The 63,431-nt window shown below is 41.4% G+C and overlaps 2 protein-coding genes across 4 annotated transcripts; both read left to right on the top strand.

Annotated features, from left to right (window-relative positions):
• Window positions 1–3,565: 3,565 nt before the first annotated feature.
• Window positions 3,566–16,517, top strand: cdc42ep1b (CDC42 effector protein (Rho GTPase binding) 1b). Of its 2 annotated transcripts, none has more exons than XM_062479716.1 (3): window positions 3,566–3,748; window positions 8,711–11,497; window positions 14,697–16,517. In XM_062479716.1, the coding sequence occupies exons 2-3, from the start codon at window positions 11,044–11,046 to the stop codon at window positions 15,356–15,358; spliced, it is 1,116 nt and encodes a 371-aa protein (XP_062335700.1). In that variant the 5' UTR covers window positions 3,566–3,748; window positions 8,711–11,043; the 3' UTR covers window positions 15,359–16,517. The 2 variants fall into 2 exon arrangements, with proteins under 2 accessions (XP_062335700.1, XP_062335707.1); XM_062479723.1 differs by lacking the exon at window positions 3,566–3,748 and adding an exon at window positions 4,514–4,887.
• A 1,852-nt stretch (window positions 16,518–18,369) lies between these two features.
• LOC134034402 (interferon-induced very large GTPase 1-like) lies at window positions 18,370–35,045 on the top strand. Of its 2 annotated transcripts, XM_062478962.1 has the most exons (7): window positions 18,370–18,481; window positions 25,541–25,713; window positions 25,835–25,922; window positions 26,025–26,654; window positions 26,771–26,808; window positions 26,938–27,119; window positions 34,743–35,045. In XM_062478962.1, exons 1-7 carry the CDS (start codon window positions 18,448–18,450, stop codon window positions 34,771–34,773), a joined length of 1,176 nt encoding a protein of 391 aa, XP_062334946.1. In that variant the 5' UTR covers window positions 18,370–18,447; the 3' UTR covers window positions 34,774–35,045. The 2 variants fall into 2 exon arrangements, with proteins under 2 accessions (XP_062334946.1, XP_062334936.1); XM_062478952.1 differs by lacking the exon at window positions 34,743–35,045 and having other exon boundaries at window positions 26,938–32,796.
• The last annotated feature ends 28,386 nt before the right edge of the window (window positions 35,046–63,431 follow it).

Raw genomic sequence — 63,431 nt, 5'->3', positions numbered from 1 at the left:
TCAGTGGATTCTTTTAATCGATGTCTCTTCATCGTTCTTGAGACCGTCATCTTTTGCTTTCTTCCATCTCATCTCTCATCTGTGGCTATGTGGTATTTTTTCACGACTGGTACCCCTCTGTGTCCAGGTGGTACCTAGGTGGCATACTTACTGGTTTTCCTTTGATTTGAAATCCCCTTCTTGTCTCTCTGTCCAGTATGGTTCATTGTTTGGCTCCCTCTTTCTGTATCGTCTCCTCCACACACATCAGCATAAACACACAAATACTGACCTGGCCCTGTTTTGTATCCTCCAGGCCCATCTGAGAGAGCCAATCTTCTCAGAAGAACATCCACGTCAGACTGGGGTCATTAAAGCCTCTTTGTGATGGACAGACATACTCAGCCCTGTGTACATTCCCATCTGTGGGTGTGTGGGTGTTTGGGTTTGCAGTAGAATCCTGCAATAATAAGCACTTGTGATTGTTCCCAGGCCAGAGTGTGTGCGAGTGTGTGTGTGTGTGTGTGTGTGTGTTTGTGTGTGAAACAGAGAAAAAAGAGTGACAGCATGCATGCTTTCATTCAGTGTTTGTTACTGTTTGTGTGTCCTGTCAGCCTGTGTGTGTGTGTGTGTGTGTGTGTGAAGAGCTTCCCAGCGTGTGGATGACAGATCCCATTCTGAACCCTGGTGCTTCTGGTGTGAGGAGGGCCTGCAGTTCCCAGGCTGTCTCTGCCGTCTCGGGACCAGGGTGTCAGATGATAGCCCTCTTAGCTCATTTGTCACCCGCCATCTCTTCCCATCCTTCTGGATCCACATTTAAACACGTGAAGGCTCACAGCTGAAATGTGACAGACATTTTTTCATCCGTTGCCAGGTTCTTAGTCCTGTTCGTTACAATGTCTTGTTTCATGCATTCCAAAAACACGTCACCACAGATTGTCCTGTAAGTAACAGACACATGCCCATGTGCACACAGAAACATATACAGACATACAGACACACATTAACAAACTCCCTCTCTCCTTTCCAGGCTCATTCCAAAAGTCGTAAACCAACCCTTAAAAAAGAAGAGTCTAAAAGCATGTGATCTTTTAAGTGCTCCCAAAGCAGCCATCAGTATTCTCCCATTCCCTCTATCACCTCTTCATCTTACACAGGAAACGACACATTGATCCCTATCACTTTATTGAGCATGGCATCCTAGTCCAAACAGCTTTTGTGTGTGGATGTACATGCAAGTGTGCGTGCGTGTGTGCCAACTGAGCATGGAGAACACCCTTCATTAGTACCCAGTCACCACGCTCTGAGGATAAACCAATGGGCCTCAACATCACAAAGTGTCAACATCAGAGCGAACAGAAGGAGCAGACAGATGAGTGGAAAATGACTAAACAAGGAGAGGGAAAGAGAGAGACTCTGAGAGAGACTTTTATTGTTGCTCCGGCTTAGAAATGTAATTTTTCCATCAATGGCACTGAAATCAAAATGGCTACCAGACTATCACACGAAACGAGCAGAGACTCTCGTCCCAATGGCGGTTCGTTAGTTGTTTCGCGTTGTGTGCAGTGACCTGTGGTCGTTGGTGGCGGTCTTTAAGTGGTTGATTGGATTGGTCTGCTGCCTGCTTTATGACTGAAGTGGATCATGGGAGCCCTGAGCCCATTTTGCCTGAGGATCAGGGAGGATCTGCAGACCATGGAGACGATGCACAAGATCTCTCTCACCTCACTCGCAATCCAATCTGCTGCGAGACAGGGCTAGACAGAGCTTACCAGAAGCTCTCGGTTGTGTTTGTTGAGATTGTTTTGAACCTAAGATCGACCTGTTCAACAGGTCTCAGAGAAAAGACCTTCCTTCTCTCTCGCTTCCTCTCTCTCTCTCCCGCTCTTTCACTCTCTCTCACCCCCCTCTCTCTCTTTCTTTTCTCTCTCCCTCGCTCTCTCTCGCCTTCTTTCTCTTGGAGAACTCCAGTCAGCCTGTGTAGGGTCTTCCACAGTCTTCCACTATAATCCTGCACAGAGAAGCCTAGATCATGATGGTCGGTGAAAACAATGTTGGAGTGTAATATCACATTACCATGACAACACATTCATCTGGACTTTGGGAGGGGTTTGAGGTTAGAGGGTGCGCCTGCGGTTTCACTTACCCCCACCCCAGGAAGGCCTGGCAGCTGCAGGGGAGAAGGAGAAATGGAAGGAGCAGGGAGGGGAGGCGAAATGGATGGATGGATGAATGGATATAGGGAGGGTGGAATGGAAAGAACACAGAAATTCAGAAAACCTAATGTTGAAGCTGAGGTGAAGGGGGGAGACTTAAATACAGTTGGCTGGGATGTCAGTGCACAGTGGAACAGTCTCCCGAGGAGGAGAACAGCAGATGTAGGAAGAGAGGTTCGGAGAGTGGAGGAGGAGGAAGAGGTTAGGAGAGGTGGGAAGAGGAGGGAGAGGTTAGGAGAGGTGGACGAGGAAGGAGAGAGGGGGGCAGGGGGTGCAGGGGAGGGATGTGACGGATGGCAGGGCCAGTGAGTCACCCACTATGAGAACTGCCAGCTCCTGTTGTCAGCAGCTGCAGAGCATCAGTCTCTCTGCCTCTGAATAGTAAGAGAGAGAGAGAGAGAGAGAGTGTGTGTGTGTGTGAGAGAGAGAGAGAGAGAGAGAGAGAGAGAGAGAGAGAGAGAGAGAGAGTGAGTCACCTTGATCTTGGTCCCTGTTGCATTCCGTTTTAAAAGTGTTTCCAGTTTAAGACTGTTTCTCTGCACACTTTATCTATTCATTTCAGTGCAGAAGCTTAGTGTATAGTATATATCTGCCTATCTTTAGCTCTTTGGAATGTATTCTAAGTCAGTCTATAGATCTGTAAATGCTTCACAGTGACCCTCTGGCCTTCCCACAGCTGATTGGCTGGTTGTTCTCTGGACTTAAAGACAGGCTGCAGGCAGGGGTCAGCAGGGGTCAAGGAGTTTCACCAGATTAGACCAATCACTAACCACTTTGGAATTTGGAAACTATTTGCTGGCACATCAAGGCTTTGTAGGAAGGACTGTTAGTGTGGAGCATTCCTGCTGGGGTTGTATCCTGTCAGTGTTCAGTCAGTCCACAACACTGCAGCCCTCTCATACCACTGCTTCACCCCCCTCTTACTCTCTAGTCTAGCCAGTATTCTGATGTAAATTAATTTCAATTGGTTGCATATGGGCAAGCAAATATGGGCATATTTTCACATTAGGCCTATTTCACATATTTCAAAAAGATTTCAAGATTTCAAAAATATTAAACAAACTGTAACATCCAAATACATGATTTCTGCACCTGCCACATACAAATTGTCCCAAAACAAAACTTTCCTGCGTGCACGCAGGTTCTTTTACGTCTGTTGTGGCTTAATCAGTGTCTTAAGTAGTTGAGCTGGGTAAATGAGCTGAAGGTAAGCACCGCGAAACGTGTGGAGCATTTGGTTCATAACTCTGCTGACAAATACAATTTTCAGAGTTTTCACATTGCCTCATGCCAAGTCTCTACCCCGCCCCGTCGTTCATATCCTGCAAATTTGTTGAAGGCGTCGTTTCCCTTTGCTGAGTTGTCGCTTAGTTCGTCCTACTGCGGCGCCGTCCCATCAGCACCTCCCTAATCTCCATCTTCCCGCGAAACAATTCGCAGGCGCAGCACAGTACCGCTGCACTTTGGATTTCATGTGAAACTATCTTAACATCTCTCATGAGGTGGAGATGGAAATAGCTTTTTCACATCTTCTTGCAAGTATAACGTCGGAGGTGAGTTTGATCAATTTGAAAATATCCACGTGGATTTACTGATTAGTAGTGTTTAAATACGCATGGAAACGTGTGCCTAACAGTTATTTTCCGTTGGGAATGTTAAATCTAGTTGAATGAAGCCATGTTTGCACAGTATTTGTTCCTTCGGTCTGATGGTTCACTGTGCGTCTATAGCGCATTGGATAGATCTGTGCGTAAAAGGAGAACCTTTCGGGGAGATGACGGCCTCAAATGCAAAGTAAAATGTGTCATTAGTATACATTTATCTAGGATCGTTTAAGAACATGGGTAGTTAATATATTATTGTTAATTAGAAGAGTTTGAAAATAACTGAATTGAGTTATTCGAATATAGAGTGTATGTGTAGTGTGTGCGTTTGTTTGAAAGAGTAAAGTGGGAGACAGACTGTGTTTCTATTCTGTGTCCTAAACATGCACACAGTAATGCCAGAAATATGAAATTCAATCTCCGCGGGAGAATATCTATACTGCAGCTTGGCTTGTGACTTGATGTTTTCTTTCTCTTTACCCCCTATTTTGCTTTCTGCTTTCATAAATTCTCAGCATCCCCTGGTGCATTCTTCAGAGAGCCTAAAACCGCTCCACATACTCTGGCTGCATGTTCATGTTAAATACATTTAAAATCAGTGTTAAATTACACAATAAGACGAAAATATTCAACCCTGATAAGAGTCCTTTGGGCTTGTGTCTTCCTTGGGGATATATATGCAAGGGGAGGGCTGACCAGATAGTCCCCAGCTTATTTAGAAATCACTGTCCTCTCTGATAACAGAATGCAGCTCTGGAATTATAAACAGTCATTAAGAATGTCCTTCTACTTGTGATATGTAGCCAATGGGGACTGAATCCCATTCCAGAGGACTACCAGACAGGGTTTTTTCATTGTGAGGCATTGCAAGATTCTAAATCGCCTTACATACATTTCTAAAACGTGAATCCGACTTACTCAGCATGCCACTTTAAATGACAAAACAGACTCACAAAATGAGCAGATCTCAATCCCAAAGGAGAAGCCATGAAACCCAGAACTTGATGGGAACTTTGGAATGGATTGGTTCCTGTGGTTTTCCAATATAACTGCAGAACAACTGTTCTGGAGGCCAGCCAGTGTCTCAGGTCAGTAGTTTGAGTTCATTCATGTCTGCTGCAGGCCAGTTTATACTGATGGTAATCTTAGTGTAGTATGGAGGGAAAACGCTATCACATACAGCAACAACCTGATTTAACCTTTACGGTATGCTTACTGTTACAAGGAGTTCAGGGAACGCTGTGGTTAGATGATTTGTAAACTGGTCTTTTGTGGTCTTGAAGTGGTCTTGAAGTGTAGGGGGGAGTTTAGTAATTTGACGGGGAGTCAGGTGGCGGAGCGGTGAGGGAATCGGGCTAGTAATCCGAAGGTTGCCAGTTCGATTCCCGGTCATGCCAACTGACGTTGTGTCCTTGGGCAAGGCACTTCACCCTACTTGCCTCGGGGGAATGTCCCTGTACTTACTGTAAGTCGCTCTGGATAAGAGCGTCTGCTAAATGACTAAATGTAAATGTTTGAAATGGCGCATTCTGTTGTAGCTGTCCATTGATGTATGCTTGATGGCAGTTTGGAGAACTGACTCTTCCCTCTTTCTGTCTTTGTTTGGGTCAGCTGGTGTTCTGTTTAAAACCTTCTGTTTGCTCTCCTGCTGTTCAGCTTTATGGATCCTTGGGTGTGTTGACAGAAGTACACTAAACACAAACAGTTCCAAACCTAGTACCAGGGGAGACACAGAGAGTAAGAGGGAGATGAGGGCGGGGGAAAGGGGCAAGAGAGAGGGAGAAGGTGTGTGTGTGTGTGTAAGGGGAGGGGGGGTGCTTGAGAAATAAATAGACATGCTGAAGATTGATAGTATTGTAGGTACTTGCTGTGCTGCAAGATGTTTTCCTTGAAAATAAAATCCCCTTGCCTAAAGTCATTGAACTGGTACAGCAGGCAAAGCAGAAATGAACTCTTGTCTTGAATGTTTACACGTCTTATCTTGAATGTTAGTCCACTTTGGTTCATTAGCCATCTTGAGACTAGAATGAGAGAGGCCATGGGAGAGAGGGTGGACGGGGGAAGCACATTAAGAATGACATTCTGAAGAGCATAGCAATCATATGGACTGAATCACCGTGGTCATTGAATGAGTCGCAGACACACACACAAACACACACACACAAACAGACACACACACCACACTAAGGGACCTGACAGGACCTTCTCCAGCCGGCCACGTTGCAGCAGTAGTTTCTTGCCTGTGAGTTTAGCTAGATGTAGTATTTGGCCCGATGCTTTGGGTGTACTGTACCAGGCCACAGCTTGGTGGTGCAGTACTGTTAAAAGACCATGGTGCTCCGGTCCAGCGGAGGCCAGCCTCAGGGCTGACCCACTGTGGCAGCACATGTCCATGACAAGCCCAGCCCACTTCTGCAATTAGTGGTTCTGTGGTACCAGATGTTCAACGAGAACAGTGAACTCACTCACTAGGAGGCTACTTACTTCCCAGACCCAGGGAAGAGAAATGAGATGAGATATGCTGTCGAACATGTGGGTGAGAACGAGAGGCTTGAGTGGGGAGAGAGAGCCGAGTAGAGAGCGAAAGAAGAAAACCAAACACAATGTCTTTCCAATCAGACTTACAATCTTTATGTGACTGTGATAATGCAGTCCATTTTTACTGTTGATTGTTTTTTCTACAGGTACACTCTTGCACTCTTGTGGGGAGTTTCATGTTGTTCAATTGTAACTTGTTTAACTGCATGCTCTTATGGTTCTTCCCTTTGGCACTTATTTGGTTTTCCACCATGTATGCTTCATGTTTTGGCTGCTCGCAATGTTTGGGGCTATCTCATTGTTATGATCAGTGACCTATGCTCTTTTGTAAAGCTCTCTCTTGGAAGTCGCTTTGGATAAAAGCGTCTGCTAAATGCATAAATGTAAATAATGGAGGACGACTGGCTGCTCCCCTCTAGACACACTGTTCCCCTTCCTCTTACTCTGGCCCTTCCTGTCACTCCCCGTCTCCACCTTCATCCCCCTTTCCACCTCCTTGTCTCCCCCAAAGTCTCCATAATCTCCCACCCAATCTTCCTCACCTCCCACCCCCGTCTCCCCTCTCTCTGCTGACCACCCCTTTGACTTTCCTACTCTCAATCTTCCCTCCTCTTCCAGTCCCCTCACGGTGCCTCCCCCACGCCCCCTCCTGCTGTTTAGATGTAATCAGACATGCTGCTCTCTCTCCTGCCTCACAGCACCAGCTGCCTGTTTACGGATGTTAGCAGGTACTATTAAGAGATAAAGACCATGTTTAGCAGAGCCGCGTGCCTCTGCGGGAGTCCATAAGCAGGCCTGTTAAAGTGTATAAAGAGCCCGGAGAGAGGATTCCTGCTCTGCGGTACATGGCAAGCCTTTATGTACCCTGTTGAGATGAAGGAATAAGAGTTGCACACTGGGAGAAAAGGGGGAATCAATATATAAACGGAGAGAGAGGTTTTTGGAAAGGCAGGTGAAATGGGTTTCCATTCCGTGTTTAATGGCTGTGATGGAAGACAGTTGGCTCAGTGAGTTCAGATGAACTGTAGTTCCAGTAACCTTTTGTTAGTAGTGTTCCAGCCTACAGGAGCTCATCTCCGACACAGACACTGTCACGCTACTGTCCCCCTTGCCTAATCGCCTTCTGAATTGAATTGCAGCTAATCGTTAATGAGCTGAGGGATCAGCACACAGGCGCCGGACAGCAAACAAAAACCCCTCCTTCCTCCCCTCTTCCCTCCTCACTTCCTTCCTCCCTTCCTCCCCTCCTCCCTTCCTCCCTTCCTCCCTCCTTCCATCCTCCCCTCCTCCCTCCTCACTCCCCTCCTCCCTTCTCCCTCCTTCCATCCTCCCTTCCTCCCGTCCTCCCTCCTCCTGTTCCACCTTTTTCTTCAGCCCACTCTTCTGCTATCCCTCCCCCTCCACACTTCCTCAACTCCCTTATTTCACATTTTTCACCCTATGCCATCCTATTACATTCTGCCATCCTCTGTCTTCGTTTCACTAACCATCCTTACTTCCTGTCCCATCCCTGCGTCCCGTCCTTCCATCCCATCCCTTTATTCCTCTGTCTCAAACCTGTTGCTGTAATGTGGGTTGGGGTAACAATGTGGCCTTGCGACATTTGCCTAAATTGGGATTCATTATAATTATCCTGTGGAGCGCACAGGGTACAAGAGGCAGCTACCCAGAACCAGGGCGGGGAGAGGAGCAGGGTGGGGGTGTGGGTGGTGGGGGGGAGACGCAAAATGTGTGTGACCGGGAAGCCTCCCCATGCAACAGGAAAAGGGGGATAACTCGGCCGGTCAGTCACTCTGACAGCCAGTGACACTAATCTTCTGAGCACTGACACTGAGCAGCAGCCAGGCCAGGCCATGTTGGGCTTAGCTGCAGGTGCTCACTGCCTATACAGACAGGAAGACACGGGGAGGGAGGCGGGCAGCCGAGGACATTGATAAACCTGCCCCAGCAGTAACTGGAGAAACGAGTGATGTGAGAAGCTGTTGATGGTGAACTGAGAGAAGTAACGACCAAAGAGAGAAGGGAGGTTTTGTCCGCATCGTCAGTTAAGGGATGTGTGACAAATCAGGCTGTTAAAACTTGTTGGAATGGAGCAAATCCATACAAGACTGGCACTGACAAAGAAAGGCCCCCTGTAACTTGTGGTGATTTTTTATTGTGTTACCAGACTTCAGCTCACAAACAAAAGCAGCTGGCTGTTGCAACAGACCTCTCAGCCAAAGCAAGCCAAGTGTAAAAGCGAACATTCCCAAAATATGTCAATCTTGACGTCTAGCAGCCCGACACATTTATGTGACCCTGATCGTTACTGGTGCTTTGTGTGCAGCTGAGCGTGTAACTCTCTGTGTCTCCCTCTGTCCACCCCTCTCCCAGCTCCCTGACGTGATCTGACTGGAAAGCGGGGGACCCATCTTCCTGGATGTTCGGGCGCTAAGTGGATTGAAGACGGCAGAGAGCAAGGGATGAAGGAGGAGGGAAGACAGAAGGAGGGATTAGCAGCTAATCCAGCGTACGGCCAATCCCAGAGGAGCCTCTTTGCGCCCTAGTGAGGCGCAGACAAAACAGCCGCCTGGATTACGCCACTCTGCTTTATTGTCTTCTTAAGAAAAGCCTTTTTTTGGGGGGGGGGCGGTGTTTGTTTTCTCTGTCTCTGGGTGCCGGGTGTCCCTTGGAGGGGCTGTGTAGCCCAGGATCAGGAGCAGCAGGCCTGAGGAGAGGCGAGGGCAACGGCAGGACATCCCACACACGGATAAACGTCTTTAGCAGGAGGCGACAAAACCTAGAGTGGACCCCCTGCCCCGACAGCCTGCTACAAAGACAGAGAAGTGCAGACCTCTCTTTTGGATATCACTACTCTGTGTATGGGTGATACTTGATATGAAGGACTAACTCATATCAAGCAGCAGGTTGGAGATACCTTCTTTGTTGTTTGTCTGATGGACAGTAGATTACAGTGGCGCATGAGGTGAGATAAAGCAGCAAGATTACAAGGCAGTTTCCTGAGGGACTTATTTAAAAGGTCAATACTTTTTGTAACCAGAAACCTTGGTTGATTACCAGAAGGATCAGAGGGGTGACTTTGGCGATGCATGTGCTTCAGAAGGAGTTCAGAATGAGTATGTCTTTCTGTTTTACGGTGCTGCACTGAAGGTTGGATTCTGATGTCCAGACAGATAGCTCTGAAAGGCAGACCCCACACATCAGGAGGAATACAGCTGCTGATTGTAGGGCTGTGTGCTTCTTGACCCTGGTGGTGAGTAGTGAAACCACTAGGAGAGAATCAGGTGGGAATAAAAGGTGTTTTGAAAGCGAGTTAATCCAATTACTCTCGCTTTAACAAGTTATTTATAAACACCTCCCAGCAAGTATGTTAGACAGGCAGGTCACAGGGAGGCACATAGCTTAAACACTCAATATCTATCACTCACCTCAACTGATATCTACAGTACACTCTGCCAAGGCCTGCAGGAATTTTTACTAGGTTAGGAAAAAGCGGAAATATTTATTCTGGTTTTACGAGGATCTCGTAAACGCTCTGGAGAAGTGATTAGCGTCTAGACTGGTAGGACCTCTGTTAACTGTTTGTAAACATGAGCTTGGATGGTTGGTATAGATCCTGGGGTTACCTGGTGAGACAGCTGGTCTTCCAGTCTGCATAGAAAGACCCCCTTGTGTCCTGCATTCTTCCCGGCCTTTGAGTTGATTTTGAGAAGGAAGAAATACGCCTAAGAAATAAGCCTAAAAGCTTTCCGTAAAATGTTATTGCGGAAGGTTAAGTTATCTTTAGGTTACTAAAGAGGCAGGACACATTTAAGTGGGGTAGTTTGGTATGTTTTTTAGGACTGAGATTGTTTTAGCTGGAATTATTCACAGGTAGGAGAGCCTGCCAGCAGGGAAATGCATGATTGTGTTGTTGTTGCTCACAAGCAGAACGCCAATACAGGCTAACGACTAGGCTCCAATCCAAACCTTGAAGATAAAATCAAGCTGAATGACTTTTTCTTGAGGAATGTTTATATTTTCTCCTGTCTTTCCAGTCTCTGACACAGACTGGATGTATTCTCTAGGTCACTGAGTAGGGCTAAAAAGTATATAGTTTGAGGCTGAAAACTGGACATGTATTTCTGAACATTCACAAACCCAGATCTGAAAACAGCTCAGTGGATCCCCAGCTCTTGAACCACAGAGGCCCGCGGTCAGCAGTGCCGACCTTGGAATGTGTCATATCTCCTCTTTTTTCTCCTCACTCTGTTGTGAATGAGGACACAATCTTTGTAAAGTTGAGTGGTCATTCTGGAGAAAAACAAACAACTTGGAAAGAGAGAGAGAGAGAGAGAGAGAGAGAGAGAGAGAGAGAGAGAGAGAGAGAGAGAGAGAGAGAGAGAGAGAGAGAGAGAGTGGAATCCATTTTGAATATTGACTGACTTTACATCCTGCCATCCTTCACCACCAAAACGTGTGCAACATCCAGAAGGGGAACTGCAGCCCAACTCTGTATGAATGGTTGGCACTTGTCGTGTGGAGAATGGATTCTACACACATTCTCAGCACATAAAACAATCCAAGATCTGTATTCTCTGTCCTAGGAATCCCAGCCCTTTTAAAGTGACTTTTTATCCCCCAACGCTTTGTCAGTGGACCTTTCACTGGAAATCAAACCTGATTTGAATTGAAGGGAAATTGGGCTTATTATTGTTGAGGACAACATGAGTCTGGGCAAAATGCCAGGGATCAAGGGCCTGGTCTCTGGCTCTCAGGGGAAGCGTCGCTTTAAGAGCGACCTCTCAGTCGACATGATCAGCCCTCCTCTCGGCGACTTCCGTCACACCATGCATGTGGGCCGCGGCGGAGACGTGTTTGGAGACACCTCCTTCCTTAGCAACCATGGTGGCAACGGGGAGACGGGAGATCCCGATTCGCCCACCAGCGGCTCCAAGACCACCCGTTTCTTGTCGCGCACCTTGCGACACGTTCGCAAGACCCCAGCGCCACGTCCAAGAGGCGGTTCCCGTGACCTTTCACCCCCACCACCACCCGTCTCACCTATCATCAAAAACGCCATCTCGCTGCCCCAGCTGAATGTGGACTTTCCCAATGGCCGCCTGCAGAGGGTGCTGTTCCCCAGCTCCGCCAGCTCCCCGGGGGACTCCTGCTGCTATGGTAAGATATGCTGACTAACAGGGCCACGCAAGGGGTCAACGTACTGAAACAAATAATAGAATATAACATAATCAAAGTGTCTACTAGTGAAGCAGCTTTCAAGAAGACTCAATCAAGACAGAATCAAAGGCCGGCAGAGATCAAAAGGTTTCAAAAAGTGACAAAAAGTATTGTCACCCCCCCCCACACACACACACACAAAGTTCTAACCCTATATTTCAGAGCAGGTTAATGTAATAGTCTAATAGCTAATGTCATATTGCACATACTTTCGTCCCGTTTCCCCTAAAGCAATAAGGTTAGGCTACTTAAAGAGACCTTCCACTCATAAAGTATTTGCTAAATGGCAAATGCTGCCAATTAATAATTGATGTAACAACCAGTGCTTGAAGTGGAGAAAAAAAGGTGCCGGTACTCTCTTGCATTGGCAAATCATTATGAAATTTGAGATTTCTACAGTGAAAAACAAAACTTGGAGATATTGCTGGTACAACAACAAATTATTGTTAGCCTATTTATTAACAACATAAATGCATAGCCTCGGGAACATATTTTATCAGGGGGGTGGCTTAATGTTCCGGGGCGGCAGGGACGGACTGGGAGTAAAAATAGGCCCTGGACTTTTATCCAGACCAGCCCACCAGAACCGGCCCCCGTATAGCCACCAGCTGCCTGTAATGCATGCAGTCTGTTTGATGTGATGCTAGTTCAGGAGTTTGATACTTAAAGGCCAACTTTTTTGGCCTTTATTTGAGCGCAAAATAGTTTTTTGAGCATTGTGTAACATAAAAATAAAAAATTGCCGTTTTTTGGGGGGGTAAAACCTTGTCTAGTGAAAGTTATGTATTTTTTTCTCTTTATTTTTCAGCCCCACCCTTACGTTTCTTATCCTGGTTTTCCATCGTTATTCTTCTACCGGTGTATCCGATGGCCAGTCCGCTACTGCGGGGCTATTCCGCGGTGGTGGATTTTAAAGTCATATCATTTTAAATTATTGTGCTGTCAGGGGGTGCTGCAGCACCCTCAGCACCCCTAGTTCCCGCAGCCATACATAAATGTATTTATTTATTTAAACAAGTTTGAAGCTCATCGTAGCCTACCCGATGTTTCTGGTTGGACATGGACCTCTGTTGACGTGTCTGGCTCTGGCACACGCGTTCTTTTAGTGCCTTTCTGAAGACAGGCTAACATAATTACTTACAAACGAAAGTCGTTTAGTTTCTAGGTTTGAAAGCAGCAGTGAAAAATCTGTTTTACTCAGGCATCAGCTGATGCTGTCCAGATAACTTTTTCGAATCTAGCGTACCGGCACGCAAGAAAAGGTGCCGGTACGCAAGAAAAGGTGCCGGTACGCTTAAGAGTAAACTGTAGAGGTGCCGGTACTGCGTACCGGTGAGTACCGGCCCATGGAGCACTGGTAACAACGTATTGTAAATGGTCAGTAGCCTATCGATTAAGGTACTCGAAAGCATGTACACTGTCTGCTTCATTTGAGGTTGATAGGCATTCTGTAGCAAATAATAACAATAAACCCACTATTTATTAATTAAAACTACTTCAGCATAATAATGCACTTAAAATACAAACGTGAGCAAAGGCAGCAATCGCTATCGAATCAACAGACATGTGCAATTTAGCTAGCCCGGGGAAGAATACAAACAACGAAAATCACCAGTTAACTTAATTTAAATTAGCAAGAACTATAGACTAATACAATAACAGGCTTAAATGAACTGACAACATAAGTTATACGACTTACAGTTCTCAAGGACGCACACACGCAATCTCAACTGCGGTGTGAAGCGCGTGTCCATGCTATTCTCCGACATGCACTCTAACAATCACTGCTGATAGACGGCCTACAATTTTGTACAGCCCTATTATACAGTGGCGGCAGAAATTTAGCCGTGGCGGGCCGCAAAATCAACATAGAGGAAACACTGTGCGTTCATGTGTAAAAGAACCACGCTCCAAAACCAACTGAGAAGCTGTGTGTACCTACCCATGTTAACTCAACATGTAGATATGCAGACCTCCTGGTTCACTAGTCGTTCAATGTTGTTCTAAACTGATAACATATCAGTCATTTACACCAGTCAGTGATGATAGATAATGCTTTTGTTTCAGCTACAGTATGGAAACCATTGGATCATGTACATTCAGAGATTAAGCTTCCTTGATCACCATTATTTATCTTTAATTTAAATCTGAATTGTGACTGCCTGAACCCCGCTCCCCAGCCCACCATTAATCCACACAGTCCACAAACCTTTTACCTCATCCCTTTAAGACATCTGACAGACTATCTTTTCGTGAGTCATCTGGAATCACCTAGGTGACACCTGTGGAAAGTTAAAGCTAAACACAAACACACACAGCTGGTGGGCGGAGAGAAACCGAGAGGGCATTTCCTGTCATCCCTGGTGTATGTGCTGCTTGGCTGCACCACATAAACACCCCATTCATTATACCCTCTCCAATCACTGCTTATACAAAAACTGTGCGTGTGTGTTAGAAGAGGAGGTCCATAGCACAGTACAGCATGTGGGACGTCTGGAATTTCCCCAGTCTCCGGCCACGTTACCCAACATACAAGGAATTTACCCAAGCACAAAGCACCAAGAAAAGTTACATAGAGTCAGTCCGTGTACTGTTCAACATGATCTTCATCTACCTGACATAGCAGATTCATAGTTCATATTTATAATCATGTTACATTTTCCTGTTTCTCCAGTCATTATCCGCTCTTTATTTCACATTGATATCTCCATGACTCTCTCCCATCTCCACTTCCAGTCATTCTCTCTTCTATGGCTCTCTAGCTAGCAGTGGCCCTTAACTGCTCACTCGGCAAAAAACTGAGCCCCCCCCCCCCCCCCCCTCCAGGGAGCATTCAGAGACAGTGAAGTCATGGCACTGTGGAATGTGTGTGGGTTGGGCTGGGGCCCCAACTACCGAACACCTTCAGTGAGGCTGCTTAGTTGTGTACTGCCACCTTCTGGCCAAGGCATCAAACTGCAAGGAGGGCATGATTGGTCTGCTCTTAGATTGTTTTTATCGCTGGGAATTCAGTGGCTTTTAAATGTATTGTACACATTATCAACCTTGTTTCATGAGGTAGACTTTTATCAGAGTAATCACAATGATGAACATGCCCCCCTCCCCGGTCTATGCCCCCTCCCTCTCTCCTTGTCTGCAGGTCTGCAGTCCGGTTTCGTCACGCTCCCCCGTCTCTCCCGCCTGGACAGACAGCTGGACGACGGAGACAACCGCCGTGGCTCCCTCACGGAAAACGGGGACTTCTTGATGACGCGCTCCGACTCCTTCACCTCCTTCACCTCCTTCACCGTCGACCTGGGCCCCTCCCTCATGAGCGAGGTGCTGGGCTTGATTGACAGTCCCAGCGGCCTGCAGATGACCAGTAACAGTTGGCTGCAGGAGGACAAAGAGGAGGAAGAAGAGGAGGAGGAGCAGAGCTCGGTGTTTGAGCTGGCGGTGGAGAGCCCCACACTGAGTTCCCCCAACCCCTCCATGGGGAGCACGCCGGTCAGGGCGCACCCCAACCACAGGGGGCGCTCATGCAGCTCAGAGTGGACGGAGCACGAGGTGGACGACGGGTCTCTCAAGACGCCAGACGCGTCCATGGGGTCGCCGGTACGGGCGGAGCCCACCATGGAGGCAGAGAGGTTCCAGAGGGCGGCGGACGTGCTGGCGCGTCACTATGGGGGCGGGTCCTTCTCCAGGGGGAGGAGTCCCAGTGAGGAGGGCTGCGGGTCTGATTCAACGTCCTCTGCGTCTTCACTGCACGGCCACAAGGCTCCGTACGCCTTCCCTGATGAGGAGGAGGAGATTAAAGTATAAATGTCAATGTTATATGTTTAACAGCAGTAAGGAAACCTTTCACTTTTGTATTCAAACTACAAGAAGACTGTTGAACCTTGACACATTTTATAACAATGGTGAAGAAGTCTACTTTTTTATTATTAATTATGATTTTTTTTTTTTGGTGATCTGCATAACTGTTTTATTACCCCAAATACCATCAAAAAACAGGCTGACCTTGAATCCTCAAATCCTAATGGATGTGGAAAACCTTGTTGCACAAGAATAACATTTTGAGAAGTGTTTCTAAAGTAAGAACCACGCAAAGTGGGCTAGCCCAGACCAACATGACACAAAATTGACAAAATCTATATAAATGTATTGTAAAATGACAATAAACTAACCCCATTAATAATCTGAATTTTTTAAATATTTTTTTACCAACATTGCAGACTCTCATATGAAGAATAAAGTTGAAGGAAGAATATGAAGGAAGAATATTGTGCATGAAGTATGTGAAGGAAGAATATTGTTATGTAAATGTAAAAAAAATCCCTATCTCTTCGACAAGGAATTAAAAGGGAAGTCAATGTATCTGAAGCAAAATTGTAAAAACGTCAAAAGACAACATAGAACGATGTAGTAGCTGTTCTTTAGATTTTAATTTAAGTAGACCTGACAGTACACTTGTGATTTTTCATTTTGAGTTCCTGGACCACAACATCCAAGGTCAACGGTTCATACAGCTTCGTCTTCTCAACAAAAAAACATACCGTACATAGGGAAAGATGGTAAGGTTTACCCTGAACCATAATAAACCTGTACAGTACATTAACCTCTGTATACCCACCCATAGTTGTATAGGTATAATTCTGATAGGGATGGCCTCAAGCATAGGCTATATATATTTTTCAGTGTTACTATGTCCATTTGGATGTTATGTGGATTGAGTAGGTCTATGTATATATTCTATGTGGAAGCAGACATTGTTTTGTAAAGTTTGAATGTATCATAGGACTGTTGAAAGAAATCAAATCATTGTATATTAATGTTTTTAAACATATAGGACCACAAGTATACTGACCTGATGTCTATGTAACGTACACATGTGAATACTGTATGTGGAGCATTTACACATAATAGCAGTTGTATTCCCAACATAGCATACCCATTTAATTAAATAATGTTTTCATAAGAATGTATTTGTTAATACAATTTAAATCATAGATTTCCCATTATTTAGCAGACTTGGTTCAGGCCTAGAAAGAGGAGAATCTAATTGAGGGGTTCTTTGTGTCTGATTCTTTGCTTAAATTACAGAGACTAACCTGATGAGGTAACCTGGGGGGGGGGGGGTGCTGTGTTCAACATTTAATAGCCAATTCCCCAAATACGTCCACTATTGCAAACATTTATCATATTCCAAAGTTGTGTGATATTTGTGGTAGCCTTCAGAGCATTGCACAGCCACAGCTCCCAGGTAGGTCTACCTCATTAATGCAGGAGAGAACCCAAAAAGACATAAAAGATGCTGTGTACACACATTCAGTGCATAACAGCACACAACTGTACAGTACAAGTAAAATAATAACCAACATAATTATTACAAAATCAAATAGGAGGCTACCTGCACGAGTCTGAGAGGCACAATAACACGTGTCAGACTGCATGAGCACAGGGGAACATGTTTAGCATAGGCTACAATACAGTATATTTGCAACACCAATATTTTACTAATCTTTTGCAGACATAACAGCACGGTTTTACATTTCCACAGTTTGTATTATCATAACCACAGAAGGACAACATACCTTGCTAACACCGGAGGGGCAGGCAAGAGAGAACAATAGGAGGGTAGAGTAACACAGATGGAACAAACCAAAATAAACAAAACTTTTACAATGAAGTTTTTGCACACCAAAAACATTAGCTAGGCAGCTGTCATTAAATACAAAGCACACACTGAATTTGTGTTTTCATTGCCAAAATATCAACGTCACCTTTTGACCTGTCCTATTTGAACTGATGTGCAGTTTCGTGAATAATCTAGGGCAGTGGTTGTCAACCCTGGTCCTCAGGGACCCCATGTCCTCTATGTTTTTGATGTTTTCCTACCCATACATTTGAATCAGATGTGTTGGAGCAAGGAAACATCTAAAACATGCAGGGCAGGGGGTCCCTGAGGACCAGGGTTGAGAACCACTGATTTAGGGGAACAACATCCCACTGCTACACAGTGCCATGGAAGTTTTTCTCCAACTATTGAATTCAAACAAAGGTGAACCAGGAGTCAAAAAATTATAATCACAACATATGTCTTCATTATGCTTGCAAGCAGAGAGACTGGCTAACTCCTTCACAAAGTTTTGAGCACTCTTCCGTGACTCTTATAGGGGAGGATATGTGTGAGCACCTTTGGTGGCCTTGGACTGACATGAAACTTAGTTTTCATCAATAGGTTTCCAACAGTCAGGCCATATCTTACCCAATAACAGCCTTTAACCTCTCAGCAGATGGCCCAAGCACATTTGTACTAGACATGAGCAAAGGAAAACAGTCTACTTCAGTGTTCCCATTTCCACAGTGATGTTGAACATCATTATTCAAAACATTCTATCGATAATATTTCTATCACACCATACATAATTTGGAGCATTTGCAAGTAGTTGCAATAAGTTATTTTTGTAACATTGAGTATCAGCATCATTATAAAATGTTTTGAAATGCATGCTAATGTTTTGTCTGACAATAACAAGAGTTGAAATCTAAATTAATCATAGTTTAGGCTTAGATCCAAAAAAAAGGGGTCTCGCACTTTGTGATGCAATTAACTAGAAGTAGCCTAAGACATTTCCAATTATCTAACACAATTTTAATAGATAAAAAAAAGTGTCTCGCACTTTTTTTTTGAAGAAAAGCAGCCTATTTTGTGTGCAAGTAGCCTACTGTAGACAAACGTTCATAGTGTCAAATTATCAAACCGCTTACTAGTAGGTTACGCGTCACCCTTGTGTGCATTCAGAGTTTCTATTCCTTAAGTTTCGGTTTGCGAAGGATCACCACTGGATGTCTTCAGTAGGATACTTAACCAGAGAAAAGGCTAACTCAACTCAGTCGTCCAGCGTTGTATGAAAGAAAAATCACGAGGACGCACTTCAGAATGTAAGTAACCTTTAGCTATCCATGACATTTGTATAAAGTAGCGTAAATAAATCGGCTAGCTCTTGACTCTTGACTGAATTTTTTTATATATATATATATTTTTTATATATAGAGAAAGTGAAAATAAAGTTATCAGCATGAGTATCAGCATCATTATAAAATGTTTTGAAATGCATGCAAATGTTTTGTCTGACAATAACAAGAGTTGAAATGTAAATTAATCATAGTTTAGGCTTAGATCCCAAAAAAAGTGTCTCGCACTTTGTGATGCAATTAACTAGAAGTAACATTTCCAATTATCTAACACAATTTTAATAGATAAAAAAAAGTGTCTCGCACTTTTTTTTGGAAGAAAAGCAGCCTATTTTGTGTGCGTTAAGAAGCCTACTGTACACAAACGTTCATACAGTGTCAAATTATCAAACCGCTTACTGGTAGGTTACGCGTCACCCTTGTGTGCATGCAGAGTTTCTATTCCTTAAGTTTCGGTTTGCGAAGGATCATCATGGGATGCAGGGTCGGACTGGGACCAAAAAACAGCCCGGGACATTGAAACATACTTGTCTCTGTTTCTGCATTTGCTATTTGATGTTGCAAAAGAACAATATTCAATAATGACAATTAATTCAACAAACTAATGTCCATATAATAAGCCTGTTAACAGACTCTATTGTGTACAGTTGCAGTACTGCACCTGTCAAAGTCTCCACTGGCCCCTGTCACCACAGCAGTCTCCATCTCTTTCCCTATAGGAAATAATGTTATTAATTCTTTTTTGTGCGGCCCGGTACGAAATGACCCACGGACCGGTACCGGTCCGCGGACCGGTGGGCACCGGTTGGGGAACGCTGCTCTAAAGACCCGGCAATTCAATCAATTTCCCGGCACATTTGCAATGTAATGCAATGCAGATGTGCACACCGCTCCCTACCGAACAAGATGGGTAGCTCGGTCAGCAGGGAGCTGAATCAAATCAAATCAAATGTATTTGTATAGCCCTTTTTACACGCAAGCATGTCACAGAGGGCTTCACATATGCCCATAGAACTTCCCCTCAACCAACCTAAACCCTCAAGGAAGACAAGGAAAAACTCCCAAAAAACTCTCAACAGGAGAAAAAAAAATGGAAGAAACCTTGGGAGGAGCAATTCAGAGAGGGATCCCCTCCTCCAGAGACGGTTGGTGGGAGAGAGGAGCAGAACACAGGCTAAACATAGTCATACAGTGTCGATGGGTTTTTAAAACACCAAAATCCATTATTCAACTTTATAGATGTAGGACAGGACCGGGAGACTCGCGACCAGGTCCAGCGTTGGCTGACCGACGACCAGGCAGGTGCTGACAACTCAAAAATTACTGAAGAAGAGCGGCTACTGACGTCACTCTGCTGCGCCGCTCAGAATGCTTTTTCGTTCATTTTGCATTTCTGCAAATGCATTTGAATTTGAATTGTCGTCACGATTTTACAGCCACGTTCTTAAAATGAAAATGCATTTCCGGAAATGCATTTGAATTTGAATTGTGGTCACGATTTTGCAGCCACGTTCTTAAAATGAAAATGCATTTCTGGAAATGCATTTGAATTTGAATTGTGGTCACGATTTTGCAGCCACGTTCTTGAAAATGAAAATGCATTTCTGGAAATGCATTTGAATTTGAATTGTGGTCACGATTTTGCAGCCACGTTCTTAAAATGAAAATGCATTTCTGGAAATGCATTTCAATTTGAATTGTGGTCACGATTTTGTATGGAGGACTAAAAGTGCCACAATGAATTAAATAAATACACCATTAAATAAATAAATACACCATTAAATAATTACTTAAATGTGTCATTAATTAATTAAAATAGACATTAAATACATAAATGTGTTCTTAAATGTGTCACGAATTAATTAAAATACCAATTCATTTAATGTAAAATACATATATAATTATTTCACTATTTAAGTATTTCATGCTACATTTCATGCTACATTTCATGCTACATTTCACAAGGAGTTGTGTTGCAGTGCTTCATTAATTGTGTTATCTGTCAAACTCGCCCATCAAAGTCAGTGGGTGGGGCTAGCGCGAATCTAGTCTGGTCCATTGCATTGGTCTGAAGTAGAGTGCCTGGATAGAGACGATGGAGGATCGATGGAGTTGGTGAGAGACATTTTAGACTTAGCTGACGATGTGGAAGCAGGACCTGCTGACCCAGAGCATGTAGCGAGTAAAGCAGAGGAACTTCTTGAAGTTATTGGGTGTGCTCACGCCTTCGGCGAGCACAACCATTGTTCTCTCACATATATATTATTGTTTATTTTCGCCAGGAGGATCAGTCAATATTTGGACTACATAGACAACGCCTGTGTCAAAATGATGTCTTGGTCTCGATTGCGTTGCTTGTATTTTTATTTACGTTCCGTTGCACGGTTTAGGAGGTTACAACGTTTTTGTGGCAAAAAGTGCCTTTAGTCAACGAAGGGTAATCAGTGCTAGCTACGTCACCACGTCAGCACACGTTAGCAACGACGCATGGATTGATGTGCTGTTGCACAGCGAGTATCGTATTGTGCCGTGGTGTCCTACTACTAGCAGCATACATGTACATTTAAGCAAATCAAGACTTGCATGTACAGTAAGTAATGTCACATTAAAGAATGTATTTAAACTCAAGCTTGTGTGGTGCGTCGCTGTCTTCAGTGCCACAGCCTAAACTTTATGTCAAAAGAAACCTTCTCATTTCCGGCGCTTAAAAACAATCCCCTCAGTCAAGTTTGGCTAGCCTTCTTTTGAATTAGCCATTTCTCCCTAAATAGATGTAAAGCGTTTTTGGGGGCATATTTTCAGGTGGTACTGTTTGAATCGCGATTCCATCGGAAATACTGCCGGTGACAACGTTGTTACAGTAGCTTGTTTCAAATGGGGTTCGCTTGTTTCAAAGGGGGTTCTTGAGTAGGCTAAATGCTTGAAAATGTCACTAGATGGGAAAAACTTAAGGGGACGGACCCACCTGCAACCGACGCAAGCGAGCACACCCTACAATTTCCCCAGAAATTGTACCCTCTCTAGTTGGAGTTATTTCCGCACTTTGCAATGCTACGGCTAATATTAATCGAGGGGAAGACTCGGTCCTGCTAGCCCCCATGTTGAGACAGCGTGCGAGGTGCAGGACCAAATGTCTAAAACTTGCCCGGAGCTGCTGAGAGAAGCAGCGAATTTGATGGAGGAAGATGCTGATGCACCCTGGTACCAGAGTCTAAATTTGCAGTCACTGTGGTCACTATCTTGGTCGGAAAGTGCGGAAATAACTCCAAACTTCAAGAAGTTCCTCTGCTTTACTCGCTACATGCTCTGGGTCAGCGGGTCCTGCTTCCACATCGTCAGCTAAGTCTAAAATGTCTCTCACCAACTCCCTAAAAAGTTCATGAAGATCCCCCATCGTCTCTATCCAGGCACTCTACTTCAGACCAACGCAATGGATCAGACTAGATTCGCGCTAGCCTCACCCACTGACTTTGATGGGCGAGTTTGACAGATAACACAATTAATGAAGCACTGCAACACAACTCCTTGTGAAATGTAGCATGAAATATAGCATGAAATGTAGCATGAAATGTAGCATGAAATGTAGCATGAAATACTTAAATAGTGAAATAATTATATATGTATTTTACATTAAATGAATTGGTATTTTAATTAATTCATGACACATTTAAGAACACATTTATGTATTTAATGTCTATTTTAATTAATTCATGACACATTTAAGTAATTATTTAAAGGTGTATTTATTTATTTAATGGTGTATTTATTTAATTCATTGTGGCACTTTTAGTCCTCCATAATTTTGCAGCCACGTTCTTAAAATGAAAATGCATTTCTGGAAATGCATTTTAATTTTCAAATTTTACATTTCAAATTGAATTTTGGTATCTATTTGCTGGGGCATGTTTTGAAAATTAAATCTCAAATGTCTATTTCTTTTTCATTTTAATTAAGTGAAAGATTAATTTAATTAAGCACTCTTGAAGAAGAAAATTAAAATGCAAATAGGATGATTGATTACTAATTTCATTTATGAGTCAAATAATGCAGCCACATTCTTAAAATGCAAATGCATTTCTGGAAATGCATTTGCATTTGCAAGCCTCAGTTTGATATTTCCCGGCATGACCTCACTCTCAGTTAGTAAGTAGTTAGCTTTCACTAGTCATCCTAGATCAAGAATGCTAGCAACGCCACCAGTGTAATTTTACAACAATAATTTTACAGCACGAGACATAAAACTTGAACAACAAATCGAATTGGTTACCTGCAGAATGGGTCATTAAATATATAATTAATTAGCATCGGCATGAATGTGGTCCGCTTAGACAAAATACACTCCGTTCCGTCAGACCAACGCAAATGTGCTTCAAGGTCAAACGAAAATAGCAAATCAAATAAAAGTTAAACTACAATTCTAAATATCGCAAGAATGCGATTTATATGATGGCTTATATACAATACAAGAACCAGACATTTAATTGACATGTGTAATACAAAAATATAGTATAAAAGTATACCGCGGTTGAAACGGTATAGCCAAATCTCTCCCGGTATACACATTTCTATCGTTGCACGGTATATACCGTCATACCGCCCAGCCCTAACTGGCACTGTATTATTGTGTGTTGTAACGTAAGGTCGGCGAAACAGCGACCATCAGTAAACGTTATGGATACAAACAAGAGTTTATATTATATATTAAGCTGTTCTTGTCTTTACTAAAATCAAAACTAATCAAAGGTCAGAGTGCTCTTACAAATGAAGTGATTTGACTGGCTAACGTAATAGACTCGCTGTTTTTGCTGATACTGAATCATCTTTAGCATACATTACATTCATTACCAATGTAACTTTAAGTTAAACATGTGTGTTTAAACTTCACCTGGGGAAACTGACTTCACCTTCAGAGGCTCGGAGGGGCAGCTCAGTCGCTCCAGTCTTTGCCGGGATGCAGTGCCCCCGCACCGCAGCAGACTCGCTGTGTGCGAGCCAGACTGTGTGAACGCCGCTCTGCACGTTTGATGCAAGGACGTAGCTATTTGAGGGGCAGGGGGCTAAGAATACGTTAAAAAATAAATAAAAAATTGTTCACTTTCGGTAAATGTATTGTTCAGTTCAATGTTTTAAGAAGCTTGTGGACATAGTGGCGTTTTTTTTTTACAAGTACAGTTTTTGGATTACCAAAGTTAGGGGGGCAGCTGGGGGGGCAAGGCTCTAGAGTGGGGGGGCAGGTGCCCCCCCTTGCCCCCCTGTAGATCCGCCCATGACCTGCTGCTATATCTTATGCCACTACATTTTCTAATTCTGCAGATGCTGCTAATACCTCTTTTACTACTATTGCTAATGGAACTATTTTATTATACTACGCCATTGATACTACTGTGTCTGCTACTGCTATTACTATCCCAACTATAATTTCAGCTACTAAAACTAATATACTACTTCTACTACTTCTACAGTTTAACAGTTCAGCTTTCAGCTTCTCCCGCATTGTATTTAAGCTCTTAGCTTTGTTAGATGATGCAGTTCAGCTTCCACACTGCCTCTCTTGTGTGACTCACACATTTTAAAAATTCATTTCAGCTTTCAGCTTGCGGGTATTTTCTAATTTCTGACCCTACATGGCCCCGTCCATCGTCCCTTTGATGCGGTGAAGTTGTCATTCATTGGCAAACTTGAGATGGGCCTGTACATACTTTCTTGAGCAGGGGGACCTTGCAAGCGCTGCAGGTTTTCAGTCCTTCACGGCGTAGTGTTTTACCAATTGTTTTCTTGGTGACCATGGTCCCAGCTGCCTTGAGATCATTGACAAGATCATCCCGTGTAGTTCTGGGCTGATTCCTCACCGTTCTCTTGATTATTGCAACTCCACGAGGTGAGATCTTGCATGGAGCCCCAGACCGAGGGAGATTGACAGCCCATTCCAGCCTTGTGTAGGTCTGCAATCTTGTCCCTGACATGAGTTTGGAATCTGATTGATTGATTGCTTCTGTGGACAGGTGTTTTTTATACAGGTAGAAACTGAGATTAGGAGCACTCCCTTTAAGATTGTGCTCCTAATCTCAGCTCATTACCTGTGTAAAAGACACCTGGGAGCCAGAAATCTTTCTGATTGAGAGCAGGTCAAATACTTATTTCACAAATTAAAATGCAAATCAATTTATAAAAAAAAGAATTTGATCCAGTTTTTCTGGATTATTTTGTTGTTATTCTGTCTCTCACTGTTCAAATAAACCTACCATAAAAATTACAGACTGATAATTTCTTTGTCAGTGGGCAATCATACAAAATCAGCAGGGGATCAAAAAAAATGTCCCTCACTGTATCAATAGTATTCACGTTCATTTGGTAGTTGATAGCAGCACGGTCCAATAGGGTCCAACTGCAGACCTCTCTCCTCAAGCCCCAGAGCTCTCTCCTTAGGCCTCTCTCACGCAGGTGTTATCGCCCCCGCTGGTCGGAGAAGGTCTTGTAGGCCTATTGATATCAATAATTTAGACTACGTTGAACTTCGGCGTTAGCATAAATCAATAGTGTTTAACAGTGAAAATTTGCATTGCGGCTAGCGTTACGTATGGTGAAATAATTAGCACAAAATTGTGTTTTTCAATTATTAAAGTAGCTGGCTAGACCAACATTTATGCCATAATCATTTATGGCATGAATCTTTTGGTTTCATTTAGTGGATATGTAGATTTTTTTTGTTGCATAAATCAGTAGTTCAGTGATGAATGCTGGTTTATACTCCAGGTCAGGTGGCTGAGCGTCTAAAGAGTAGTAGTCTGACGTTACGTTTTGAGTGGATGGCGAGCGCGAGACGCCAAAATGGATGCCAATAAGATTCTGAATGGAAAGTTTACTTTTTAAAAGTTGTTTAAAAATGTGCGATTAATTGCGAGTTAACTATTACATTAATGCGATTAATTGCGATTAAATATTTTAATCATTTGACAGCACTAATGGAAACAGATAAGAGCGATCCCAAATATACATGGTTTTTATCAGTTTCTCTTTGTCACAAAGATGATCCAGGAAACATGGAGGATTCAAAACATGAGAGCTCAACGAAGACACCTGGTGTCACTATCAATCAACAAGAGCAGGATTTCCTGGAGCCACAGCTCACAGACCCTCGTCCTCAAATCTTTGAGGAAAAAGGAACCATGGATGATGTTGGCACTGACAGCAAAGAAGAGGTAAGAATGCTATGTAGAGAAGCAAAAATGGGTTGTAAAATAAGTATTAAAACAATCTTGAATTTAGCATTACGTCTAAACATGAGACCATGCATGAAATTCATAGCTATTCTTTTTTCAGGTTGATTACGGGGCTATTGAAATCACTGAATTGACTGTCATTGGCTGTGACTATCAACATATTTGTTCCCCACAAGCTAGTCAAACAGGTATGATGACTTGTTCTCTCCATCCTTTTCATCATGAAACAATTTACAGACAGTTAAGACAGTTAAGTCATACGAATAAGTAAATATGTGTTTTTTTTCCAGGGACACCTAAATTAACAGTTGTATTAATTGGCGACACTGACTCTGTAGAGATGGACTCTCAGAATCTACTTCTCACACATGACAGACAGTTAGCTCCTATGGCAGCAGCTGGGTGCTCACAGATCGCACTGCGACTGTATGATTTGTGTGGCCGTCATGTCTCTATTATCAATATGCTGGACTTACAGACCACAGAACAGGTTGACCAGGTGTCATTAGAGCGTTACCTTGGTCAGGTCGCTCATGAGCAGGGAATCCATGCCTTCCTTTTACTCTCAACGCTGGGTCAGCATATTGATTCTCTCAGGAGAGAAGCACAGTGGCTCCAAAGAAAGCTAGGAGATAAATCTCTTGCCTTTGTCATTCCTGTTTTTACCTGTGATAATCAGCAAGACTACAGTAATGTGTTAAGTGAATTGAGAGCCCACAGTGACCTAAAGCATCTGATAGACACATGCAGAGATAGATATCACACCTGCAAACGGGGCATGGATGATCCCTTAGAGATGTTGTCATTGCTAGACAAAATAAACCTTATGGTCTCTGAAACCCCCCCCGGCTGCTACAGTGGAGAAATGTTTGATGAAGTGAGCAGGCAGACAACGGAACAAGAAGCGAGAGATGAATCAGGTATGCCTTCATAATCAATTTAAACCATATTGTTGTAGTTAAATAAGCTGTTACATTGAATCTACATTCAATCATCTTTTTCCACTCTTGTCTCTGTCCCTTGTCAAATCTATCAGGTGACATGTATAAAGAGGCTGTGGACATCAGTGACAAGGTAAAAAAAAAGGAAAAAATAACTTGGTAAAGTTATGGCAATAGTTTTTTTTCTCCATATATGTATTTCCAGTGACATTTCTGTAATATTATGACTTAAATGTGAACATGTATTTTATTGTATTCCAAGGGAAAAGAAACACCACAAATGGAGGACACTTCAGGTGACATGGTCGACTCACAGAAGAAACTACTGGCCAACATAGAGACGCTGATGGACATACTTCAACTACAACACAAACATGAAAATAAGTTGACAACAGCTGACTTCCTCAACATTGGACCATCCTCAAAACACCAACATGAGCCCAGGTCAGAGAAGGAGTTAGCGCATACCTTCCTGCAGAAGTTGTTTCTGTTAGACTACAGAGCCAGATACATTCCTGTTAAAAAAGACGAAAGTGAGATGAAGTCCATAAATCATACTTTAACTGCTGATAGAGATAAAAATGTTTATGATGCTCTTTTCAGTGAGAGAGAACAAAGTGACTCTACAGACAAACACTCCCATGTTCACCCAATGGATGTTCAGATGGCTGTATTTCACTGTTCTGACAGTTTCCTTAGACAATACATGGTCACTAAACTCTCAGCATGTCAGTATGCCTTGCCTTTGCTTGTTCCTGACCTATTCACACAGGAGATTGAGTTTCCCCTTTGGACATTCAGGCAGATTGGAAAAAGCTGGAAATCAACAAGCAAATTAAATGGGATCACTAGCAAAAGTATGCCCATTTATAAAGCACAGACCCCAATGATTGCATTCTTTCGACTTGGATCTGTGTCTTCATCAAAGTCTCAGCTGATGAACAACTTGATAAACCAGCGTCACAGCACATTTTTCCATAGAGACTGCCCCGGCAGCACCAAAACCCGCATTCTAATGGGCGGTGTGGCAGAAATCGCTTGGTACTGTCCTGCTGGAAAGACCGATGATGCGTTCACTGACTGTGTTGCATTCTGTAATCTCCGTGGCAATGCTGTTGTCCATGAAAAGCAACGGGACTTTTTGACTGAATTCTCCTCAGTCAATGTTGTTCTTTTACCAAGTCTTGATAAAGATGACAAAAGGGTAGCCATTGTGCAAGATCTTGTCATGTCTCCTAAACCTCTCATCTGTCTCCTCACTGATGATGACTTTGTTGCTTCTGAGTTCAAACCTGGGAAGTACAGAATTGGTTTGAGAGACAGAAATCAGTCAGAGGTATCTAAAGAACTGACGGATATTATCCGCAAGATGCTGTCCCCACAGTTTTTATCCTTCAATCTTGAAGAAGTGGCAAAACAGTCAGGATTTAGGCTAGATGAAAATGATGAAGTTTGCCAAACAGGAAAAAATGCAGCTTTGGAGATTAAGGATCTGCTTAAGGTTAATGCACTTTCTGAAATTAAAAACACATTCCTTCCATGTCAAGATAGATTGTGGCATGACTGGTGTAGAAAGAACAAAGACCTTTATCGCCTTCAGGGAAACGTTGAGATGGCAAAAAGCAAAAAACAGCATGAACTGAACACAATTCGATACCAACAACAAGACGTATCCTTCAGTGAACTGATGAAGTTGTTTCTCACAAGCTTGCGCTCTCTGCGATCAGAAGAGAGAAAGTATTTCCTTAAATGGATAGTGATCTTGTTGGACGATCTCTCCACAAACAAGCTCTCAGAGCTTCATCATAGATACGATGAAAAGTGGTCAGAGGTATTGACCTTAAAAAAGAAACATGACAAATCAGTACAACTCAAAAAAAAGCAATTGGAATTGGAAGAAATATCCGAGAAGCTGCAATCAGCAACAGTTGGCTTTGAGCATATTTGGCGGGAAGTGGGACAAATTTACGAAGCACATGTGTCTGTTCCAAGAGGGCGAATAGATATAAACGTATCTTACCTTCCTGAGATGGCTGCAGATCTTATGATATCTGGACATCCAATGGAGCTGATGGATGGTGATGCAGGTCATGTGCCTTTGACATGGATCAAGAGTGTTTTGGATGAGGTCATTAAGAAACTAAATGATCCCAGAGTCTTTGTTCTGTCTATCTTAGGAATCCAAAGCACTGGGAAATCGACAATGCTGAATGCCATGTTCGGACTGCAATTTGCCGTTAGTGCTGGAAGGTGCACCAGAGGTGCTTTCATGCAGCTTGTGAGGTTAACAAAAGAGATGAAAAAAGACTTTCCATTTGATTATGTTCTTGTTATTGACACTGAGGGACTCAGGGCTCTCGAACTTGCTGGAAAGGCAACCATTCACCATGACAACGAGCTGGCAACATTTGTTATTGGCCTTGGAAACATGACCTTGATTAACATATTTGGAGAGAACCCAGCAGAGATGCAGGACATCCTTCAGATTGCTGTCCAGGCCTTCATGAGGATGAAGAAGGTCAGACTCTCTCCAAGCTGTGTGTTTGTGCATCAGAACGTTGGAGACATCACTGCTGGAGAGAAAAACATGGAGGGCAAAAGGCGCCTACAGGAGAAACTAGATGAGATGACTCAGCTGGCAGCCAAAGAGGAGGGGTGTGAAGCAGAGTGCTTCAGTGATGTCATTTCCTTTGACATAAAAATAGACGTTAAATACTTTTCCCAGCTTTGGGAGGGCAGCCCACCAATGGCTCCACCCAATCCATGTTACAGTGAAAATGTACAGGAGTTGAAGAACATGATTCTGTCTAAAACTTCAACGTCAACTGTCGGGAAGTTATCAGCATTCCAAACCCGAGTTGAAGATCTTTGGAATGCACTGCTGAATGAAAATTTTGTTTTTAGTTTCAAAAACACACTTGAAATCGCAGTGTACCGAAAACTTGAGGTTCAATATGGAAAATGGACTTGGGCACTCAGGAGTGCAATGCTGACCATTGAAAACCAACTTTACAACAGAATTGAAAATGGAAAACTCCACAAAGTTGATCAATCTTACCTTGTAGCAGAAATGAGGAAGACTCGTGACAAAGTGCAAGAAGCCATGAAAAAACACTTTGAGGAGGAGAGAGATAAAGACATATTGGTTCAGTGGCAAGGTAGATTTGAATGCAAAATAGGTGAGCTTCATGAAGAACTTGTGAGTGGGTCCAAAAAGAAGTTGGAGGAGGTTATTCAACAGAAGGAGGCCCGCCACAAGCTGGATGAAAAAAATAAACTGTATGAAGACAAACTCTTTCAAAAGAGCAAAGAGGTTGCATTGAAACTGAAAGACGAGGCAATGGATGAAGATCAACTTCATAAGGAGTTCAGCAGTGTTTGGGAAACGTGGGTGGTTGAATTAACTAATGACACCCCTGCCATCAAGGACATTGACATAGCTGAAAGAATAATTCATGTTCTTGTAGAGATTGGTAATGAACCTGCTCTTGTACATGAGCGTAGAACAAGCAAATTGTACTCAAACATATGTAATTTGGGAAATTATTCTCAATACATAATCTTAAGAAAGCACCCGGATTTAAATCAATGCCCTAAAGATGAAATGAATACACAAGATGAACACGGGCTATCCCACAAAACCAGTCTATGGGGTACTTTCAAACAATTCCTGGGAATTGGTTTTTCAGGAAATAAGACAATGAAAAATGATGACTTTGTGAACCATCTGACATATTCAGAAGAAGAGCAGCTAGCCACCTTTATCAATGATGTTGTAAAAGAAACAAAAAACATGATCATGGAGGCGCCCACAGCCACGAGAGGCTACAATGACAGTTATTTGCAGAACATAGCTGTTCATGTCCAAACAAGAGTGAAGGATTTTGAATCAACAAAAAATAACTATGCTCTCAAAAAGACATTCACTGTGGATCTGTCACTCCATGCATGTGAACATGCAGAGAATTTTCTGTCAAAGTCCTACAGGGAATTCAAAAACAATAATGATGCACTTACTTACTTGGACAGAAAAAAACCACAGTACTACACGATTTTCCAAAGCTTTTATAAAGGTGCATCATATGTGACTGTCCTTGGTGAAATCCTTTGCAATCAATTGAAAGCGTCCATGATTCAAGCCATCTATGACCAAACAGCCATTGATTTGGCTGAAGAGATGCAAAGCAGTTACCCACCATTCAGTGGGAACAGGTCTAACTTAGAGAAACACATCTTGATGTTGCTAGCGGAGAAGGAAAACTTTGACAGTTACATCACCTACATTAAGAGTCCAAAGACACACTTTAAGTCATTTATAAGAGAGACTGTAAAAAAATACATATTCTCAGAAAATTATGTCAAAACTCTCAGCATTATCAAAGGCAATATAAAATGCAAAGAACAGTGTGTAAACCATGCTGTGCACAATGCAACTGAAAGAGTCACAACTGAGATGGGTGACACCACAATGTGGCTGAAAGAATTTTCCAATTACCTGAAAGATGAGCTGAAATTTGAGAACAACAGATATGTAGATATGGGTGCCATTACTACATTTGACTTTCTTGAAGAGGTGGTAAGAGATGGTCTTAAAATCAAAGTCAAGGAGATAAACCAAGGCTTCAGTGACGTGTCTCTACTCAAAATGGAGAACTTCCGGGTGAGGCCAGATGATATTCTGATCAAGCACTTCTGTGACTGCTGCTGGGTACAGTGTCCCTTCTGCAAGGCCATCTGCACCAACACCATGAGTGAGCATCAGGGGGTAGATCACAGCGTCTCTTTCCATCGGCCCTATGGACTCACTGGATGGCACTTCACAGGCACAGTACAACTTTGTACCAGTTTCTGCACATCTTCAGTTGCAAGTGATGGTCATTTTTTTCCAAACCATGACTCAGATGAGTCAATTCCTTGGAAACAGTATAGAACTGGTGGTCCAAAGTACGCTGACTGGAGCATCACCCCTGACCTCTCTGAACTGCCATACTGGAAGTGGTTTGTGTGTCGATTTCAAAAAGACCTGGAAAACTACTATTGGAAAAGATTTCAGGGAAGAGGTAAAATTCCTAGTGAATGGAGGACGTACACTAAAGCCCAAGCTATTGAAAGCTTGAAGAAAATCTAAACAAATATTTAAACTGTGTGGAGACTGACACTCCAACATGTATTAAAGAAAAACTCAATGTTAATATGAACAACCAACTTAATCAGGGATGATACATAGAAACTTCCTTTCTATTTACATACAAATTATATATATTTGCTCTCTTTACATTTTTTTGTGTTGCATACACAAGTCACAGACTGCAGGGTAACAAAATCCATTAAGTAAAAATGTATATAAACAGTATGGATGTTTGGTGAAAAAATACCATTACAATGCAATATATGTTGTTATACCATTTGTTTAATAGAAATGTCTGCAATAGCATGTTTCTAAATATTTTATGTGAATTTGTTTATGAAGTATTCCATGGAAAGACTATAGAACTGCTGGTCCAATGCTGACTCCCCATTGTGTAATATAGAGTGACTGTATGATCAAATGTAAGATAAGCAATGTAACATTATTCTTTAAACGTGGTGAGCAATGATCTAAATATTTCATGTGAATTGATTTATGATAAGGCTAATCTTTTCAAAATTGACAAATGAGTGTTCCTTGGAAACCAAGGAACTCCAACGTATGCTGAGTGGAGCATCACTGCTGATATATCTGAACTTCTGTTCTTGAAAAGTAGAAATACTATTTATATTTACATAAAGAATGTTATGTAATTTCCTCTTTTGGTGCTGTTTATGTTGCATTGAGAGTCGTCACCTGCATCATTGGGTAATAAAGTCCAGAATGAAAGGAAGGTTATGTGGATAATATAGTATGTGAATTTTTACCTTTGTTAATATCTAGGGGAAAATACAACATTGCAATGAAAATCGGTTGTTATTGACTTTTGTCTTATTGAAATTGTTAAAATAACATGTCTCTAAATATTTCATGTGAATTGATTCATGATGTGGTTCGTCTTGTCGAAATTGTTAGAAACCCTGAACTATTTGAATAAACTCATTCTTCTTTGAACCCAATAAATAAAATGTTTTTATTTATGACAATAGGAACATTATAATAACCAAAAATGGCACTTGCACTGATCTGATCCAGTTCTAACAATGTAGTCTCATTCTACCTTACTGGATCAACACAAACAAATGGTTGTATTCCATAGCAGCGCTCTGTAGCTTCTCCTAGCAGATCTGGCAGGACTTGGGCTGAAAGTCCCCTTTGATCCGAACGTAGCAGATATCCAGGCTCTCATGGTTGGGGAACTGAATCTCATGACCATCAGGAAGTTCCACCTCAAACATGTCTCCTGCCATCTTCAGAACAATCTGGGTGAAGACATGTTAGTACATTGTTAGAATGATTACACATTTAGTTTTAGACTGGTTTTCAGATAACATGGCTCATAGTTTTCTTCAGGTATCCACCCCACATCCATATCAATTAATGCGTTAGCCTCTGATGATGACCTGGTGTGGCTCAAACTCTGTATTAGTGTGGTTTACTACTACTCAGTTAGCACAGCATCACACAATGTAGGATAATCCCTTTATATGCACACCTAATGTGATTTGCGTGATATACTGCAGAATTTCCTCAATGTTATCATAACATAGTTCCACTAGACTTTATCCCTTTATTAGCAGGGAGCAACTGCTTCAAAATCCAATAGAGGAAATTAGTATTACCTTCCACAATGAATTTTTGTTAAAACTCAGTTATGAGAGTAACTGTCTCAAATGGGACAATGTCTTCCTCATCCTCATCACTGTCAGATTTCGGTTTTGGCCAGCAAATGTTCTTGATCACAGTCTACAGGGTTAAAACATGTTTTATGTTATTATGTCTTCATGGAAGTTGCAGTTAATCAGCATGACTTTCTTACAACCAATTTCTAACTTAACAATTTATTATATTGATGTGTTTGACTACTATATTCTACCTTTAATGCTCCGGATCTGTCTTAACTTGCTTATGACTTCAACAACAAAGTTTACCTTTCTAACAATGACATGAAAATGCTACACTATATAATGTAGCACTATTTGATGAAAAACGATCTGTTCACTAAAGTCCCATGTAAGATGTTACCTGGCTAGACCACAAACAAATGCAGCAAGCGTACTGTATCCATGACGTTAGCTAGCAAGGCCAAGTTAGACATTGACTAGCTAACTTGCTAAACGTTAGCCTAAGAAACACTTAAAATGACTAAACATGGATCCTGCCATTCTCAAGAATATTCAATCACGTATGATAATCGGTTTAATAAGATTAACAAGCTATATTTCACTTACATTTGGTGGGCGGCTACCACCAGACACTATTGTTCGTGATCTCAAGTCTGTTACTATAGCGGGTAAGGTTGTTGTAGTCCACATGTGATTGGCTAAAATTGGAGACATCTGATAGGCTGCAGAGCCTATCAGCCATATTTATCTTTTAGAAAAAATGCATTTGTGAATTTAAGCGCGTCAGGAAAGTTACAAAAATCCACACATACAAATGCAGGGATTTGTAACTCGTGTTCTCCGATTTGTAACTCGTGTTCTCCGATTTGTAACTCGTGTTCGTCAGGTTGCAAACAAATGTAATGGGGTCATTTATGTGTGAATCGTGTTACGTTTGTTTGTTTGAATTATGAAACTAATCTAACTCCATAGTTGTATGTTTGGCAGTGTAGCTCATAGGTAAAAGTAGCTAATGTCAATCACGTGTGGTTAAAACCACTCCGGTGTCGTGAAATGATTTCGACAGCAAAGTTGAAGTTTGCTAGCTAACGTTAACTTTATTGTCCAATTCAAGACACCAGAATTGTTTTATAAATAACCACACGTGATTCAAATTAGCTACTTACACTCTGATTCTCATCCATCTTTTTATGAAACAAGCTACATCACTTCTTTTTGTTATAATTTAATGTCGAGCCGTAACCTACATTTACTAGGCTACTGCAGGAAAATATTGATTATCTTGTTCTGGTCCATGGTAATCCAATTCTTTAGGTGGCGCTGTCAGATGAAGCGAGGGTCCTAGAACTGCGGTCCTGAAACTGCAGCTCTCCGGCTCTCCGGGGTCTCCGGCTCTGCAGGTACCGTACATGCTATTGTTACCAACAGCTTTGAGTGTTCAGAGGCTGCTGACACATTGGATCATGTGGCACATAACGGTGCGTGTCCACTGCAGCAACGCAATGCGAGCGACGACATGTTTTCCATTCATTTTCAATGGAGCCAGGTGAATCGCTTGCGTGGTGCATTGTGGGTATTCGAGTTGAGATTTTCTCAACTTTATGCAAATGAGGAGCGATTTTCACTAGCGATGGCCAATCAGATAGTTTTCTTGTTTCTCGTAATGTAGCGACCATGGTAAACATTTCGAGCTTTCAGTTTCAAGATGGAGGAGAAACTAATCGCTTGTGTGGCTGCATATCCAGTCCTGTATGATAAGTCTCTATTTGTACAGAGACATTGACCAAAAGAATGAGGCGCAGGGTTGCCGACGTTGTCGGTGCTCCTGGTGTTTTTTTAAATTCAGTCTCGTCACATTACGTAACTTCGTTCTGTGGCAACTAGCCTAGCTAGCCCAGCTGGGACTCCCTCGTCGTATCAACAGATTAGCAGAGACTTTGAGTAACATAATAAAACGTTCAGTCAGTCAGATCATTGTTGGGCCCGACCTGCCTTTGTGAGATGGTGTGACGATAACTTCCTAGACCTTAATATATCAAAACGAAGGACTTAATGATTGATTTCAGGCAGAATAGTAACAAACCAATAATCTGGATTATACATGGGAAAGACTTTCAAATAGTCGACACATAGTGTAGTGGCAAAATTTAATCTCCAAATTCTTGTCGTTAATCTCACCACTTAATCATGTGTGTAGGTTGAAAGTTTGTTCTGACGCATATCTGTGGCTAGCTTGCAATTTCTTTCGTTAGTTGTGCCCAGTTGAACTACTCACAAGACTCAGATGCCTGACCTTTGATGTCTTTTATTTTCTTCTTCTTTAACAGAATCTCCACGCTTGCAGCAGTTATAACACAATTTCAACATAAAATAATAATTGCAAACTTCAATATTCGATTACGGATAATGGTCAAAAAACTGTATGCTTCCCAGCTACACACATGTCTCTCCGATCTAGTCACACATTCTCATCACATGTGCAGCACAGGATCCACACCATCCAATAGCAATTCACTATCAACATTCACCATTACTTACAGACTGTGCATCACTAACTGTCAGATATTCACTCAGAATAAATTCTTAACCAAAGTAAACATTGTAAATTAAATATTCTAAATGCAAAATATTAATAAAGCATTTTCCTATAATTTGGCTCCTACACATAGTGTCAAGTGTCTGGACTGGACATATAAGTATCTGGATTCGAACAGAGTCGGTTGTTAAGCGTAGACAGCAGGGGTGCAAAACCCGAACCGTTCAGTTTTACATGTAAGCCGCGTTTTTTCGGATCTACGGAAATTTTTATTTATTTTTTTACACAACCGAACACCCACAGAGCAGTGTTGCCAAACACTGCCAAGTCTTTCCAAACCCTCCTGGCGACTTTTATGTTGTTGGAGACTTGCTGGTGTTTCAGAGACTGACATGAAAGCACGAATCGCAGTAGGCTACTGTCCTCAACGTGCTATTCCGGAACCTTTTTTATTGGATACGGCACCTTTGTCACTATGGAAAATTATTTGCCGAAATGAAAAAATAAATTACTGTTTGTGTAGTGTTCAAAGTTGTTATATCTTGTTAGTCTTTATTCCCCATTGAAGTTCCACAAAAAGCTTGTGTTTGCATTTTCGATGCGTTTTGAGGTGAATTTTCAGGTTAAGACAGAGGGGGAGGCACTTCAAGTGACACTTGCGCTTGTGCTGGTTGAGTAGGCTAGCTGTTAGTCTCGTTACAACAAAATGTGCTTAACTTTTTCAAACTAGAACATGCATTTCCTGCATAGCGAAAGACATGCAGATGTAACCTACAGGTCGTTCGAGAGAGTGGTGAAGAACAACCCTAAAACCCTGCCTTATATAAACTTAGAACAAATTGTTCTTCTGATGGTCAATCCATCAATATAGCGGTCTCTGTGATTGGTCAGCACTGCTCAGTGACAGTTTGACTCCACATCAAGTGTCCCACAGTTCTTTGATGCCCCAGCTCCCTCTCTAAATGAGGAGATGGTTAATGATACACAAACAGGACACAGGACACAATCTCCTTGGCCAAAAGGTTAGGTCAGCTCGCTCAACTGAGATAACAATCTCCCCCAGACCTAACTAAGACCCTCTGGCTCTTAGTTAGGTATCATAAAACAACACCATAAATACCTTAAGACAATCTGAGTGTCCATTCTACAGAGTAAACCACACCACAGAGCCTCAGTTTCTAACATTCGTCTGTCTATAACAAAGGAACTTACTTTTTACCGCTTAAAGAAACATAGATATTGTAACTATGTAAAAAACTGCCATAACATTATACACCGCCGCCAGCAGTTCATCACTCAGTTCTGTGTGCTTGTTATAATTATACTAGATAAGTTTTCCAGAGGTATCTCTGTTATGAGTTAGTGCAAACCGCTAAATTGATATTAGGCTACTCGGTGTAGAATGATGGTATTTTGGTGAAATGGTAGCTAATGTGTTAGAAGTAGCCTAGTTGGAGAGCTCACTGTCTGCTGTCTCTGGTGTCCATTTTTACTGTTACAGCTTAGGGGAACATTTCATTTATATGCATCTGTATGTTTCACTCATTGAACAAATAAATTCTAATTCTATACGGTTTTGTTCGGCTTGACATAGCGTCCATTATCTGGGTCGGAGGTAGGCACTAGGCAGCGAGGGGCGGAGCTTCAGCTCCTTCAGACGACACGCCCCCCCAGTCTCAAGCAGAGAAGACTGCTGATTTTTTCACGATTTCAAAGCCTAATTTAACATAATTGTCTGTGTTATTTTTTCATTCAAATTTGGATGGGTAGTTAATAACACATTATTCTGTGGTGTGGCGAACTTAAAACTCGTTTCCAGGTCCAGGATCTTTAATAAGCAGAAGCTGAAAGCTGAACTGTTAGCCCTTGTGTTATCTTCGGGTCATTCTGACCCATCAGTCATTGTGACCCACCGTCGTATTGCGACAAATTTACCTCATACAAAAACAAAGTGAAGCATTTTCTTTTAACTGTCGGGCTGTCTCAGACCCCCCACATTGGAATGGTTAAAAGAAAATTATTTTTATTTGTTTTTGTATTGGGTAAAATTGGGTAAACACAACAATGGTTCGTTATGAACCTTTGGGTCATGTGACCCGAAGGCAGCACGAGGGTTAAACAGAAGAAGTAGGCTAGCTAGCCGTTACAAGAATATTATAGTTTTAACAGCTGAAATTATAGTTGGGATAGTAATAGCAGTAGCAGCTGTAGCCTATCATGGAGTGCGTTTACTCGGCTTTCTTAGTTGGATTCAATGTGTTGATTGAATGAAACATACAGCAGTAGAGCCGATACAGGAAGACATGCGGCGACACTTTGTTGCAGAAGGATGATGGTGCGTCCGTGAAGTTTTGTCCGTGGAGCATACAACGATTAATAAAAAGAATAATGTAGACGCGTTTATTGAGTAATCGCATAACTAATTACACATCGTAATCGTCGTAATCGTATTATTGGCAAAAACTGACAATTGCTTGAAATCGGGTTTCTCATGGTCAAGTACACACACTCAGTGGCGTAGTAGAATAAAACAGTTCCATTAGCAATAGTAGTAAAAGAGATATTAGCAGCACCTGCAGAGTCACCTCTTGTAAAAGGTTGAAATACTATCAAACTCTGGTTTGTGACTCCACTAATCAGCTAATACCAATCACCTGTGTGAGAGACTGAGTGGTGAGTGTCTGTCGTTGCCACGGTGATGGTGCAGCTATGATTGCTAAAGCGCTGAGGGCAGAGAATAACAGAAATGTAGCTAGAATCAACACCTCAAAGAAGTTAACCTAGACGCAAAACTATATGTCCAATCCAAAAAATAAGGATATTTTCCGAGACCCAAGACTCTGCCGAAACCAGAGATGTCCTTTAGATGTCTGTGCGGTCAGAAATACGACTCTACCGGCAGTTTCAAAATCTTGTTCTTTTTGCTTTCTCTGACGAATTTGTCACCAGATTTGCATTGGTCTCTATGGGGAGAGAGTTGGACTTTGTCTCGCTTTCGTGGGGCTCTGAACAAATGTGTAAGTCTGTTGGATTCCACAGACAACTGTCTACAACCAGCACAAAATTAGCTATCTATTGATCCAAAAATGAAGCATGAAGAGTGAAAATTGTGGCAATGCTGGCAAACTATAAATATTTTTTGAAGAAGATTTCGAAGCTCCCCTCCACTCTAAGCGTTTCAGTCTGCACTCTAGGCGTTCACGTACACACCCATGTAAATCTCAGAAACGGCTTGAAAAAGTCATGAAACATAATCAGTGATATTGAAAAAAGTTGAATAGATATCATAAAGTTGATTTAAAAAAAATAGTTTAGGGTTTTGTCAACATTTTAAAGTTTAAATGGTGGCTCTTGCTGAAAGATTGAGGAAGAAGAAGGATTTGGAAGTTGAAGAAGTTTTAAGAAGTTTGAGAGGATTTGGAAAAAAACTCAATTGGAAAACCATGTTGAACATATTATGAATATTGATTTATATTAATTCAAACATAAGAGATAGAAAGCTGAAAAGTCATAGCAGTCATAGCCTGAAACTGCTGAATATTTGATAGCTGAACGGTTTTAATAGCTGAAGATTTGAAGGCGCTGAAAGGTGTCAAGGAAGAACTAGTAAAGCATTTCCTGCTGAAAATGCGTTGGAATGCTGAAAGATGAAATTATTTTTCTTAAATTGCAGAAAATACAGAAATGAGAAAATACCTGCAAGCTGAAATGAATTTTAAAAATGTGTGAGTCACACAAAAGAGGCAGTGTGGAAACTGAACTGCATCATCTAACAACGCTAAGAGCTGAAATACAATGCGGGAGAAGCTGAAAGCTGAACTGTTAAACAGAAGAAGAAGTAGGCCTAGGCTAGCTAGTCATAAAAAGAATATTATAGTCTTAACAGCTGAAATTATAGTTGGGATAGTAATAGCAGTAGCAGATGTGTGCATTGAGTGCGTTTACTCGGCTTTCTTAGTAGGATTCAATGTGTTGATTGAATGAAACATACAGCAGATACAGGAAGACACGGCGACACTTTGTTGCAGAAGGATGATGGGGGTGCAAGTTTTGTCCGTGGAGCATACAACGATTAATAAAAAGAATCATGTAGACGCGTTTATTGAGTAATCGCATAACTAATTACACATGTAAACGGAGTAATCGTATTAATGGCATAAACCGACAATTGCCAGTAATCGGGTTTCTCATGGTCAAGTGAACGCACTCAGTGGCGTAGTAGAACAAAACAGTTCCATTAGCGAAGTAGTTAGTAAAAGAGATATTAGCAGCATCTGCAGAATTAGTAGTTGTACTAGTGGCATAAAATATAGCAGTATCAGTAGTGGTAGTAGTTGTGTTATGGTGCTCTTAGTCTTTTAATGAGACAAGTAAAGAATATATTGTGCTTAGTAAAGTTATGCATTGTGCTTATTAAAGTTCTGTCTTATGATCTGAGAAGTGTGCTCAGGCTTAAACATGGTGTCTCACACAGGGTGTGGGGAGCAGGCTGTTCTTTGTGTCTCTATCTCTTCATTTTCAGAAACAACCTTGAAACTGGGTGGAGATGGCACCCGAGCAGGTGTGACGCGTAGGCAAGAACAACTCCCTGACGCACGAGAGAACAAGCTGAACCCTTTTTGATACTTGTGTTTCAATTGCATTGTATATAATATGCTGGGGCAGGGAAAGATAGCGAGTTGGACTTCCTGAACCAGCCCAAACTCTGTTGCGGGTAGGGAAACTTAGACAACCCCAGAGCTCTGTACTTGTTGATTTCCAACTGCTGCATTAAAGCTGATATTATCGGACCTCTGCGACTCCAGACCACTCTTTCTAGAACACAGATTTGTGTCATTGAATACTATCATTACATATTGGAATAGACACAAAAGATTATGAATCTTTCACAAGTTGACTGAAAAGCTTGTCTTGTGTCTTCACTAATCAGCTAATACCAATCACCTGTGTAAGAGACTGAGTGGCGCGTGTTTGTATGGTTGCCACTGTGTTAGCTAGAATCCACACCTCAAACAAGTTAACCTAGATGCAAATCAATCGATATCAAAAAGCTGAATTATTTAAAAATAGTTTAGGGTTTTGTCAACATTTTTTAGTTTAAATGGTGGCTCTAGCTGAAAGATTGAGGAAGAAGAAGGATTTGGAAGTTGAAGAAGTTTTAAGAAGTTTGAGAGGATTTGAAAGAAAACTCAATTGGAAAACCATGTTAAAAATATTATGAATATTGATTTATATTAATTCAAGCATAAGAGGTACAAAGCTGAAAAGTCATAGCAGGAATGGCCTGAAACTGCTGAATTTTTTGATAGCTGAACGGTTTTAATTGCTTTTTTTTTGGTTAATTTAATCCGATGGATAATTGCTGCTTTAACGTTTCACATGCAGTGCATGTTATGAAATATACATTGCCCTGATGTACAAGCAGGTTTTTTTAGTCAGAGAAGCTATGTAGGCAGTGTATTTTTTTTGTGTTCGGTTTTTTGGTTTCCTACAACCCCCGTTTTGATCCACCCCCCTTCTGCGCTCTGGGACCTCCCACTTCTACGCCGGATATACAGAAAATACAGAGAGAACACTGAAATGGTAATGTTTTTTCTTCCCCCTAATTTGCTAAACAAACCAAACTGAAACCGAAACCGTGACCCCAAAAAAACGAACCGAACCTTGTTGAATTGTTGCACCCCTAGTAGACCGCAAATAATACACTTAATGCAGAAGCTTAACTATTTTGTGATACCATTTGATGTAATTTTGGATCAAGTCTTTTCACTTTCTCATGTATTTGCCGGTTAAATGTGTTGTCTGTGAAGGACAAGCAGAGCCTTAATGCTATCGTGAAAGCCTGCTAAGATAACTGGAACCCAGCAAAGAGACTTGGGCTCCCTCTGGGAGAAACAGGTGGCCCAGAAAGTAAAAGTAGTTATCAGCCAACCTGACCATGTTCTGTACAATGAATTCACCTTCTGGCTGGTGCCCTTAGGAAAACAAACCGCTGCACTAAAAGTCTTTCATTCCTTCCACTGGCTCTTAAACACTGACTTTAGTCAGTGGTCAGGACTGTTACATTATTTTAAACTCGATTATTTATATAATGTTTTTATTTACAGTATATGTTTTTTTATTATTATCATTTATGCTTTTGTTTTTATGTATTATGTATTGACCTATGTATGTTAATCTGTGCCTTTTACATTTAACCGCATGCCTATAAATCTTTTATGTGTGTGAATGGACTGCGTAAGATGCAAATTTCTGGGATCCATAAATGTGTCTGATTCTGAAACGTTAACATCAAGTTTCTCAACCTTTATACCCAGCAATTCTAGAGGATGTGTTGAGTATAATCACAACAGGACACAAGAAATGATTATTATGAATGTATCTTTGCTGTACGAGAGCTTGTCTGTGATTTCTCTACCCCTTTCTGCTTGGTACCCAGCCATTTTTAGATGTGATCATCTGTGTGCCAGAGCCTCTGCTCTCTGTTGTCCATCTGTCAGAATCCAACCTGTTGAAGGTGACGGTGGAGACAGCCTACTCCGTCCCGGAGGTGTGGAACCCTGCCTTGGAGTCCGACTATGTGGCTGCACTGCAGATACCCTTCACAGCCGAGGTAAGAGAGACATTAGGTCATCTTTATACAATGATGAAGCTCCTATCAACATAGTAAACTGCTGTTCAGGCCACAATGGTGCTTTTGAACTTAAAATATTATTTAAATACTATGTGTTACTAAAAGTAGGTGGAGAGTGAGAAACTGTAGGCAGGCCCAGGAAGTGGCCTCTGGGGCCCCTGTTGGCACCTGGAGCTCAGTTCATCCCAGGGTTGTCCATTGAGGGAGACCCCATCGAGCTGGAGGATGGAGACCTGACAAGCATAGAGGTACTCTAACCTACATACCGAGGTGCTACCTAGAACCATATGAAAGGCAATAGATTTTACCCATAATAGTGTTCATCCTAAAAATATAAAGCATTAAGATTTACAGTAAATGAATCCCCATTTCTTGATCACCGTCCTTGTGTTTCCTAGGATAGAGATTTCCGTATTGACGCTGAGACTAACAAAAAGAGAGTGAGCTGGGATACGTTGCGACGCTGCTTCCTGGATGCAGGGGGAGCTGTCTGGTGAGATGGACTTCAGCAGTTGCACCCCGTTGAGATCAGCTAAACTCCATTGAGATCCCTGCTTTCAACATATGCAATATCTATAACAATGAATAGTGTGGCTATCCTTCATCTCACCAACACCCTTTGAAATGGAAAAATTCCAGTGGCACTGTGTAGATTTGAATAGTCAAGTGATGGCGGTTACCATAAATTTATTTTGCTTATACAGATCATGATTTAACAAAGTACTTTGTGATCAGTCATAACGAAGGAGGTGCTAGCCACAGGTCGTTCGCCAGAGTGATACAGAACAACCCCAAAACCCTGCCTTATATAAACTTTAGATCAAATGGTTTTTCTGAACTCTGTGATTGGTCAGCACTGCTCAGTGACAGTTAAGACAATATAACCCCCCAGGTCAAGTGACCAAAGTCTTTTGATGTCACGGCTCTTTCTCTAAATGAGGACAGTAAAGATACCCTTAATGAAACACAAACAGGACACAGGACACAATCTCCTTGGCCAAAAGGTCAGGGCTGCTAGATCAACTGAATCCATCTATCCATCTCCCTTTAGGCCACAGAACTCAAACATCCCCCAACCTCTGTGCCCCTAGCTTCTCAATCAGGCATCATAAACCAATACCATAAATACCTTAAGACCAACTGCAACATCCATTTGTTTAAACACAACCTCAGTCTATTAAAAATACATTCTTAGTAACTATATCAAAAAATGCCATTACATTCCTTACTTTTTTTTTTTAAACAACAAAGGCATACAAAAACATAAGCATACAAAAATATAAAAACATCCATACAGATATGGATGCAAGAAAATAAAGTAACCCCCTTTAATCAAAACATAACCCCAAAAATAACAAGAGAATTACATATCACTCACAGTAGCCTCTTCATCCTTAAATGGTGGAACCCAGTCAGAATCCTCTAAGGGACTATAGTTCATCATTTGAACAGCAAATGATTTAGCCATTGTCTTTTCCACAATCTTCCTTACACAGGGAAACAGACAACAAGCCAAAAACAATAGTATCAACAAAATGACACCTATTCCACACAAAACAGACAGAAGAACTGCCTTCCATTTACCAAACATTTCCCAAGAACCGTCAATCCATGACCAAACTCCTTTTGAATCATCAAATCCAGAATGTTCAGACAATTCTAATCTCAAAGTACGCATGCTTGATAATGCTTTAGTGACTGACCCATCACTCGCTGTATTATTGGGAATGTACGTACAACATGTATTATTGAAAAGTACACAAACACCCCCTTTTTCAGCCAACAACATGTCTAGAGCAATCCTGTTTTGCCATGCCATCTCTGAAGTCTTAGCCAATTGTTCTGATAGTCCAGAAATCGCATCAACAGTGTAATTAATAAAACTTTGCTGATTATAATATATATAATTAATCCAATCCACATTTTTGTTAACCGTACAATGTACGCAAAAGAATGATTCTAGTCCTGCAGCTACCTGATTTCTAGCTTTAAACTCAGTAGGCACCCCTCTTGGTACTCCAATATCATCTATGTAAATTCCACTATCAAAAGAACCAACAGGAGCAGCTCGTCTCTGATACCAAGAATTAAACTCCATCTCCGATTCCATTTCATCTACAACCTCTCTCTCATCACTTTTCAACATCTGGAACGTTGCAGGTGAAACAGTTGAAGTCATTGGATCTATTGTCATAGTATCATCAGAATTATGCATACTTTTATTCAAATACAAAAGCAAAAATACATTAAGAGCAATAAGAAATGCCATTCCCAAGACAAAACCCACTGCACCCCGTATACCACAAAGTCCAGGTTGTCGGAACTGATGCCATGGTCGTGTATCCGTAGTGGCCATCTTCAGTTGGCTTGTAGACAAACTTCTGTCTGGCGGTGTAGTCTAGTCGAATCGATTGCAAACGACGATCAAATTGCTCAGGGCAACTTTCAACGACACTGCACTTCACGTACAGCTCGGAAATTTCCTTGGTACTACGCAGAACGCGTATCCTCTGCTTCCGTCTCCAGACAAGGTGCACGCTTGCAATGGTTAGCGTGTATCCACGTTGCTCTCCCCTCGATCTTAACCGCCGAATTGGTCGTCAGGAGAATCTGGTATGGCCCCGTCCACCTTGGGTTTCTACCAGGCGTTTCAGGTCCTTCACCACGATCCAGTCATCCAGTATCAAATCATGCAGCGGTCCAGTCATAGGAATAGTCTCCTTCACCTGCCTGTGAATCTCACACAAAATAGACTCCAAAAAGGTTGCACAGTGATAAACAAGCACATTCTCACAGAGTTAAAGGTAACTGACTTCTTGTCGTCTGACTTCGTCTTCAAAGTTCTGTTCTCTCATTCAACTGAAGTGATTAACACAATGTTGAATCCTATCAACACCAAAATAACTTCCTTAAACAAGTGTGTACATAACTTCAAAGAAAAATTCCATCGAAAATAATCTAAATTAACAAAAGCTTGATCACTGAGCCCCTGAGAAGTCTAAAACTTCTTCCCATCAACAATCATTAAACAGTATCACTTCTCCAAAAATTTAACTCTACAAAATCCATCTATCAATACCCAAATAGTTTCTCTAACCTTAACTGTGAAGCTTATCGTGTTTAAATTCCTTTTCTCATAATACTTGTCCCACATATGAAGTATTAACAAAATGACCATGCATCCATTACAAATCCTCTTGTATGCTAAAATAATGCATTCTTCTTGATATCACACAAACTGTAGAGGCATGATCTTTCCATGTGTTAACTTAGCAAAATCTCAAGATAAATGTTTTATGCAGACCATACAACCTCCATTTTTTATTCTCATATCCTTCCTTTTTCCAAAACGCATTTTCTTGTGGATTTGTCCAAGTTCGAATCTCCATTCCACCATTCCTTTCTCCATCTGTCCGCTGTATTCTGTAATTCTTATCAAATATACTCAAACAAAACAAAATTCTCACTCTGGGTTAAATACAGTCCAATATTTTCAACTCAGCAATATCATATCAAACCCTCACAATCCTATCACAAATCCAAACTACTGAAGCTAAAACCCCCATAGTCACTCTCTGTTTAGATTAGTCAGTCATCAGTCAGTCATAAATTCCTAAACGTCATCTCTTCCTCTCTAAGAAGCCTGCGCTTCCCTTAAAGAATCCATAACAAATGTTGTATCAAGGTCACACAACAATTTTCCTCAAAAGAGTCCTGTAAGCCCAAATTTGTCAAGTTAGGCTCATCCGGACATAGCAACATCATCTCATCACTTCCTGTAAACATATCACATCAAAAACATATTCTAGTTAGTTCATCAATGCATTCAGGCAATCTAGAAACTGCTCCAGCTAGTATCAGCACTAGCATTTTCCCTGTGGAATAATCATAATTGTTAGAGTGAATTCCACATTTGCATACAGCAAGTTGTGTCCCAGATCAAACTAAGAAACTTCCTGTTTCCATACCTTTCCCAAAATCATATGTAACACCAATGACGTATTTAACTATCAGTAAATATTTTAACTCTTTTCCCTTTTATGAATTAACAAGCTTACACTGAAGCAAACTACTTTTGAACCAATTAGTATAAAATAAAACTATTTTAGAAAACAGCCAAATTACGAATAACCTCAACGTTTAGTCTCTTATTATCTTTTCTTCAAAAAAAACCTTTAGGAACAGTTCAAATGAATACCTTTAAATTTCAGATTCCCTTTTAATTTTTCCCTGTATTTAAATTCACCAAATCAACTCTCTCTTTTTCCAAGACATGTAGAAAACTAGCATCACTACCCTAAACCAGAATTTAATCTGTATGATTCCAAAATAAAACATAGACCATAAAATGTTCTTAATGTAACCATTAACCAAACTTATACCCCATCTATATTTCTATATAGGTTAGATAGGTAGAACTTCATAACTTGCTTTGGCTGCAGTCCAGAACAAGCTACTTAGCACAACCATCACACCACAATTTATCAGACTTAATGAGTCTTCCCAAATTATTTCAAAACCAAATTATCATAACCCTCTTTATGAACCAATACTATAATGATACAACCTCATCACAGCCTAACTGTTTATCCCAAAACATTGTACCATGCCCTTAAGACAAAAGAAAATATAAACTCTCCCTTTTTCTTTTAAACCTTTAAATTCACAATTTAACATAAACCCGTAAAACAAAACCTTATTCTTTAACACCTCAAAAGTTTTATCAAAGCATGTAATGTATACACCTTTGAATATTCCTATATTTACCAGCTATCTCAATTACTCTTTGTTAGTGTATCAACTCAAATAAACCATCGCGCATTTCAAAACTCGAATCAAAAAAACAGCGCCCTCTGGAACAAAGCAAAAAACTCTCAACCTTTTTTTCTCTTTTAAACAACACAGATAGTTGGCGTTTACCATCTATTCACTTAATTTTGCTAAAGTATAACTTTTCCAATCCAATTAGAACTAATTTATGAACCAGGGTCTAATTTCTGCATTTTTATGGAGACCATCACACACCACAGATTTTCCGCTCGTAAATACAAGTTCTGGTCTGAAAGGCTCCTACCTCCCTGTTTGGCTAGGATTTAGAACAAATGTTAAATCATACATTCGTAAACCACCAAACTTCGAATTCATCTAAACGGACACATCTTTCACCATTAATACTCACATAATTATGCAGAATTACACCCTCTGGGATCACCTTTGTAAAACTCATCGTAACGGGACTTTTTAGCCCCCACCTTTCCTCGGAATTTCTGAAACTCATTTAAAATGTCCTCAAACAAACAAAACCTTGTTAGCAAATGTCTCAAAATACTCATCACCCAACATATTTCAAAAATAACCAAATTAATATGTAAATTCGCTTCAAATTTATCTATTTCTCTAAATTTTCGTCTTGGTCAATTTCTCAATTTCCATCTGCGCATGCGTCATGCGGTTACTCATCCTGGATCTCAAATATCAAGCTGCAATTCCTTTACTAGCCTGTACCCGCCTGTCGGTCTGTTAGTTTGTTAGCCAATGTCGTTGCCATAGTTGCAAATTCAACTTCCTGGACTCTCCTTTGTCTCAGGACAGAACAAAATGCACTTCCTCCACGTTTTCACCATTAGCCATTAACCAACAGTCACAGCCTAGATTTTCTTTACAATTACAACCTTTACAATTCTATCAACCATTAGTACTATTTTATTTTCAACGTAAAAATTTGGCTCCGAAATCTACAAATGCACCTAATATCACTCGCCAGAGAATGACAGTTTACCCATGTATTAGCATTCTGGTTGGACAAAGCTTCAACTTCAAGTCCATTTAAATAGGTAAATATGAATACCACCAAACCCAACACATTTCAACAAATCATCTCAGCAGCAATAAACACACATATGTAGTACCTTTGCCCTTGACAACAATCGCAATTCAGTCTCTCTAACTAGTTCCCCTTGTATACACTTAAGTCCCTCGGACTGGCTCAATCTTTCTAATCACTTCTTCATAACCCTTTACATATTTCTTTAAACAACAGTAACATCTGTGAACTCCCACAAAATTAAAAATAAAACCATCGAACATTTCCAGACATAAACAAAAATATTCCTTAAACAACATAACATTTCCGTTTGAACACATAACTTTCTATAAAAGTTTCAATAACCCCGGGATTGTAATTCTTCAAATGAATACCGCTTTTATTGCCAAAACTGGCCTTTTACCAATTATCCTACCCAAACACTAAATTTCCAGCGCGTTATTCAATAACGAATCAAGCTCATAATATAGAAAATCGGTCTGTACATAATTTCCAAATCAAGAGTATGGCAACTCACAATATTTTCTTAAGTTCGACAAAGAAACAGAAACACATCTGTTTTCCCAACCAATATACTTCACAATTCAACGTCAAATTCTCAATTAAAATGAGTGAAGTTTTATTTTTATTTTTTTGCACTCACGTGTGGGCACTGCACGCAGAATGAGCTTCACTGAAAGAATCAACTTCCGCTAGGCTCAAGCGCATGCGCCTCTTTTCAAGTGGAGAATTCAGTCAAAGAATTAACATTAGCATTTTCAAAACAGAATGCCTCCGTCTTCAAAAACAAATGCCTTCTGGCGGTAATCAGACCGATGTAAAGTCTAACATCAAATATATAACGGTTAACACAGAGTTGTAAAACAATATAACAAGTCAATCGTCTCTCCTCTACCAACAGTGTCATAACCGATAAACATTGTACGCCACCATTTCGGAACTCAACTTCCGGTCACGAACCCCTCTGATTTTGCGAGAGTTCGCTCACAATTTCCAGAAAACGTTCAAGTGATGACACATCTCCGGACATTCACGTACATTTTGCTCAAATTCCCACAATTAAAGCACGCATTTTGGATTGACCTAGCAATTCGTGTTGGCCTACATGTTTTTCAACAGCATGTCAACACGCTCTGCATCAGCTTCGACCATAGCCCACAACACCACTTATTCCAAACACAACAGGGACTCAAACCCTTTGTTCCGGAGAGGACTTTAACCTTTCCTTCTTTGAAACACAATGGCAATTGCAAGTCAAGGCACAAGCTTCAATCTTTGCGGGAATCCAAAGCAAATCTATAAAAAACATTCCAGGATCCTACTTTCTTGACTTTTCCTAGATATAACCGGCTGTCAGAAGAAATGGCAAATGTCTGACCTCTTCTTATTCTGTTCTCGCATTCCCGCAAACCCTCATGCGCCCGCACATCCTGCCGCAACACCCCTGGCTGCGGATGAGGCGAAATTTGTTTGCGGAACAGAATCTGTGGGGAAATAGATGAAAAATTCCCCACACTATTCTGTCCTAATATTTCTTTATCCCTCTACCTATCTCCATCCAATCAGAAAAAAAGCTCTCCAATCAGGCTAAAATCTATTCTTTTCTCCACTTCAAAAAAAAATTGTGTATCTATTTCTCTCCACGAACCCATTTCGCAATACAATAAGGTCCTTAAAACAAAACGACTCCACACTCGAAAATCCACATTTATCAATCCATATTTGCATTTGCAATAAACTATCGTTACCATACTTTTGCTTCATGTAATCGATGTTTGGACAGGTCAATTCTGTCTCCAGACCATTCATTTTCAGAATTACAATCCATAAACGATAACCAACAACGGAAAATAAAGACACAATTACCCCTTTTCTTTTCTAAAAACAATTAAATTCCGACTTCACAACTTTCAATGAAAATAACTGCACAATCATAAATTACAAATATTCAAACCGAAAAATAATTAAAGTTTTGAAAAATAATTAAAATTTTGATTTTTGTAATTTGTATATAGGTTGAATAATAGACACCATTAGTTACTCATACTTCTTTTAACCTCAAAAAACATAACTTGCAATTAAAACAAAAAATGAACACGCGCGCGTTACTAACTTTGAAATTTCATAATTCAGGCCTTTCTTCACTTTTTCCCTTTTCTTTACTTTTTTTTTTTTTAAACACTCAGCTGATTACCAATTTACTCTTTACCAATTTAATCTTTACCAATCCTCTAAAGTATACTTTTTACTCTTGGGACTCAGAAATCAATACATTTCCTGACCCAATTTCCCAGGGCCTTAAAGACACACAGCACGATATCACGTGTGAATTATTACCCTTTATGCGCTCGTCAGCACATTTCCTGCATGCTTTTTTGTACGACTCTAACGTAACGGGACCAACGTTCCAACGTTCCCCCAATTTGTACGACTCTAACGTAACGGGACCAACGTTCCAACGTTCTCCCAATTTGTACGACTTATACGCACAGGACAAAGCTCTTCTCCAGTCTCCGCCCTATTACTAACTAAACCGAATTATTGACCATAGTCTAAACAACACACATTTAGACAACTCAAATTACACAGAAGCCACAAAATAATATTTACCGGTTCTTTCAGGATCCCGCGTCAGCCACAAAACGTCCAACGGGCGCCCCCCCTGGCCCTGCTGTCTAGCGCATGGCGGAAGGAAAGGCGGCTTTTTGCCGGAAGATCAATTCGCTGAGGGGAGCCGCCTGCTGAACGCCGTAGACCAATCGAGGATCCCCGTACTGGCCACCAAGTGAAATGGAAAAATTCCAGTGGCACTGTGTAGATTTGAATAGTCAAGTGATGGCGGTTACCATAAATTTATTTTGCTTATACAGATCATGATTTAACAAAGTACTTTGTGATCAGTCATAACGAAGGAGGTGCTAGCCACAGGTCGTTCGCCAGAGTGATACAGAACAACCCCAAAACCCTGCCTTATATAAACTTTAGATCAAATGGTTTTTCTGAACTCTGTGATTGGTCAGCACTGCTCAGTGACAGTTAAGACAATATAACCCCCCAGGTCAAGTGACCAAAGTCTTTTGATGTCACGGCTCTTTCTCTAAATGAGGACAGTAAAGATACCCTTAATGAAACACAAACAGGACACAGGACACAATCTCCTTGGCCAAAAGGTCAGGGCTGCTAGATCAACTGAATCCATCTATCCATCTCCCTTTAGGCCACAGAACTCAAACATCCCCCAACCTCTGTGCCCCTAGCTTCTCAATCAGGCATCATAAACCAATACCATAAATACCTTAAGACCAACTGCAACATCCATTTGTTTAAACACAACCTCAGTCTATTAAAAATACATTCTTAGTAACTATATCAAAAAATGCTATTACACCCTTCTACTTACTGCCTTGCTCAGTTTGACCCGTAGGACATTGAAGAGTCGACTGTGGCCGGTGGAGGTCATGAGGTCCATGCAGGCTGGAGCCCCGAAGGGAGGAAAACCTGGGAAACCTGTAACTGTGAGATGTCACAAGCAAAAAGCCCCTAAGAAGGTTACACAGCATCATAGAGCCTCACAGAGCTTCATTCAGCATCACAGAGCCTCACAGAGCTTCATTCAGCATCACAGAGCCTCACAGAGCTTCATTCAGCATCACAGAGCCTCATAGAGCTTCATTCAGCATCACAGAGCCTCATAGAGCCTCACAGAGATTCATTCAGCATCACAGAGCATCATTCAGCATCACAGAGGATCACATCAGAGAAGATCTAAACGAATATAATTTTAAGTGGATCTGATGAGTCCGTCTGTATGGGACCATCAAAACTTACGACTGCTCTGATGACTGTTTCTGCACAATGTCTCAGAACTTGGTAACCAGAGACAGCATAGATGAGATGAGTCCAGGTGGTCTCAGATACTGCTATGGCTAGCGCCGCACTATGATCTGTGTCTTCTGCTGTGTAAGTATGAAACTAAATAGCCGCCTCTCTGTGTTTTGTGTGTTAGCAAGCTGAGGATGAGTCCCAGATCTCCTTTCACGGTGTGACTTACGTCGTCATGGCCCCTCTATTGTATCCGAGACGTATTTGAGGAGCTTACCAACTCTACCCCTTCTACGACTCTGAGCTGCTAGCTAAGGTGAGGACAGACAAACAAGGGAAAGCAAGCTTGCAGGCAGACACGTATGAAACCACTTCAAAACGGAACGTTGTAATGGTGCTGTTTCTGTGACAGTATTCTGTGACAGTATTCTGTGACAGTATTCTGTGACAGTATTCTGTGAAAGTACAGTACAGCAGGTATGGAGAGGGAGAGGGGCAGTAGGACTGAGGCAGAGGAGCCTGTCAGACTTGACTAGCAGGAGCTGGGGGAGAAGAAAGAGGGTTCAGCATGCTCACAGAACAGACGTAGCCAATCATGTGGAGTTAATAATTTTCAGCCACAGCAGTTGGCCAGATTGTCATTAGTTTACTGCCAAATATCTTCTCTGTCAATTTGGTTTTGTCCATGTCTGTTCAAGGGTGTTTTTGAGGATATTTGTTATTAGTTATTTTTCTTTTTTAAATTGCTAGATTTAAAATTGGATTGCTCTCAAAAGCAACATTTTAGACATCATAAAACATCTTATGCAGAAATATAATAATATAACAATACAAACTGCAATGCACAACTACCTCCTGGGTCCATTTATCTCTGTTGTTTCCACCGTACTGTGGGCTCTGGTCTCTTGAGAGTATTTTGTTCCCTGTGTCGTTCCAGAGCTTTGATCGTAATAGTTTCTTTCAGAAATCCGACAGCGAGGTAGATTGCTCTGATGCTCTAACGATCTCCAGGAGATGCCCCTGAGCTCCGCGGCAGGCTGTTTCCGTGGCAACTCGGAGCGCCCCCTCGCCCATTTTCCCAGCTACAGTCAGGTCCATAAATATTTGGACATTGACACAATTTTCATCATTTTGTCTCTGTATACCACCACAATGGATTTGAAATGAAACAATCAAGATGTGCTTTAAGTGCAGACTTTCAGCTTTAATTTCAGGGTATTTACATCCAAATCAGGTGAACGGTGTAGGAATTACACCGTGGACAATTGGCTGCTCAGCTGTTCCATGGCCAGGTGTATGTTATTCCCTCATAAAGGGAGTTCGTTATTTCATTGACAAGGAGCAGATAAAAGGTCTAGAGTTCATTTCAAGTATGGTATTTGTGTTTGGAATCTGTTGCTGTCAACTCTCAATATGAAGTCCAAAGAGCTGTCACCATCAGTGAAGCAAGCCATCGTTAGGCTGAAAAATCAAAACAAACCTATCAGAGAGATAGCAAAAACATTAGGTGTGGCCAAATCAACTGTTTGGTACATTCTTAAAAAGAAAGAACGCACCGGTGAGCTCAGCAACACCAAAAGACCCGGAAGACCACGGAAAACAACTGTGGTGGATGACAGAAGAATTCTTTCCCTGGTGAAGAAAAACCCCTTCACAACAGTTGGCCAGATCAAGAACACTCTCCAGGAGGTAGGCGTATCTGTGTCAAAGTCAACAATTAAGAGAAGACTTCACCAGAGTAAATACAGAGGGTTCACCACAAGATGTAAACCATTGGTGAGTCTCAAAAACAGGAAGACCAGATTAGAGTTTGCCAAAAAAAACATCTAAAAGAGCCTGTACAGTTCTGGAACAACATCCTATGGACAGATGAGACCAAGATCAACTTGTACCAGAATGATGGGAAGAGAAGAGTATGGAGAAGGGAAGGAACTGCTCATGATCCAAAGCATACCACCTCATCAGTGAAGCATGGTGGAGGTAGTGTTATGGCGTGGGTATGTATGGCTGCCAATGGAACTGGTTCCCTTGTATTTATCGATGATGTGACTGCTGACAAAAGCAGTAGGATGAATTCTGAAGTGTTTTGGGCAATATTATCTGCTCAGATTCAGCCAAATGCTTCAGAACTCATAGGACGGCGCTTCACAGTGCAAATTTAAGTATTTTAGAAACTTTACAGATGTCGTTAATATAGAGAATAAACAGTTTTGGTCCCAATACTGACCCCTGGGGGACACCACAGACAGTGTCCAAGCAAGATGACTGGCAGTCATCCATTTGCACAAATTGTTGCCTGTTGCTTAGATAGTTTTTCATCCAGTGCAAGACTACTCCCCTGATACCATAGCGCTCCAGTTTCTTGATTAATATTTCATGATTTATTGTGTCAAATGCTTTTTTGAGATCAATAAATACACCAACTGCAGATTTCTTTTTGTCTAAGGAGCTAGTGACTTCTATTAATTCAAGTACTGCCATTGCTGTAGATGTGGGGAGTCAGGTGGCTGAGCGGTGAGGGAATCGGGCTAGTAATCCAAAGGTTGCCAGTTCGATTCCCGGTCATGCCAACTGACGTTGTGTCCTTGGGCAAGGCACTTCACCCTACTTGCCTCGGGGGGGAATGTCCCTGTACTTACTGTAAGTCGCTCTGGATAAGAGCGTCTGCTAAATGACAATGTAAATGTAGATATTTGCGATCTAAATCCATATTGACTATCAGAAAGGAGTTTATGTTTACGAATGTATCCAATCTACCCACAAATCATTTTCCAAAATTGTGGAAGTAGAGAAACAGGCCTATAATTTGTGAAATGGTGTCTGTCCCCAGATTTATAAAGTGGAATGACTTTTGCAATTTTCATCTTTTCTGGAAATGTACCCACTTGAAATGACAGATTACAGATGTAAGTCAGAGGCTGAATGATGTCCTCAATTACTTTCTTAATTATTGTCATGTCAATGCCATCACAGTCAGTTGACCTTTTATTTTTACATTTACTGACAATATCCAAGATCTCACTTTCTCCCACTGCAGTGAGAAACATTGAATAAGGATTTCTGCTGATTAATGTTTCATTCAGAGCTACAGATGTTGTAGGATCAGGGATTTTTTCTGCCAGTTTAGGTCCCACACTTACAAAATATTTATTGAAATTGTGAACCACATCTTTACTGTCCTCTAAATGTTCATTATTTGTAAAAAAAACTCTGGAAAATTAATTTTTCCAGAGTTGTTCTTGATAATAATATTTAATACATTCCAAATCCCTTTCATATTTCTTATTTCTATCTAATAATTTACTGTAGTAATCCTGTTTAGCTACTCGTAAAATAGCAGTTAATTTATTCTTATATTTTTTATATTTATTCTCTACCTCCAATGATCTATGCTTTATGAAATCTCTATATAGTTTGTTCTTTTTTTTACAGGCATTTTGCAATCCCTTCGTGATCCATGGCAATTTGATTTTTCTTCAAAATTATAGGCTATATAATTAGCCTACACAATACGCATTACATACACATTAACCATAAAATGACTTTGGATTGGAATGGCAATTGTTTAAATCCAAAGATAATAATATACTCTGTCTCTATTGCATGTGTCTCAAGTTCTATTTACATTTACATTTATTCATTTAGCAGACGCTTTTATCCAAAGCGACTTCCAAGAGAGAGCTTTACAAAGTGCATAAGTCACTGATCATAACAACGAGATAGCCACAAAACATTGCGAGTAGCCAAAACATGAAGCACACATTGTGAACAACCAAAATAAGTGCCAAAGGGAAGAACCATAAGAGCATGTAGTTAAACAAGTTACAATTAAACAACATGAACTGCTATAAGTGCAAGTGTACCTGTGGAAAAAAAGCAAGCAACAATAATAAAACAATATATCACAGCGAGTACAAACATTTAAGTCAGTTACCACTAACCACAAGAGCAACAAGTCTCTAAGCAAGAGTCATTGTGATCCTTGAGGAAACTAACATCGGGTCAAGCGAACCATTCCTAAGTACTGTTGTACTCCCGGAACAAGTGCGTCTTGAGCCTTTTCTTGAAGGTGGAGAGACAGTCAGTGTTTCTGATGGAAGTGGGGAGTTGATTCCACCACTGGGGGGCCAGACAGGAGAAGAGCTTGTGTTGGGACCGGGCGGTCTTGAGCGGTGGGACCACCAGGCGGTTGTCTGAAGAAGACCGTAGGTGACGGGTGGGGGTGTAGGGCTGCAGGAGAGACTTGATGTAGACGGGTGCAGTCCCGTTCACTGCTCGGAAGGTCAATACCAGGGTCTTGAATCTGATACGGGCCATGATAGGTAGCCAGTGGAGAGAGATGAGGAGCGGGGTAACATGGGAGCGTCTGGGTAGATTGTAGACCAGGCGGGCCGCTGCGTTCTGAATCCTCTGAAGAGGGCGGGTTGCACATGCTGGGAGACCAGCGAGCAGCGATATTTAAAAACAGAGAATTTGTTGAGGAAAGTAACCTATGCTGCTATTTCATATGTTCACTGTCTCTGTTGAATGATGAATATAGTCTATGCTTTTGTTGAATAAAAATACAATAAATGCTTCAGATATACCAAAATTTGTAATGACAATGTTGAACATATATTCCCGATACAATCGATGCTTCAGATAAAATAAGTAATGATTATGATTATGCACCAGGACGTGACAGTGTCTGAGAGAGTGAGAAGAGGGTCATTCTCAAGATAATATATCCTTTTTTAGCCAGAAGTTGATTGAGGGAAGCTGGGTTCTCAACTCCCCCTCCTTCCTTCAAAGGTGTGCCCTGGTCTCTGGCTGGTTCATAAGATTGTTCAAATACTGTTCTGGACATTTTGGTACAGTTACAAATTATAGTTGAATGATTGATTTATTATGTTAGCTTTGTGTAGATACCAAGGATGACTTGGTTATCTTTCAGGAAGAAGGAGTAGTTACTAGAACCAAGATTTCAGTAAACACAACATTAAAACAAAGTAACAAACATCACACAAATATCCCTCTCATAATTCTCCACCTACTCTTGTGGTAAAGTTGAAGTATTGAAGAACTTTCCTCAAAATTTCTGATCAAAGTATGTTCTTTGTTCGAATTTCCGCAACAACGGAGAACACAAATGGTTGCTGGAGACGTGACGTCTCAAGCAGGCCCTTTGAAGATTGAAAGCTAGCAGGAGGGATTCACATGCAGATCGGGGAGGTCCCCCCGCCAACTCTATGGTTCCTTTGCATTGGCGTTTTGTGGGTTATCAGCATACTGAGGGTGTCAAGAGGGCTTATTAGGTTTGTCAGATGTGGTCGCATCAGACTCTTCTGTGACAAAAAGTTGGCTCTGTGTGGTCTGGATGACTTCACTACACTTTCATGAGAAGAATGAATGTCCCTGTACTTACTGTAAGTCGCTCTGGATAAGAGCGTCTGCTAAATGACTAAATGTAGAAGAGGAATGCAACAACTCAGCTTACTGGCAGGGAGGGGTGCACGGGGTCATATGATTTGCTGCAGAGAATGTGGAAGTCAAGGCCGGTGAGAGGTACCGGATAGGGGAGGCGAGATGACCACACCATGACCACACCATGGGACAAGGAGAGGGTACAATGGGCCTTACAACTCTGGAGAATCAACAACAGGAGATAAGAAGAAGATTCATTAGGCCACACAACTCTGTGGGTTTAGAGGAGGAGACAGAACCAGTTTTAGGCGGTGGAGAATGTATCCCTTTGCTCGGAAAAGCATGTATCCTTTTGCACCTGAACATCATCAGACCTTTATGTCTGCCCCCCTGGATGGTCTGCCCCCCCCTGGGACATCATCAGACCTTTGGATTGCCCACCTTGACTGCTGAAGACGTATTAGATAATGCCCAATTTCTCTGAAAGTACCAAGTCAATGATGGGAATAGTTAAGACCAGTTCAAGACAAAATCAACGTATTTATTACATATGTAAGGTGCAGGTTTCTGATACACTCAAGTTAAGTATCTCAGAAGACTGGACAATGAATACAGGAAATCAAGGGAGTTAAATAGTGTCACAATATGGGAGGATACGAGACTATTAGTATAGCCTTCGCAAGCACAGAAATAGGACACTGCATGCTAGATAGCTTTTGTTTAGGTTTTTAGATAGCGCTCCTAGAAATGACCTTGTCGCTCCTTCTATTTTTCTCATTCAAAGTTGCATGGCATGATACACTTTGGCAATTTTGTGACCTCTGACCTACATTAGTGACACAGGCCTTTCCTAGTCGCACCTTACAAAGAACTTACTTATGGCTATGCAGGCATAAGAAAACAGCATATTGACAGTTTATCAATGATACAAGAAACATAATTAATACATAGGCATATTTCTCTCCTGGACATAACCACGGGTTATGTTGTCCTGAGCTTAATTTGTATAGATTAAACTTTGTTTATTATATTCAGAGCATTTCAAACAGTATAAATTAACGAAGTAATCATTATCTTTAATTATTGTTAACTGATCTGTGAATTAAGGACAGACCTCTTCACTGCCCACAAACTCCTTCTGAAACTTAATAGGATGAGGACATCGTCTGGTGACCGAATCACCTGACAAACTTCTCCTTCTCAGGAGGGGTACAAGACCTGTGTGCCCTGTGGGGCTCAGGCAGAACTTGACTAGGCAGGACTCTCTCTGAGACTTCTGACAAGACTGTTCTCACAAAGGCCTTTGTCTTCTCTACTCTACAAAGCGAGACTGGTAACATTGACTGGTATCGCCGATTTAGATAGAGACACCATGGTGTATTGTATTCATTGTTTGATTTGCATCATTTCTTATCTTATTTAACCCTTGTGTTATCTTCGGGTCATTCTGACCCATCAGTCATTGTGACCCACCGTCGTATTGCGACAAATTTACCTCATACAAAAACAAAGTGAAGCATTTTCTTTTAACTGTCGGGCTGTCTCAGACCCCCCACATTGGAATGGTTAAAAGAAAATTATTTTTATTTGTTTTTGTATTGGGTAAAATTGGGTAAACACAACGATGGTTCGTTATGAACCTTTGGGTCATGTGACCCGAAGGCAGCACGAGGGTTAACTATAAAGAACTTGGTCTGGCATTTAATCTTGTTTTCTTCTCCACCCAAATTAGAACCTCAACAAAATGATGACCTCCGACGTGTTTGGGGGAGAGAGATCTGGACGAGTAGGTCCTCGAGAAGGGGACCCAGCAGACAGAGTAAGGGAGCAGGGCGGCGGTGGTTGACTGACACTCACTCGGGCCCATCATAACAAGGTAAGCAGAGCCTGCTTAAACTAAATCTGCATAACTTACGACCCAGTAACTTTAGGAGTGAGTGTCTGTAAACTGCTGTTAGGCCTGTGACCAAGGCTGCTAGAACCAAATTGACCCTGTAAAGTAGTGATGTGTCGTTCGCGAACGATTCGTTCATTTTGAACGAATCCTTACAAGGACTCGGGAGTAACGAGTCCTCTCAAAGAGTGATTCGTTCATTTTCTCGTGGCCGCGCATCGGGACTGTTGCATAGGCTCGTCCAAGTAAACATAAATGATTCGTTCATTTCCTGACTCGGTCTTCGGGTACGAGTCTTTGGATCATTTTTCACGTGACCTGCATAGGCTCTGTACTGGTAGCTAGAGGAAACAAACGATTCGTTAATTTCCCGACTCTGTCTTTCTACGAGTCTTTTAGGAAATTAAGGTCAAACACGCACACACGCGTACTTATTATGGTGCACAATAAGCCTTTGAACACTAAATGTAATTTATTTTGTGGGGGTGAGGTACATTTGAGTATGTTACTTTGGGGCAACAACATGCAATAACGGTAGTAAATGGTAAAAATACATTTTATTGAAGATTTATATTTATTTCAATGTTTTTATCACATTTCATGAAAGTACTTATTAAAAAACACAATAAATGGAAACATCTGTACTGAAAAAACAAGACAGTGGCTGTCAATGATCCTTTTAGAGGAGGTTTGTTACCTACAAGCAACAACGCGCAACAAAGAAAAAAACTTTTACAAAATTAATTTTCATAAAACAATTTACATTAGGAATTCACACAGATAAACAGTAATGATTTTTGTATTATTAGGTCAACAGCTTCACTGTGTGTGGAAGTCAAAAAAGCTGTTTTTCTCAGGAGTGAAACAGAGGAAAACGTCACACTTCATGCACTTGACCTTGATTATGCCCTTGCATCCAGGGAATTTGCACCTTCCTCTGCTGTCATTGTAGACAGGCCAGTGGTCAGTGTTGTCCAGCCGGACAGGCGCTGGTGGTACTGATGCAATACGGCCTCTTTTTCGCTTTACATCTAGACTTGCCTCAACACTCAGAGATGGCCTTCCCCTCTTACTGCGTACCTTCTCTTGATTGCAGAGGCAGTTTGCCACATCCGTTGTGAAGGCCAGTAAGCTGAGTTGTTCCTTCTTTGGGACACCACACCCAGTACAATCCCTTCTGTAGAGCAGCCAAGATTCCACCATTGTGACATCCATCATATGAAAGAACAGTCGGTGGTACCACTTCTTTGATCGTACTTTTGTGCGATACAGTGCTATTAGGGAGTCGAGGAGGTCTACTCCACCCATGTTTTTTTTGTAAATGGATACAACATTGGGACGCACAACTTCCACCATTTCTTTGGCCTTCTTGTCCCACCTTTGGACCATGTTGGTTGGGTTGGCAGCTGCATATGTGCTTAACAAGGTCACTGAACGATTGTCATGCCATTTCACTGCTCTCAGATACACACCATCATGTTTAGTATCTCTCTCTTCAAAGGTTCCTCTTCCTTTTTTCTTCATCATTTTATCCTCTGTAAAGGTACAACCTGGCAACCGATTGGATCTTACTGTTCCAACGCTATGAATTTTCATTTTCTCAAGTTGGACTTGCAGGTCGATGCTGCAGAACCAGTTATCAAAGAACATTTTGAAGGACTGGTTACTGGGAATGATGGAAGACAGCTGCAGTACTATATTGCCACTGGCACCGATGTCTGGCTTCCCTTCAACTGGAGAGATGGTGCCTGTGTACACATCAAAGTTGTATATGATCCCTTTGCAGTCAGCGAGTACAAATACCTTGTATCCCCAGCGTTTTGGTTTTTGTGGGTTGTACTGTTTCAGCTTGCTTTTGCCTTTGAAATGGACCATTTGCTCATCAATGCATAGCATCTCATCCATTGGGACAGCATTGAAGCTTTCCTGAAGAGATGTCAGAAGGATCCGTCCAGGGTCCGGATTTTGAACAGCCTGTCATTCCCAGGTTGACCTACTGGAATCTGGTCATCGTTGTTGTTCATATGCAGGTATCGCTTGATGGTCTCCCAGCGATTCACTCCCATTGTATTTGCAATACAATCCACTCTTGCAGCAGTGCTCCAGTACATACGGGTCTTTGGTAGGCCAAAAACTGACATGTATTGTGAGATGCCTATGAATTGCTCAATCTCCCTGTACGTAACATTTAGTGGCTTATTTATGTCACACTGACTTGCATACAAGTTGCTCTGTGTAACTATGTTTTCAATAGCATCTGGTTTCAAGAAGTTTCTGAAGTACTCAACAGGCTGTTTGACCTCTGTAGCTTCAGGGAGACTCATTTTCCATTGGGGTACAGGGGGTATGCTTTTTCTACCAATTTGCCATGTCAGGTTCTTCGCTTTTGCAAATGCAGGTTGGTTAATGACAGGTGGATCATCTTCATTTTCATCTTCAGTTGCAACTTGATCTGGATATATCAATATATTAATTGGGTGTGCTCAAGCCTTCGGCGAGAGCACAACCTTTGTTCTCTCACATATATATTTATTTATTTATTGTTTATTTTTGCCCCCCTAAAACATAGTCAATATTTGGCCTACATACACAACGGCGGTGTCAAAAGGTTCGTCTTGGTAGCGATTGCGTTGCTTCTATTGGAATTTACGTTCCGTTGCATGGTTTGGGCTTAAGTTAAGTTTTTGTGGCGAAAAGTGAAGCTAACGGTGGCTAATTTGCTAGCCACAGTCACTGACGTTACTAACGTCACTACGTCACTAACGTCACGAAAACACGCGTGACTACCTGTAGCAGAACATTCGTTTCGCATCTGTTAACTTGGGGGATAGCTAGGCTAACTATAGCTTTACTGCAAGGCAGCTGCAGGAACGCCACAAGCAAAGAGGCCAGGGTGATAACTATTTACTCATTTTACTTTGTGATGTGACACACAATTGTGATGTGTAATTTACAATATTAGCTGATATTATTAAGGAAGTAAGCCCACATCTACTTTCGGAAACGGTAGTCTACTATTTCACTGAAATATTAGCATCATGACATTAGCCTCTGTTGCCCGGGCAACACATACCACAGTGGTCTATGATGTATCTGTTTTCAATCGTTAAAATAAACATTCCTCACATATACATTTTCGTTGTAGGATTTATTATGACATTAGATTACAAGTAAACGATTTGTGGGTGAAATTATCATTACCTGTGGTTTCAATCCAGTGTATCACTGCAACGCTGTAGCCTACGCGAGACACACGACAAAAACATCTAACATACACAGCTGTTTAGGAAGTCAAACGGCGACAGAACATGTTCGGCACTCCCCTTACTTAAATCAAAAGTCTATCTAACTACTAACCTGAACTTCATTGCCACAGCCTAAACTTTGTCAATCTGTTCATGAAAATAATTGATTTCAGCCTAAACCGTACAACGGAACGTTTAATCGAATTCAACCAACGCAATCGCTACCGAAACGAACACAGCAGTAGTGTAGTACTGTACCGTAGTAGTAGAATTTACCGGGGCAGCTTCTCCACACAGGGCTATATCGCATTTTGCGTTGTTACTGACAATGATCGCTACCAGTGAGCTTTTTATGAATGAGCGATTTTCCACTAAATAAATGTCAAGCTTATTTACGTTTTGGGGGGCATATTTTCAGTTAGCAGATGGTACTGTTTGAATCGCGATTCCATCTTCTACTGCCGGGTAACGTCGTAGAATAATCTTCAAAGGGGGTTCTTTATTAATGAATGAATGCAATGAGTAGGCTAAATGCATGAAAATATCACGAGAAGGGAAAAACTTAAAAGGACGTGTAAGTCATAGAGATTAGGTCAATTTGTACACCGGTCTGCCAAATGTATTCGTTTTGATTCAACGATGAGG

The sequence above is a fragment of the Osmerus eperlanus genome, chromosome 2 (genome assembly GCF_963692335.1).
Source record: "Osmerus eperlanus chromosome 2, fOsmEpe2.1, whole genome shotgun sequence".
Classification (NCBI taxonomy): Eukaryota; Metazoa; Chordata; class Actinopteri; order Osmeriformes; family Osmeridae; genus Osmerus; species Osmerus eperlanus.
The sequence above is the reverse complement of the archived record's forward strand: the minus strand, read 5'-3'. Positions and strand labels throughout refer to the sequence as shown.

Excerpts from the sequence above, each read along its gene's own strand:
- cdc42ep1b (XM_062479716.1), top strand. The coding sequence starts at position 11,044 with ATGAGTCTGGGCAAAATGCCAGGGATCAAGGGCCTGGTCTCTGGCTCT. Across the intron at positions 11,498-14,696 it reads GGGGGACTCCTGCTGCTATG|GTCTGCAGTCCGGTTTCGTC; the intron begins GTAAGATATGCT and ends CCTTGTCTGCAG.
- LOC134034402 (XM_062478952.1), top strand. The coding sequence starts at position 18,448 with ATGAAAGAAAAATCACGAGGACGCACTTCAGAAT. Across the intron at positions 18,482-25,540 it reads ACGAGGACGCACTTCAGAAT|ATGATCCAGGAAACATGGAG; the intron begins GTAAGTAACCTT and ends TTTGTCACAAAG. Across the intron at positions 26,655-26,770 it reads AGAAGCGAGAGATGAATCAG|GTGACATGTATAAAGAGGCT; the intron begins GTATGCCTTCAT and ends CAAATCTATCAG.